At 35.8% G+C, this 72089-nt stretch overlaps 2 protein-coding genes and 1 long non-coding RNA gene across 6 annotated transcripts; 2 read left to right on the top strand and 1 right to left on the bottom strand.

Moving 5' to 3' along the window:
* The first annotated feature begins 781 nt into the window (after positions 1–781).
* LOC149905914 (uncharacterized) lies at positions 782–2320 on the top strand. The gene is made up of 3 exons (XR_016457098.1): positions 782–973; positions 1072–1275; positions 1538–2320. It is a non-coding gene; the product is annotated as an uncharacterized LOC149905914 (long non-coding RNA).
* A 2706-nt stretch (positions 2321–5026) lies between these two features.
* Positions 5027–7163, bottom strand: LOC149905915 (uncharacterized). The gene is made up of 2 exons (XM_090105932.1): positions 6547–7163; positions 5027–5577 (listed from the first exon to the last, which is right to left on the bottom strand). The coding sequence occupies exons 1-2, from the start codon at positions 6869–6871 to the stop codon at positions 5432–5434; spliced, it is 471 nt and encodes a 156-aa protein (XP_089962058.1). The 5' UTR covers positions 6872–7163; the 3' UTR covers positions 5027–5431.
* An 8906-nt stretch (positions 7164–16069) lies between these two features.
* On the top strand, positions 16070–56581 carry Eip75B (Ecdysone-induced protein 75B). Of its 4 annotated transcripts, none has more exons than XM_090105803.1 (5): positions 16070–16289; positions 45493–45581; positions 51093–51237; positions 54370–54605; positions 54716–56581. In XM_090105803.1, exons 1-5 carry the CDS (start codon positions 16178–16180, stop codon positions 56243–56245), a joined length of 2112 nt encoding a protein of 703 aa, XP_089961929.1. In that variant the 5' UTR covers positions 16070–16177; the 3' UTR covers positions 56246–56581. The 4 variants fall into 4 exon arrangements, with proteins under 4 accessions (XP_089961929.1, XP_089961931.1, XP_089961930.1 ...); XM_090105805.1 differs by lacking the exon at positions 16070–16289 and adding an exon at positions 20589–20649; XM_090105804.1 differs by lacking the exon at positions 16070–16289 and adding an exon at positions 42455–42815.
* The last annotated feature ends 15508 nt before the right edge of the window (positions 56582–72089 follow it).

A 72089-nucleotide genomic window follows, 5' to 3' on the forward strand; every position in this document is an offset into this window, starting at 1 on the left:
CTAGAACCCCCCTCGCTGGTGGCTGCTGGAACGAAGGCTTACGCCACCAACGCGCAGACAATGGATTTTTCCCCGCTCCATCATCCGCGTTCCCCCGAACCCCCGACCCCATCACCGTCCGGCCAGAGGGTGCACGCCGGAAGGTCCTCCGATGTGTGAAATACACGTCAGGGGACCCTCCGGCGCACTTTTATAGAGATTACCTCGCAGCCCCCACCTCACCAGAGGTGGCGGCCCTCGGTCCGGCCCCACGGACCGGATTACGAGTTGGCAGACGGCCGTTTTACAGCGGCCGCCGCCCCACACCTCTCTGCAGGAGTCTCCGCGCGTCATCACAATGACGCGTCGGGATCCCGCCCTCCGCTGCACGGCGTGGCTTGCTAAACTAGCGAGCCCGCCGCGCCGCGACCTCTGGCCGCCATCCACCGCCGCATAAAAGGCGGCTCCTCTCTGGCCCACAAACAGGACCTCTGCCGTCGGGTCAGTCGAGGCTTTCCAACCCCAACTGCCGTTCAGCGCCACCTTTGCCTAGTGGACACGGGGTCCACCAAGCCACGACCTCTGGCCGCCATCCCACGCCGCACACAGCGGCCGCTGGGCCACACCTAGCCCTGGCCGTCGGGCCGGTCGAATCTCCCCGACTCTAAACCAGCCGTTCAGCCCCTCGCTGGTCCAATTTCGCTTCACTCAGAGGGCCATAACTCTGAGCTACTGAGCCCCTCCGCCGCGACAAGGCCTGGACCGTTGGGGGGACCCGCGCCCGTACCTACGACTACGTACGTACCTACGCGTGTGTGCGTAGCCGCTCGCTACGATGCTTTGCCTCGAACCATATGCTTCGCTTATACGTTAATAAACTCGCAAAAGGATATTTGCGTTACGGTGATTTAGTTATTTATATAAACTGTTAAATATTATCCTTATGTTCCTGTTATAATTTTCCTGTGTCATATTTGGCAGTTGAAACATTAAGGTAACCTTAAATTTTAGTTGATATGTAATAAAAATACATTTTATTAAAAAATACCTTAAAAAATGCATTTTATTTTTATTTTTATGAAACAATTCCAGAATGGTATTGCATAAGCGCCATCTATTGAACAATAGGCAAAACGTAGAGCGCGCCGTCCTCTCCACCTCTCCCCGCGATAAGGGCACGAGTTCGTTGCCCCGATAGAGACTGACCTCAAAAACGAGGACACTGCAAAATTAGGACGATGACAACGTAATGACTTGAGCGCCAATTGACTTCAAACAAGTTTCAACGTTGATGTGGTAATATTACGAATGATTTTGTTTTGCACGGTGCCTATGAACTACATATATTTGATCAATTAGGCAAATACGCTGACTACGACAGCAACGCGTTAGGTCGAAGTGTTCTAATCTAGGATAATAGCTTAGGATTTGACTAAAATATCCTTACCATAATTCAACATTTGATCAAATTAATTGACTTGTTTTTTATGGAAGGTTTGATCGATTTTAAATTACATTACATTTTACAATATGTACTTATATTATTTTCTTTTTTCAGGTAAGATACACATCATAACAACATCGCTTTGGTTTGATATAAGTGTAAGTACCTAAGCCTTGTAATAAAAACTGCATTCGTATAGAGCTAATCTTGACTAAGAAATTTCGATATTTTATTATTCAAGTATGGAAAAACGTGACAAGACAGAAAAATGCACAAAGACTATTTCGAGAACAAAATAGTATTTCTCAGTATCACTCCATTTTAGTACCACCCATTTTGAATGTAAGCAACTAAAATGCTGCAACTTGTATGTAAAATATAGATTTACCTTTCGGGTGTTTTCTTTATAAAAATTTAATTATTATCCTTTTCTTCAGCAAATAGATCATTAAACTACAATGTTATGAAAATACTTCAGTGAAAAATTCTCCTTGTTACTTGAATAATTATTTTTTCTGTCGACAAAATAAGAAAATATCAATATTATCAACTTCGCAGTTTATGATTACAACGATTAATAAAAGCATGAACAATTAAAATAATACACAAAAGCCAATTCTCACGATTTAATGTTTGTGCATTGTAATGAAACAAGATGAATAATTTTAAATGCAAAGTACTAAAGGCTTTCTAAAATCTCTGAAAATAACCTTTTGTTGTACTTTCTCTTAACATAAGTGTTTTAATTAAGATAAAATGTTAAAACGTTATTATTATGAATGTAATTAGTCCAATGAAAAGTTACATTTGGGGTTGCGTTTTTTAAAGGACGCAATTTTATTTTTTTGATGTGTAGGGGGGGTCAGTGTGAAAGCACTGACCCCCCCAAGTTTGTGGGTTCAACCTCACCAAGTTTGTGGGTTCGCCACCCTGCCATCTTGAAAATAGCGGTTGAAATGGTTTTTACGATATATCTGATAATACTCACTCACTCATACGTACTCACTTCTGAGCGCTGTAAAACCTTAGTTATTGACGTAATGAAAAAATGTTGTATATAAAAGTTGTTACTCGAAAAACAATCTACAAAAATAGTCTTATATCATTTCTTCGTAAAATGATAAAAAAAAGTTTTAGTGAAAATTATAAATAGCTCTAATTTCTGAACATTTTCGCTTATAACTTTTTTATTTATAGTTCTACGACAAAAAGTTACTGAATCAAAGTTGTAGAGAATTTAATTTGCAACAAATAACGTTAACATTGTTTTATTATCAGATAAATAGTTTAAGAGATATATCGTTAAAACCATTTCAACCGCTATTTTCAAGATGGCGGCCATGGGACAAGGGTGGCGACCCCACAAACTTGGTTTTAACTTCACACTGACCCCCCCTAGACATAAAAAAAATAAAATTGCGTCCTCTAAAAAACGTAAGGTCAGGCCACACCCCGGACACTCCATACAAAATGATCGTTTTGACAGTCACACTGTAGAGACTGCAAATGTGTGTGTTAACGCTTTATGGTTGGCACATTTGTGACTAGCGTAAAAAAAAATTCGCGTTTTTCTGATGAAATACATCCGTAAACAGCACAATATCTAACCATTTTCTACGAAAAACGATAATCACAAATCCAAAATAATAAAATTACTTTAAGTCAATTTGATTAATGTTGTCAATCTTCGTTGCATCGTCCTTGCAGAAAAGTATGGCCCATTTTATGTCTGATCGCGCGGGGGTGAGGTAAGTTTAATTTTGGCGGGAGGCGGAGAGTGTCCGTTCTGTAGCGTTTAGCTACTATTATATATTCTGTGGTCAGGCCTAAAAAATGTAAAATTTCAATATAAATATAATGCTGCAATAATGCATAATTCTGTCACAAATATTACCATAGAATAAACTCGTAGTATATAGACAAAGAGACATCTTAAAAATACAAAATTAATAAAATATTACAAATATATTTTCTTTTATTATATATTCAATTACATTACTTCAACTGCAGGTTATGTTAAAGTATTCAATAATTCTACAATACTATTGAATAGTGCGAGAAACATTTGAATTGGATTACTCTATGTCCAGCTTATGTATGAGATTGCAATAGCGACTGCACTGGTAAGTAAGTGTAGGATGCAACGATATGCAGTGTGAGGACTGAGGAGAGGCTAAATATAATACGGTCGTCGAACTACAATTAGGTCACTCCCTGAAAACCACGCCACCGGGCCACTCCGCCACCCCGTCAACGTATTTTCCATCAATCTTATAACAATATCTTGATTATAATTGGCCATTAAATGTGCCATGGTTTTAATGCAGCCGCTGATACGTTCTAAGATAATGGATTTTGCTTTTAAAATAGATTTCTCAAACGAGTTTAAATTAATTTCATTTTTAGAAACAAAGGCTTTTGCATTATTTTTTGTATATTGTTTTGCATCAGTATATTGCTAACAATTTATTCATGATTAAGTTTATGTATCGTTCTTTTCTTTTTTTGCATTTTGTGTTTGATTCAAGTGCATGGCATTCATTGCTGTTCCATTGCATTTTATTATATTATTTTATAAATAATTAAATAGGGATAAAATGTTTGCAGCCGCTTGTACAATATTTTAAACCTTTTGAGTCTGTTCATATAAAAAGGTTAAACTAATAACGATATCTATGTGTCTCATTTATATTTTATATTAAGTCGACTTAGGAGTATATGTTGGAATGGCCCATAAATAAGCCATAAACATGACGTCGAAATTTTACGAAACGTTAAATCTTAAAGCAAGGTTTAATTATAAGCGGTTGCAATGCGTAGGTGTTATTGTCCCTCTGGTTGGTATGTTTAACTGGTTGGCAGTACATAAGAGCGGGGCGGGGAGCGCGGGCGCGGGTGTCGCAAGGCGGGTGCATGGCCGGCCGTCGGCACCGCACCGACCCTGACTGACTTATCTTGCAAACGTGAGCCGCGCGCAAATTCGCATTCTAATGCTGGCGAATTTAACAACCCGTGGATTATTTGTTCTTGCGTTGCTACTTCCAAGTTTCACTATTGAAAATCGGCGCCTTCAAAATGCACATTCCTTTTGTTGTTTAGCTGACTATTCTAAATCTTGTTTGTTACTCGCGCAGATAAATGGAACAGGAAAATGAAGTAATAAAAAATGTTCTCAAAATTCTCGTATTAAGGTTAGATATAACAAGCAGGATATAACCATATAACATACGTAATCATGTACAGTCAGATTTCAATTGTTTTCATGTAAATTTTTATTTTAATATACGTATTTCAGTGCAAAAAAACACCACAAAGGCGCAGATCAGGCACAGTTTATTGTTTGCCTTATCAGAAAATACTAGGAATATAATATATTTGTCCTCAGTATAGTCAACTATACTTGAATTCAGTAGGTTTGTAATTTGTAATTACGTTTTGATTTGTTTAATGGTAATAAACATAATATACTTAGAAGAGAAATGAGTCAAGGGAGGTTATTTTAAAAGAACCATGACAAAATAAAATGGTTTTAAAAATAAATAAATTTGTACAAAATTTTTACAAATAGGAAAATTTATAATGGGTGGAAAAAAAGCCTTAGCCTTAGGTATTTTAGCATTTTATTTAAATAAACAAACTTTAAAAAAAAGTCCTCTTTATATTTTTTGTGAATTTCACCTTATTGCTAGAAGTTATAATTAAAATAAATGTCATTTAAAAATTATTTTCAATTTTTGGAAAATAAAGAAACATTCAAATCATGCGATGATTGGACAAATACACAGCTTCTGTTCAAATATGCAATAAACGACAAATATTAACATTTCATTAACAATAAACATTAATAAATTATACAAAAGTGGAGGCGCGGGCAGATGCTTGTATCGATCGAGTCGCAATCAATGGCAGAGAGCGGTGAACTAGCAAGGCAGTTCTAATTTACCTTGATGTAATGAGTTACAAGCAGCCTTTAGGTATTGGCGTGAGGTAAGAGGCGAACCTAGGATCTCAAAGCAGAGTGGCAGGGAGCGGCCGCGGCCGACTCGGACTTTGTAATACATTCGGCCTAGTCAGCGGTTGTTGCCCTGGGATCTCGAGGCCGACCGCGGCTATGAGCGGCGAATGCTGAGCGCCGAACGCCAACCTGATTGCGCCTGAATGCCATTGGAAATCAAAATCATTCGGTTTTAACGCCTAAATGTTATGCTAAGCTAGAAGTTTCAAAATGTTTTCCAAGTCACGTATTTTGTAGATACTTATTATGGTCCGGGAGCCAGCAGCAGATTTTATGACCAAGTTCCTCTCAAGCAGTAATTAGTAAAATGCATCAAAGTATAGTATTATGAAGCCTCGTGAACGTCAGCTGGAGCTCGGTTGGGGGGAAGAGCGGTTGTAGCCTCCCGTATCAGCTGACGGTTTTTCCACCAAAATACAGCCAGCTGACATATATATTTATCCACAGTTACATATAAGCTATCATCAGGTAAATTTTAGTTTGAGAGTAAATAACGGAAAATAAATTTTTCTTTAAATTTAACTTTCATGTTCGAGACACCAGCTGACGTATAATACACCATGTTGTAACCAGCTGACTATTTTTTTTCGTTGAGATATTGGGTTAGCTACAATTTGACAAATTTTTAGCTGAGAGGAAATGAATGAATGAATGTATTTTTTTTCCTATGTGCGTGGGAGGCTACAACCGCTCACCCCCCCAACCGAGCGCCAGCTGACGTTGACGAGGCTTTATAATACTATACTCTCATGCGTCTGACGAATTATCTCTTGAGAGGAAATAGTTAACCAAATTTGCACCTGGCTCCCTAACCATTAAAGTGACGATATTATTCATGTAATGTAAAGTTTTTATTAAAATAAACTAATGATTAAATCTTTAAGCATTTGTTATTTTATATAATACAAATCAGTAGGTAAGAATGCAGCAGTCATAAATATATCAAATATGCGATTCTGTATAAATAATATCACATTAAAATACAATTAAGTGGTGATTATATAACTCTCATAAGAAAGTAGTCTGATGACACTTTAACCCAGTGTCGTGAATTCCGAAACTGAGTGGCGCTCTTTTTGCGCTCATTAGTATGGAGAGCGCGACTCACCACTTTCACTCTCACCAACATGTCTTACGCAAGCCGTCGCACAACTCTCTACTTGCCCCCGGCCGCTGCCTCCGCGAACTGGGCCCGCCATAACCGACGAGATGGCGAACAATCTCGCAGTGTTGTAACGAGATAAATCCTCTAATGATGAGCTGTACAAAAACGAAAGTGTAGTGTTTCGGTTAGTTTGTAGTAGGTCAGCGGAGTAGGCCACCGGGGGTCGACGCCCGCGCAACCTCGTCAGGTGAAAGTGGCCCCCGCTCCCCTCCCTCAATGGTAAAGCGCCGCAACTTGCGCACGCGTCTGCTTTTTGCAACTTGGCCATGGGGCCTGATACGATACCTGCGAAACGACGCCCAGCAACGAATATGCAAACGTCTGGCCTCTATTGTCACTCATGTCACGTTATGCAGGTTTAAAGTTACACAATCAGCTTTACTTCCTAAAATTTTAATTGTGTTATACTTGTAATTAGAACCGGATCTAATAGTATAATTAGGAAAATATGAATAGTTTAGGAATAATTCTAGACTACAACTATCAGCATGCACATTATCGTCGTAAAATAAAACTGCTAAGCCGTATTAACTGTTAATTTATAGATTAAAATGTTAACTTTTATTGCTAATTTTATGTATTATTTATTTATATATTATTTGTATTTTAAAACATCTTTATGAATACATCATTATACCCATTCAATGAGTCTTACATATTTGATGACTAATATTCAATTAAAAATTAATTGTAATAATACTTTGCAATCATATAGGCACTGCTTATTTATTCTATACATAAATATATTGACGACTAGCATCAATTGCACCAGAAACAGTGACATATTTATGAAGAACAAAAAGAATTGTTAATACGTAAGACCGTTTACGTAACTAGCAGACGTTAGATATAAGGTAGGCTAGTGATTGAATAGACTCATCTTACGTAAAAGTAACGTATTAAACGTAATAACGATACTTACGTAAAGCAAACATGTTTGAAATTTTCTTTAGTTTCACTTTATTTAGGTTGTATGAGAACAATTTTTGCCAACTTACAGAGACCTACTGACAATATTTGGGTATAGGTTTCATGTACATGGAATTATATGGAAAAATACACATTTATTGATCATTTTAATTGTTGATAAAAAACGGTATTCGTGAAAAAATATCAAGTTATTTTTATTGCGCTCTGCGTCTTGCGTTCCAATAACTTTTTGACTTATTTGGAACGATTGCGATTGAACAAAGAGTTTTACCTCCATAAAACCTACTTCATTAAAATAATTACTTCCTCTTCAGCGTGTTCTATTTACACAATATAAGACCCACATTTACGTTTATGAATTACTTAAGCCATTATTTTGTAGGAATGAAAAATATGATTAAATCCATAAAATTGGTAGTCGTGTGCTAGCTGATAGTATTATTTAACGCAGTTAACCCACACGTTTCTGAAGCACGTGCTGATGTTTCGGCAATTTCCCACGTACACGACCATTGTCATTGAACCTCATCGTAATTTACTTATTTTTATTTATCGTAAAATAAAAACAGCGTAGTGTCTATTTTGAATCCATAAAACTATAAACAGAGTTTTAAATTTACAATCCTACAGATGTTACTGATAAAATAATAATAACAGCAAATGATTTAGGAATTATCGCGGGTTTTTCATGTTTACATTACTGTAACATGTGTCATTTGTAACACATAAAGGTTTTGCTCTAGTGTAACTTTTTAAAGTATATTATGAAATCGGAAATTTCGAGCACTTAAAATAAAACTGTATACTTTTTTATAGTATACGCATGCATTTGGCCTTCACCGTTTCTGTGTAGTAATTAAAAAGTCGGTCGATAAGCTGCGAGATTATAATATTTACCAGCAGTTGTGAGTTGATAGGTGAACGCTTGATAAAACGAGCCGAGGTTGAATTGTGAGCCCGAACGTTGCGACAGCCTGAACAAAGAAAGCGGGGGTCCGGCCTTGAAGAGTTCGTCGACCGACTTTTGCGCGTCACAAGGTTTCACCAATCGAGCTTCTGGCGTTCCAGGATATTGCCAATTTTATTTAGCGATCTCAAGGCTAAGCGCTCCGGGTAAACCTCTTACTTTTCGCTGTAGTATGGAAATCATTTTCGAGACAACATTTGAAATTTAACACGCTATGGGAAAGGTATCAATGTGGTTACGCTTAACTTGCAGTACTCGAAACTTTGATAAGTAAACTTTTATAATCACAATAATAAAATGGTCTAAAATATTAAATAACTACAATTAATTTTCCTTAAATAAAATGTTAGGATTGCATGAAGATACGACTTTTGAAAACCTTACAATAGGTTGTCACAATCGTAATGACAAAAAAATAAATTTTGTTTCATAAAAGATACACGAATCTTTTAAACTTATTTGCATACCATAATCGGATAATAAAGCATTTTATTTAAAATGAATTTAAAAAAAAATCTATCCCAGAATTATTATTAAAAAATCCCTGTGGGTGAAACTCAGTGAGTAAAGCAAATTGCGCGCAACATAAATTTATTGACCCCGATATATTTCAACCTTAATTTCAACACATATATTTATACATATATCTACGAAATAACGTACTCAAAACCTAGATCCCGGCAACACGGTTAGGTTATCTGACACAATCAAATTCGTGGTGAATTCACCTAGCCGTTTCGGGATAAAATATTTGGGGCGCCCTACTTATTTCAATCATCTTATTAAAGTAAATATTAAATATTAAACAGCTTATTTCAACTTTTAGTTTATCTGAAAATTAGGAAAGTGAATATTAAAAAACTTTCTTGATTATTTTTATTTCTGTGATAGCGATAATATTACGTTCTAAATTCTAATAAATTTACATTCTTAAATCGTTCAATGAATATCCCTATAAAATATTTAGAATGGAACAAAATTTCATGAATGAAAACTAATTTCAGTCGAAAAGTAATTTTGATTGTTCTTATTCTAGCGTATCTAGTTCATTAATTGTTTAAAACGGGCCAAGTTGAATACGATTAAGGCCATATCTACTATTTTATCTGAATATTCTAGTCTACAAAAATATAAGAAAAATGTATGGCATACTCAAATAGAAAATGTTATTTACAAAAATACTTTATGCTGCAAGCTACGTAGACTTCTCAAAACTAAATAATTTTACAAGTTTATTCACACGTATTGACGAATTGTTACTAGTTTAGAAAATTGATCTATCTACATATTTGTTACTGTATTGAATTGATTCTATATATCTACAAGATACAACACACAAGTGAAATGTGAAATAGAATGACAAAGACGTTCAATAATCCTTGAATAAAGTAATTGAAACGAAGCTTTATCCATGTGATGTAAATCCTTGGCCCCAAAACAAAAACTCTGCTGTACTACATTGCTAGCAAGGTTGATATAAAAATGTTTTATACCCATACTTGGGATTGGGTATCGTTAAATAGAACTTTGTGAGACACAAATTACTAACATTTTGGGGTTAAAGTTACTATTACTTTAAGACACGCTATAGTTCAACCGCCTCTAGCATAAAACAATTTTACGTGCAAACCTTTAGTGTAGATATTTTATTTATGAGATTTTACAATTTAATCTCTTTAATTAAAGCCATTGATTTAAAAAAAGAAAAATCAATGAATTTTATTAAACAATTTTAATCAGACTCTACATTGTTATTTATTAGTTCAATCTGCACTTTGTCACACTTTATTAAATTGTTTTTAATTATTATCACATATAATAAAATACTATGGCGTAGTTAAGATTTTTCAACTCCAATAATGAACACTTATTTATAGGCAGTACCTTTAATTTATTAATTCTTATATATTTAACTACATGTGCACCTATGCTAATAAAAATAATTTTTTATTTTATTTTTATTTTTTATATCGAGTTAATTGTAAAATTTAACTAAATTCTATAAGGAGCTTGTCGTTGACCTAAAATTGGGCTTATTGATGCCATCTGGGACAATAGGTATTAGCCCCGAAACTATTTACATAGAAAGCATCATTCAAGGGTTAGTAGCAACGGGACGGAGCCTATATACATAGTTCAATATTACAATTTACATAATATTATGTTATCATTTTATTTCATTTATTTTCTTTGATATGATCACCAACGCGAGAGAGTTTTAAAACGTTGAAAAGTAAATGTATGACCTAATTTAAAAACTTACGTTTTTAAACATAATATTGAGGTAATATTACATTCAATTCAGTTCAGTTAATTCTGAATTAAAATAACTGTGAATAATTAACGTGTATGTTAATTTCCTTGTCGGTTTAATTGGATTATATTGTGTACTCAAATCGAATGCAAAACCACATTACTTTATTGCTCATTTTCAATAGTTCATATTACACACTAATCGGTTTATAACTGTTAAAACTGAGATCAACAGCAGTAGCCAATTAATTAGGCCGTTTTGGAATATATAAAAAAATTAACGACTTATGCTATTAAGAATGATTATCATATAATTTTAGGGGAAATACTTTAGTTTATTACGCTGAGGATATAAAGACGAATGTTCTGTAACAAGCGGCAGATTAATATTATTTGCATTGGTAAAGAAGTTTTAGGAACATATACAACCAACCTGGGTTTGAACCCAATTCTTTTTTCTCTTCATTAAAACATGACTTGTCATTTGCATTAAACGCATTTAAGCATCACCCTGTGCCTGTATTATTACTTTCTAGTTTCTGCTATAACGCGAACTTGCACAGGTACTTCGAATAAGTTTGACTTAGTATGATACAGAGGGTGTTCTACGAGTAAAGTGTGAATCTGTACAATTACAATATAGGAATAAAGAAGAACCCATAATCTACAATAATTTGATCGTCTCAATTTACACCATATTAGGATTTTAAAACATCTGATTGTCGATTTATTTTCTTAAAAGAAGATGAAAATAATATCCTATGACTAGCTTCTGCCCACGACTTTGTACGTGCATCCCCGTTTTTCCCCGTTCCTGCAAGAATTTCGGGAAATCCTTTCTTAGCGGATACCTACGTCCTAACATCTACCTGCATACCAAATTTCAGCCTGATACGTCCAGTGATTTGGGCTGTGCGTTGATAGATCACTATATCAGTCACCTTTGAGTTTTATATATATATATTCATGAGACTTAGAAAATAAGTAATATCTTAAACATAGTATTCATTTATGAGTTGTTACAACATTATTGAACAATGACGAATATGCCAAAGATTTAGATTATCAGTATGATAATCGTATGAACCAATTTTAAAAAAACACGGTTATAAGAATCGTCTACCTCTACGACACTGAAAATAAGAAAGTATGTGTGTCATGTGATTTTTCTTTAATCTTAATTATGTATCTAATCAGGATGAGTAATCTTTCATATTATTGTATTAATATCATGATGACGCTGTTTACTAACAATTTGATTATTTCTCATGAAATTCCTTATCAAGCTTCTTTTGTATTGTGAAAGCAATGGCACTAAATCCCATGCCCCAGAGAAGAATAATGCTTAACTAGATAGTGATTAAGTCAAAAAGCTCGTTATGATGTTCGCATAATAATATTTTATAACGTTTGTCACGCTGCGATTACAATGCAATTAGAAAGCGAATTGCACAAGTGGCACTCGAAGCGATTCTATCAGAAGAAAGCGTACATTGACGTAAGAAAGTTGGGGCGAAGTGGTGGGGCTGCGCGCACGCAGTATCCAAAGTAGTACACTTTCGATCTCGACTCGCGTCGGTGAGAGTTACGCGAAAATGAAAGTGCTATGCCATTATGGTCCACTTTCCTCGCCGGGGTCGAAAACCTCACGGTAACTAGTAGAACCTAGTCGCTGCAAGTTAATTGACAGTCACCCGACAACTACGCGTTGCAATAACAACCTTGTTTACGTTTTCAAAGTAAAAGTAACGATCGACTTGTATTGACTATTGCCTTACCAATGACATCATATTTATTTAGAATTCAAATGGTTTATTTCAGTATTTTCTTCAATAGAAAGGAACACAGTTAAATTATTATACCTTGGTCTTGTTATGTATTATGTTTCGTTAAACAATTTCTTACTACAACCCCAAAAAAAACAACAGTTATTTTAAGTCGACAAAGTTACGAAAAAACAACACCTAATTTTTTTTTCTAATTCCTAATCAAGATAAAGCAAATTTTGTTATAAACTGTATATTTGATTGTAGGTTTAGAAAATGATATTACAGATATAGTGATGGTTCCGTTCGTTGTGGAACGGAACCCTAAAAGCGAATAAATCCTTTCTTGTGACGAGATTGCCTTGCTATGGCATTGTTATAACATTCTCCGTCTGGAGCGTCGTTGACCCATTAAACTCGTCTGCTTTGTTTCAATAAAACATCTTGAAAGAAAAAGAAACGAAATACAACGTTGAGGAATATAAAAATATTAATCTATCACAGGTATCTTTAAATTTATTTTCACTGCAAAATGACGAAGATTTGCTTTAGTTTACTTCATATACCATGCACCTTATGGGCTGTAATATTCTCTAAGAATTAGCAACACAATATGGACTTGAAAATTAATATTTATGTGAAATATCAGTTTCACATCTACTGAATTGTAAAAACATTATTTATGAGTATGTCTGTTCCATCGCGAGCTTTTTAATAATTTTACTTCATTATTAAATGTTACGTGGAACGTCGTTGGTTGAACGTAATGTCCCTGCCAGAGTATAGTTATTAATTCCAATACGGAGTGTTACTGCTCGAATATAGGGCGATTGGGGGTGGAGGGTGAAAGGTGAACGACCCCGAATGACGTCAGCGCGACCTGATGCTGGCTTCAGCGTAACCCGAACTCTGACCTGAGGCTTTGCATATCACTACTTCTATATAACGTTTCGGATGTAGAGAGCTTTTAACTTTTGTTCTATTGTTAGAGCGAGTATTAGATTGACGTAACATACGTGCCTTTTAAGTCAACGTTGAGTACAGAATAAAGAGAACATAAACATAATATCAGAGAAATATCAAATACATACTTAATATAGTTACCAAATATAGTTAAGTACTTTAATAAAAGTTAATATTTTATTACTCGTCAAAAGGATACAATGATTTTATAGAGTAAATAGAAAAACACTTTTTATTTAAAAGTTTGATTTTGAAAAGTCTATAATATACCAACTGTGAAATATACACTACACACATTACCCTATACGAGGAGCGTGAAAGATTTTCAAGGAAAAGTTCGCTCACTATATTTTACACTTTAAGAGTGATGATGATCGTTTATTAAAAATTGTAATACATATTTTAATGAGATTTGAAATAAATAATTATTTCATATCATTCATGAACTGAATTTATACTATAGACGAAATAATAAATTCACTGTTTAAAAGGTTTAGACGAACATATGTATAAAGTAAGATGTACATTGTACATATCTATGGATAAACATAATAAATTATGTAATTAAATAAATATGTGATAAAATTTACACTTTATTAATGAAAATACGAAAGATTATTAATTTAATCTTGACTTTATTACCCATGACTAAATAGATCCGGATGAAATTTTGTGTTCAGTCTGTGCCTGAAATCAAAAGTTTAGTTTAGTAATTAAACGCATACGATACGTACCAATTTATATAAATTCCTTAATATTTTACATTTAAAACATTAACAATATTGGTTCTATAACAAAATTTCAAAACTTAACAAAATTTAACATTTTTTTTTCATTATCAAGAGATACAAGAACATTTAAACGACACGTAACGAGTTTAAACCATAATTTTAAATTAATGTCACGGTTATTACTACGACATTACTACAACCGTAACATCACACATTCCAAGTATGGTGATATTCATTATTACTTACATAAAAAACGTAATGTAATATAGTAAATTAAAAACCTGATTAATGTATTACTGTATGGGGAACGGAATTATATTCTCAGAGCTTAAATTGCATAACGTCCGTGATTTCAGCCCAGCTTCAGCGAACGTTAAGCAACATGTGCGTCACTGAAAACACACTAGTCTTGGTTCGTTGCATAGAATTATCGGCGGTAATAAAAATGTCATATTTACGGCTGAACGAGCTCTTAGCGGTAAATTAGTCGCCTTGGCCTATAAACGCGACTTCGTTCGAACGATTCGCCAATTCTAGATTTAGGTTTTCAGTTCAGTGGGTTGTACTGGACGCTTCCGATCTCGAGCAGCGGCTACTGATTGACTTTTTGGGCGCGATATCAGCTTGATAATAATGCCGTGTGACGTCACTCGTCAGTCCAATTTTGTTTGCGGCTAAGCACACTTGATGGGGATTAATGTTTTAATAGCTGTAAGGACACGAATGAATGAATTAAAACACAGACAGAATGGATATTGGATCTAAACAAGATTAAATTTTCTCATCCAGTAATTAATATGTATGCATATAATTCTCGATTATACATTTTAAGATATTATAGTGCACAATGAAAAACAAGTGTGAAATTTTCTTTAAATATTCGCTCATTTCTGTCATATTGCTATAAAAATTATGATGAGTTTGGATAAACTTTCTTATTTTATTATAATTAAATATTTTTTATTGGAATAGCTAATCTTAAAAAGAACAGAAAACCTAAAGTTTTTTGCTGCAAGCTTACATTGTTAATTCCATAATGCCTTATTGCATTGTTAATTCCATACTTGCCCATTATTTATGGGATTTGGGAGATCTTATAGTATTATAGGATGCTCACAGGAATCTGTATACACCGGATACAAAAATATAGTGAACAATAAACATGTTAGTACCTCTATAACGCTGGAGTGATTTGAGGGTATGTTACTTACGCCGGAGTGAGCGTGACCCAATTCATACTCAAGTACGTTTGATTCTATGTCCCAAAAAATATATAGGCGATAACAACATATTTGTCTTGTGACCGAAATAAGTAGTAAGTTGTTTTAGTACTCTCGATGTATGTTGAAAATGTTTAAAACAATATTTTCATAGAGTACATTTTACGTTATTTCTTTTGCAGGTAGGCCAAAAAAAGAGCTTTTGAGCATTTTCGTAATTTTCTGACATTAATATTTTAAGCTCTCCCTTCAGATACTAGTTATTATTTATTAAAAATCCAAGTGAATGAATGCATCGAATTGATACATATGTTTTGCATTATTTTATTATTAGTGTCCGATACTATTTGTAACGCTTTATAAAGACATAGGGGTAAAATTTAATTTATTATTAGGGTTGTTAAATGGAAAGGCAAAACCAAACCACCTATAACATATTATTTATTAATTACATATTTGTTATATACCTATTATGTATTTAGCAAGTGAGCAACCCCAAAAAAAATAATCACGATTTGAATATACATATATCGATATGAGGACAAAATTAAATATTCAAGTTCTGTAAAAAGAAGTACAAACAAACAAACGATATAGCCAGAATAGTAAGGGGAGTTCGTAGGGGCGGGCGGTTCGTAGAGGTGCTACGGGCGCCCCTGTATCGGCCGGCGAGCGCCGTAGCGAGACTCGCGCCATTCGCGCTAACGCCGCCGCCGGCCGCACGCGCTCATACCGCGCCGGCCCATGCGCCTCCCAGACATGACTGTGACTGAGTGCCGTCGGCAGCACCTGGAGCCGACCTCGGCTGACCCGACCCCCAATGACAACGACGTCCTGCTCGGCAGAGTGCTTGCAGGTGAGCGACGCCACCGATCAGCTGTTCATACATCTTATCTATTGTTTTGTCGTTCACGATCACTATCCTTCTTATCAATCAGTCATCTAAAACTTGTTTTTTTAATTTCGCTCCGTGCATAATTAAATTTCCTCGACGCTTCTATCTTTTGTATGCGAAGTACTAGAAATACTTAAGGATGCATTAAGTTCTTTTCACTTTCATGTGACGCGAGACGTACGTAAGGTACGACGTTTCGGTAAGCGGGGGGAGGGGATGGAGCGAGGGCCGCAAATCTGGGTCAAGCAGAGTTCGTTGCCCTCGGCCTTCTAGCTATATTGGACTTTGCTAATCACAGCCTGCCTTTTAATTTCGCTCTCCATATGATAATATTAATTATTTTTAAATATGGTAATAAGTAATAACTAATAAATATATAAAAATTTTCAACTGCATATTTACTAATGCAACTTAAACTATTTTTATTTACTCTTAACACAACTCAATATTATTTAACATAGTAATTAAATTGATTAGTTATGATAATAAATAATATACAACATTGATTACAATTGTAATACATATAAAAATATGCAACTGAAGATAATTGTTGACCCGCTGCGAATATTAATTTGTCAATCATTGTTGCATTATTTGCAAATTGATCAGCCCGTGCTGTCATTCGGCAGCAGGCAGCAGCATTGAGCCGCAACTCACATTTCGCAAGTAGAGCCCATCGCCGAATGCCATTTTATTTTGGAGGCCGCGCGCACCGCGAGGGCCCGCGGTCAACGGCCCCGTGCGATATCTAGGTCGCCTCAGAATAACCTAGCGCCGATACTCTAATAATAATCTTCACTGTGACTTAGGTATATTCATCCCATTCTCGCACGCCAAAACCCCATATACAAATAGCGACAACGCATATTTCGCAACGACTACTCTATATTCTTACCGGCAGCCGCTAACTAGGTTTCACTGTCTCTTTCTCTCTTAAAAGCGAACGTCACTTGGCAAAATTTGTGAATACAAATTCTAGACTTTACATTCTGCCACTGAAGATTAAATTCATGAGCGATATATCTTACAACCTGACTGCTTCATTTCGCTGTCCATTTGAAATTTTGACTTTTTGCCAGTATACAGAAAACTAATTTGGAATGTTTGTATACAAAGAAATTTAAGTAGAATTTCAATTACATATTTTTGTAGTATTTCTGAAATGTATTGAAATAACTAAAGAAGTATCTATAACTTTCAATAAATCGGCCATGATTTGTAAAGAAACAATGTGGTAGTGTCGGTATGACGTAGCCTCGCGAAGCTAGCAGCGCGGGCAGGCGCGCTCGGTATTGCGATCAAGGCCTCGAGTTCGTTCACCCGCTCGCAATTAGGTCACGCTCGCCTCTTACCCCGCGCAAATAACTGTTTAAAGTCATTCTAAATCCGTCCCTATTTTGTGAGATTGTCACTTCAATATCTCGACATTATGAAATTATATTTAGTTTCTTCAATTTCATTATAATAATTAATACACGGTTATAATATTAATGGTACAGATAATTTCATAAAAGCTTTATTTTTTTATCTATGGATATTCATTTTGAAATATAAATAGATTATAGAACTTGCAAGTATAAAAAGATAATGTGATTACATATCAATAATTTATTTACGTTCCATCGTGCAGGTTGTTGTCTCGAGCGAAAGCTGTCTAGGAAAAGTTAAAGACGATAATAAGTGTGGCATAATATGCGTAATCCGGTACGCTGGGGAGGAAATGGGGTAAATGGGTATCATGGATAGAGCGGGGACCTGCGGGGTGGGCGGGGGACAGCGAGGCTGAGTGATAGGGTTGCCGTACCTAGCAGTACAGGGAACATCATTTATTTAGGTGCTATTAAAATAGGTTCTTCAAAATGCTCCTAAGATACAAATTTACGTAATTGATTGTTGGAATTATTCAACAAAAGTTTTATTCTCTTTTCTAAAAATGTTTGTAATTAAATTCTTCATAATTTTTTTTACCTCATGATATTTATCCGAATTATATAACTAAATAGTAATATTATTTAATATTTATACCAATTAATTATTATCCTACAAAATAAATTCACAAATTTTATTTAAAAATAAAACACAATGATAAGTGCCGAAGTGCGGCTCTCGCAGCCCTAGTGCGGGTCGACGGCCGCGCCGCCCTGACCCCAATTTGATCTGCGCTCGCGTCATGCCGTGCGGACCTCGCGTCCAGGCACACTGAGCGGAAAAAACCATTGAATTTCAACATTCAACACTTTACAAAAGTATCAATATAACAATATTTGCGAATATAACAATATGCAATATAACAATTGCAATATAACAATATTTGCGAAAGGTTTAAGAGTCTTATTTTCATTTGTTTTTTTTCACTGGGTACTTGAACGTTAAGATAATGTCGATTCAATGACTTTAATTCGTTATATATAAATTATAAACCTGACATATATTGTTCAAAAATATATTATATAATAACTTTGTAAACTTATGTATCTTGAAAGTATTGTACAATAATGTTTTTTTAAAAAAATATTACTCTATATTTTATAAATACTCAGTGTCCCACTAACCTTATTGTTGCTAGTTAGTTTTATAAGCATTTTGGTGCGATGCTTACTTCTTAACCGGGTAACCTGAGATCTTTAAACCTACACGAAATTTCGATTGTCGATTTTAGGACGAATATGCTTTATATTCTTGTTCTTATTGTTTTTAACACGAATATATAAAACAATATACATTAAAAGTTCATTGCACCTATACTAGTTTTCCTTTTAACTTTTTAAGTGTAAAAATAGGACGTTGACTAGAGGGATGTATGACGACTGCGCAATAGTTACGCTTATGTTATGTAGAAGTTGTCATCAACTTCTTGAGTCAGCGTTGACCCAGATGTGGTGAGCCGTGTTGATTGTAAGCGGGAATCTACGTGCTCTAAATACGTCGAGAGTAGGTTAGGGAGAGAGGTCATCGACCCCAGCTCAATACCATGCCTTTTCACTTCGCTGAATATATTTTTCATTATGTAAAGGAAATTGGTTTATGGAAGAGATTTCGTTTTCTTATCAACCAGATTTGAAATAACAATCCCGAAAGCTGCTATGTTTTAATTTATTGTATAATAATTTATTTTATTTTAATTGATCTATTGCTTTAATAACAGTTTTTAATTTTATGTATTAATAGAAATTCTTTGAAGTTGCAAATTTACTTGTTGTAATTCTATTTATTACCAATGAGACGAGGGACTAATATCAGCGCCACCTACCGTCGAGTAGATTGCGATGGATGTTCCACTAGATGGCGCTGCTAGCTGAAATCGACATCGCCAGGGCTCAGGAGACGTTCTCGTATTGTTATCTTGTACGTCGTAGACACTAGACATATAATTATGGTTTACACAACAATATTTTACCATAAACACCTATTTTTGTGATTATAAACCAATAATATATTAGTACATTCTCTAAAATTTTGTACTTACAATATTATAACAAGTTATATTTTAATTTATAATGAATATGTACAACTTTTTATATTTTATACTTTTACAAATAGCAGCAACCTAATTACTACAATTAATAATATTTTAGGTAAAAATGCCTATAAATCATTAATACAATTAATAATTTGAATTACGAGAGGCTGAACACTAAAAATAGCAAGTTGGCTCGTGCAGCTGTGGGTTGGAGGGTGGTGCGACCGTGAACTCAGCTGACCCCTGCCCCTTACTATATGCCTCCGCTTCCCTCACACCACGTTCTCTCCCACCTCACCTCGTGAACTTTGATTTTTAACATTATATCTTTGATCTACAATTTGTACTCATTTGAATGGCTGCTATGACCTTTTTACATTGTCATTCGATTTTCTAAACGTTTAATTAAAAAGTAAAAACTTAATACATGTAACAATCGTGATATTTAATTTATACAAAAAATGGCATATTTGTGATTTTTGATCTGTCATCTAATAAAATATATACTCAAAATTTACACATAAAAATATCTACCTACCTCTCCCATTTTTTTAATATTTAGAAGAAGGTATGAACATGTAAGTTATGAAAAACAGATCTTGTAAAAGGTACGATTACCGTTCGTCATTCCAGAATTCTATGGAAAAGAGCTAATCATAAATGAAGCTAGGCAAGTGGGTGTTAGGGGGTTAGTTTGGCGGTCTAGAGCGCATGCGCCCTGCTCGCCCACGCTTTTACCGCGCTTGTCACAGCTTTCGCGCCAAACTGTCGTGAGCCGCGCGCCGGTTATAACCTAAATTTAACATTTTATCAACATGGAAGTGAAAAGTGATGATATGTTACCACCGGATAGGATAGCAGGTAAGCAACATTACGCATGCTATTAATACCTGATCGTAACAAACACGTGTATGATAAAATTCTGGAAATTGCGGTCAATGCACTCTGGCCTTCTGGCTCATAATACGTGATAACAAATGTATCACGTTTTTTTATCAAATAAAATATTCGCGGTGCGATGTTGCTTCTTTGCACATAAATGCAATAAATTTTTTAACTGTCTTATAATATCAAATATTATTGTTCACTATTAATATGTTTTATGATTTCTTGATATTATTTCTAAGAAATAATTAAAGATACTTGACCGATAAGTGATTATAGACTGAAACAAAGGAAATTCGTGATACATAAAATTTTATCAAATTCACGCACCTACGTAGGTATTAATTAAATATGTATAATGACGTCAAATCTTGTTGTTGTTTTTTTTACATTTCAATTTAAAAGTATTATATGTATATAACATCAACGGTAATAATTAGTAGAAACAGTAAATAATCTACATAATATTAATAATTTTAATTTATTGAAATTATTTGCTTCAAACATTGCACTTTTGTTACTATGGTTACGACTTACGACGCCAAGACAAGAATTAAATTAATATCGCATGTTATATTCATAGATAACATAGATACAATCTTATATATAAAATTCTCGTGTCACAATGTTAGTCTGCATACTCCTCCGAAACGGGTGGACCGATTCTCATGAAATTTTCTGTGCATATCGGGTAAGTCTGAGAATCGGCTAACATCTATTTTTCATATGTACCACGGGCGAAGCCGGGGCGGGCCGGCCTTATATAATTTTATGCTACATTGGCATTGATTAATTTATTTCAATTATATTGTTTTAATATTGATTTTCCATTTTCACTACAAAAATAACAAGCTATTAATACGTGCAGAATCGATTTAATACAAATTGGCGTATAATTAGATACTTCAATCACTTTTACCCATATTTGTATAGTTCTCATAATGCAGATTACTGATCTATTAGTTTAACAATCCTATGTACAAACCACACTTTATCCCTTCTTTCGTCACCTTAGAAGATACCTGTCGCCTGTCCTTCTAGTCTGCATAAAAATTGCACCATTAACCGTTTAAGACCGGAACCTGTTACCTCAGCCCTCCGCGGTCACCGCACCCCATTGCACTATGCATATTGCATTGTACTGCACCGGTCACCGGTATCCGTTCCACTTTCGTGCATATCCTTTGTGATATATAGCCGAGTGGCTTCCTGGCTGACCCAAATTTAAACCATATAATCTTAGAAAAGCATTAACTTATAAACTATGATACGCCAATTTAGTCTTAAGTATATTTTTAAAAAGGGCGCTCTATGATTTCTAACTCTAACGTAGATGTGTTTATAACTAAAAACAGTAGTTCTGAAAATCGCGACAATCTTAAAGGACGTAGACATCGTGCGATACAAAGATGACAGCTTATCACAATTCGACGCGCGTTTGATGTATTGTTTCTTTCATATATATACCTGTGGGAAGGTACATATAGAGCGCAATCTTTTAAGTGCAATCTAAAATGTAAGGAACGTCGGTTTCAATCTTCCTCAGCTCGAGGGCTCCTTTCAAGAAATTGTAAAGCGAGACTTGACGTCGCCCTACAACTGCAGAAGAAAAAATAGGTGTGTGACTGAGTGTGAGTCTAGTACGCGACTATGTACTTAGAGTGCATCGCTCCCGGGCGCCGTGTCGTCGCACTGCATATAGGCCACTGCACGCCAGTGCCCGGGCCCCCCACACCCGCGCCCCGCTCCGCTGCATCGCGATTTTCCATTTCCATCGTCCCCTCGCTAATTTCAGCGCGCGTTGACGCGGGATGTCATAACGCAAGGAAATTCCACACTCGTTTCCCCGAATGCTCTATAGTCTATTAATTAATGCCTGGTATGTCTGATCTCCCTTTCGGCAATATATCGAATAAATAATTTTAAAAACAGATACATTATTGGAATTATGTTGACCTAATCGAGAATGAAAAGATGAAGTAGGTTAAATGTTTGCTTTGGAATCTTATGTCTATTTATAGTTTATACCCTAATAATTAATATCTTCTTAGAATTTCTATAAATATGAACTTAATCAGTAAAAACGTTTAGTATGATCATTGATAATTTGATATTATAATTTAGTGATAACTGATAATTGAAAAATATGACTAACTATTGGTAATAGGTATTGCAAATTTTTATGCGGAAGACATATTAGCACAGTAAAGAATGCGTGTCATGTAGGTTCAAAGCGCTCGGTGACAGCGACTGTTATTCTATAAGGCTATAAAAGTACGGTTTAAATAAGGCACTTATGCTGTTGTAGTTCGGAGGGCTCAGATGTAGTTACAAGTTCCCGCGGTCGTTGGCCGCCTGATGCGTGCACGACTCCCCTGTATCGGCTAACTGTGGTGCGGAAACTAATTCTTGCGTCCGCCAGTCATCACATCGCCCTCACGCCCTTACACCCAATAAACTTGACTATCGCTGCCGAAACTGTACGCTTCCGACCACAATATACATTATATTGTTGTCTCTAGGTCAATTGGACTTGCATCTACGGAGGTAGAATGAAAGCCAAAAATTTCTTAAAATTAATAACAATTGTGACCGAATGCGTGAACGCGGAAACGGTTAGGTTCCGTTAAGTAACTGTATAGGTCTAGTCTAGAACAATCCTGTGCGGGCTGGCGATAGGATCGGGCGACATGTCCTGAATTGATGAGCATTCTTCTAACACTGCATTACAAAGAATATCTATTACATATGTACTAAGAATTGTTACTGATTTCATATCATAAACCAATCCTTAAGAAAGGCCTTTACTTAATTAGAATACAAATAAATTCATATTCAATAACAATGTCCCCTTCCTATTGAATTTATTCGTTTAACATTTAATACAGTGACACCAACTCGATTTAAAAATAGAAATAGAATGTTGCTTAAACTTTAATGATATTTTTTTTTTCGTAATTGATAATGTAATCCAATATTGAGGAAATAAAAGTACTGGCCTCGAGATTATTATACTTACATGCCTTGTCTAGAGGCTTGACTGACCATTTTGCATGCAATTTGAATAAAATTGCATAGAAATCTTAATGTCAAAAGACCCGGTAATAAATGGCTTTTTCCTTATTCGTCATTTCACGTATTTTAAGCATGTTATGACTAATAAATATATTTTTGTTTTTATAAGTAAAAAAAAATGTGTGGGAGTTGTGACCCTACGAAACACAGTTGTAGGTTGTAAATACATAATTGTATTCTGTTACGTGATGCATAATATTGTGATTTATAATGCATGCACGTTCCATTCATAATTACGTCTTTGGACGGCATTATACATAATGTGAGTATCAATTAATAATAAGCAGTCAACCTAGCTAGGGCGTTGCCCTTCCTTAACTATAATAATCATTTATTCCATTTATGCCTGCCAAGTTAACAGGTAAATTCGATTTAAAGTACAAAAACAAAAAAATCGAAAATAATTTCATAAACCCAGTCATAAACCCAGTATTTACAGTAAATTTACAGCATTTAAATATAATTTCAAAGGCCGGCCTTTTTCTTCCTTCCGTATTTGTATTTAACATGATGTGGTAGATTTAATTAAGAATTTACGGATATTGTGACCAATGACTCATTTACTGCCATTTCACACTACAGTGCATTGACCCAAGATTTTGTAAGGATTACTCACACATGTGCTACTCAAAGTATCTCATTTAATGTTCTATTATTAAACATCTGTTGTATATCGTCATCGGTTCCAATCATTACGTTTGCGGATTCACGTAATAACCCATCATAGGGTACGCTGATACATAAAATCTATAACTAGGTATTTCTTTGTTTAAAACTATAACCGGCGATGTGAATATTATCAGTGACATACATAATACACTTGATAGCAACTAGTGATAAGCCGAACAAAACATCGCTTCGGTACATTGACCCAGAATTATATAAAAAAGGTCTTAGTTTTGATAACGCTCTGGCAATGACATTTCTTTTCGCTGTGTTTTAAATAATAAATATTGTTGAGGTTGACTATTAGTAGAATGCTCGTTATGATATTATGTCAGCATTGGGGACGAAGATAACAATAAGAATGTACATAGTCAGTAACACGATACGATGACCTGAATTAAAAGAATATTTTAGAACGTCAAACAAATGAAACTAAAATGTAGAAAGCACTTCGCGGTTCAAGCTCATGGTTGACTGAAATCTCTGTGGTCGGTGCACAACATGTCGACTTTCACGTTGTTACGTAACGTCGCCGCGGAGAGATGTACTAGAACGTTCGAAGTCATCGACCACACTGGCGCTTACGAAACGCACTTGTGTACGAAGATTTTTCGAGAATTTTAATAGTCAACAATTTCTAATGTTTATCCAAACTAGGAAACTTAACTGTCATGTAGACTGTAGAGTATAACACTCCAACACTCCTGTATTAATGGATGTCTTCTATTTCTGCATCGACTTTCTATATTTGTCACTAGGCTGAAACTTTAGGTTCTTATTGCATTTTATTTCTCTAAATTATATGTATAAATTGTCTTCAAATAGTATTTGTTCTTAACTTTCTAAATGTTTTTTACAAATCCATTTCTTCAATTGTTTGCCAATCTTATACGTTCATGTCTTGTATTTAACGAAACTTATCCTTATGACTGCCATCTGCGAATGGTTTGTTCGCTCGCTGTTAGGTCGTCGTTCGAGACATGAGGTCAACGTCGCGGTAGGCACCAACGGACTTACAGTACAATTTTCCTGTATACGATACGATATAGAGGCAGTATGCTGAAAATTCTAAAGATAATACATTTTTACAAGTAATTTGTATAGATGGCATCTGTAAAATATTTACTCATTCAGCTCCATTATAAATTTTAAACAAGCATAAACGCAGTACAGTCGAATATTTGATGTGCCATTTCAAAAATATTTAGACAGACTGGTATTTGGTAGTCACAAACATTTATTCAGATATCTGCAGTCATAAAATTTTTATTAATATTTAGCAATTCAATTCCACAAGGAAATCTATCCAAATATAATGTTATTACTTATTGTTGTAAGGAGGTCAATATCAAAACAAAATTTATATTTATTTTGTACATGAATAATTTATTGATTCTGTCAGTTTACTTTCTTTGATATCTGTTTTGTAGGTCAGTAGAAAAGTAAATATTCGTAGTATGCCCTTACAGAGTTATCGTCCTAGGATATTGGGCGAGCGGCATCAATTTGGAACAATTAAACATTATTATTTATTATTGATTTTATTATAAATCGAGTGTTCAGATGTATATATGAAATATAAACACAGCCACTTGATCACGCATTTTTGTAGAGAATAGTTTTTCATTCTATATTTTTTATTCTGTTTTTACTATGTACCTAGGTAAAACGTGGTCTGAATGATCAAAATCATAGAAGTGAAGGGGCCGTAGATACATCGGCGTGACACACAGGTAATAATTATAAATGCGGAGGCGTCATTGAACCCGTGTTGTTGCGAAACAACGGAAACCAGTCCAGTGTCCCCCCTCTTCTTTGCCCCGTCTCTGTTTGCTAAACCGCGCCCCGCGCCCTCAGTACCTGCTGCGAATTTTTAAAATCCTAGATTAAGTTGACATGCGGTCAGCTCGTCGTACACGTGACGCGCATGTCGATACCTTAGGTTACATCACTAGCGCCTAGAGTCGGCATATTCATTCAAGGTGCATTTGAGAAAATATTTTTATTGATATACGAAACATCTATGAGCTACACAAGAAAAATGTGTGCACAATTTACAATCTTACAACGTACCGTATAAGCCTTCGTTATCATGATACTCGTTTATGTATTGCGATATTTACAGTACCTAAGAAATGTGTAAAATAAATCTGTCTTCAAACCTAAAAAGAGAAATATCGATAATGGCTTATCGCTGTAGACGATATTGTATGTCCAGTTTATCCAGTACTAGCCGCTCCGCGCGGTTTCACCCCCGTGGCTCCTCTCCTGTTGGTCGTAGCGTGATGATATATAGCCTTATAGCCTTCCTCGATAAATGAGCTATCTAACACCGAAAGAATTTTTCAAATCGGACCAGTAGTTCTCGAGATTAGCGCGTTCAAACAAACAAACAAACAAACTCTTCAGCTTTATAATATTAGTATAGATTCACAAACTGGACTACAATATACTGGACTACAAATAAGAAGGGCTTAACGCGGTCGTGAACATAATCGGTAAACACATTCAATTACATTGTATGTGTTGATCACTCGTGTAAGTAAATAAAGTCGATAATGATACATAATAATGTTATGTATTATTATGCTATCCTTACATCAACGGCGACCTAAAAAGTGACGTGGCCGATAGTGGTATAGTCAGGGACAACGTCCGCACTGCCTCATTCGCGGGAATTGCAGGTAGGCTAAGGGGTTAAAGAACTTCGGTGCACTATATCAAATACCATTGAACTTTTCTGTCTCGCTCTAACGCTGCACCCCGGTGCATCGGACGCACGCTTCATCGTGCGAATCCTGTGCGATTACGCGTTACGCATGCGTATGACCTAAACCATGATAATATATTTACGAGTATCTAGAACCTGAATTAAACTGGCATCAAATTTCGAAATGTGGCTATTGAATTAGTGGTGGTTCTTAAATTTTTAATTTTGTATCCAATGAATTACGTTTTAATTGAACTAATGATTGGTTTTCAAGATCATCAAATAATAAAAATTACAAAATCGAATACCTTTAATTACACATAAATAACTTTTTAGAAAACTGGTCCCTCTTATGTAATATTGACAACGTGAGCTAGGCAGCAGCGGCCATGTGTCAATAATCAAGTTTAACTGGTGGAAAGTTCAAAGAGGGCATCGACATCAAGCAGCCTGGTCGCCGTTGGCGGCGACTCTTTGGCGTTCATTCGCTAGAAAATCGCTTTAATTCGCACAACACTCGATAGCAAGTTGTTGTGATGACATCCCTACGTTAGCGAATTACCTGTAGCTACCAGGAAGACTGCAAGATTAAATTTCATAGATGCGGTGCTTCTTTTACGCTCATATTTCAGATTCACATGTTTTATGGGCTTTTATAAACCTATTGTGCCTACATATATTATATTTAGTTATACATACATAAATCATATGTCTGATATAGTTGTATCGCTAATCCACTTAGAAAGTTGTTGATTTCGACTATATACCTAGCACATTTTCACGTCAGTGCGATCAGAGAGCGTAATATGATAACACCAAGGTAATGAGATAAAATGTTATTGAACTTGATAAAAAAGAAATTTGCCTGCACGTAGGCATTATTACTTTTTTGTAAAAAATATTCCATTGTTGTGATGATGCATGATGCACGTTTTTGATCATTTGATAAAAGTCAAATAACTTAAACGAAAGATTATTTACTATTCCATTCAAAATTGAAGCAAATATACAAATAAATAACTCTAGGAAGCAAATTAACCTAACACTATTGAAACAAGTAGGTAATAAACGAAAAAAAAACAACCGCGAGAGGTAATCGAACAGAAGGGGGTATCGTGAATCGTGTATCTAGTGCAATGGGCGGCCCGCTGACCGTTGTTGGACCATTTCTCCAAATCGCACGCCCGCTTTTCCCACAGACCTCAAACGTAGCCTGCTCTCAAGCAGGCCAGTGTACTACGCATCCAACGAGACCGGTTACATAATGTTATTATTTACAACAATATTTAAGGCTTTATAAGAAGGTAAATGCTGTAATGATGGCTTCATATTTTTATCACACTGACAACTTACGTAATGAAATGCACGTAAGGAATATACATAAAATGAATATTTTATACATATACATATATTATATTTAAAAAGTTTAAACGTATTCAAGAATTCTTTTGTTATACGTAATGAAAAAATTATCGATAAGACATTGACCGGCGGCGGCGGTAAGAATATAATATCATTTATAATATTAAATTGTATTTCACGAAATATATGGTTGGTATTATCTTTAAACTTATAGAAGCGATATAAGAAAATCTTCATGGAATGTGTGAATAGATAACACGTACGTCTAAAACATTTTCACAATAGTGTATAAAATATGGCAATGGATTTACATGCGGCATTGAACTTAGGTAGTCAGCCAGAATCTGTTTTCAATTCAAGGATACCTCTGCTTCTGCGTCATACACATTTTTTATACAAGCCAAAATTGACAACTTGCTCACTTGCTCACATTTGAAATCGTCAGATCATCATCATAATAAAATTTTATTTTAGAGAGGAAATATATAAAAATTGGTGAGCTTATATTGACAATAGTTTCAAGAAACATAAAAATAAAATCTGTAAACTTGCCAACAAAGAAAGGAAAAAGAAATCTTTAGGTGTTGACTAACGTGCTAGCTCATCGCTCTTTGCTTATTACGTAACCAATTTTCTCAATCTAAATTTACCCTGAACCTGTCAATGAATTTTTTATATCGGATATACTGCTTTATATGCTCCTGTACACAATCGCCTGTATGTGTAGAGCTTAGAATATGATATAGCACATAATACTTGTACGCGTACACAGCTATCATCGTCGTCACTTGTTTACCGCGTTGTTCGCAGACCTTGAAATTCGGCAACGGTCACTGGCCCCGCTTCGCGCTAAAACGAATATAATTTTTATTATAATCGCCCCTGTATGCCTTTACATAATACCTACCGGCTACCAGTCTATTTAGAAATGGGATCGAATTTCAATAATATGTTGTCCTAACTGCGTAAATTATATATGTATTTATTAACTGCGACCTGCAAATTAGCTATTTCTTGCCCTTTCTAAAAATGTGAAGTGACAGTGCTAGATTTTAATTTGAAGTGATATATTTACTATACTTATTTAAATTAATACAAAATTTGGGAATTTCCGTTCAAAAGTAGTGGAAAATTTCTGTCCCATATTAAAACCACCGTCGGATTTCTTTTCATGCCCGAGTGATTGCTCTGGCGATTGCTTTGACACCCGGACAACTTTGAGAAACAGTGGATGTGTGTGTTATTTAATATACTTACTACATCTGTGTTGGTGATTGGCGATTTTGGTGGCAATTTCAAGGACAGCCGGCTCATTTCTGTCGACAGTCAGTCACCTTCGACAGTGAATGACACCATTACGAACATTGACCCTGTACATTTCCTGTGAGGGAAAATAAAACTGTTTAACGATCATTAAGATACACATGAACATAGCGGGGCAAATATTAATCAATTGATACGAGCACAAAAATTATTTTAAAACACGGTATTCTAGTTATACTTTCTTAATATATAGAATATTATGAGCACTTTTAAATTACATAACATATCACAATATGAGAAATGGTTTCATTTATTTTTTTCTTGTTTCAGGTGAGTGTGTGTAGAATAGAAAATCCTATGGTGCGAAGATATTGGTAAGTTTTTCAGCAGAAGTTATGATTGCAGTAATGCGTTCTCGTTAGAGCACAATGCACCAGGCAGCAGTGGTGAAGTCAGTCACCCCGTCCTAACGGGGCTCGCCCTATACTTGCTTGCAACTCGCGAACTCCACTGCCGTCATCGCGTCGCAATTGTCGTGCAATCGCTTACTAATGCCATTCCAACTGTACTCCTAATGCATACGACCGACGGACATAGAGAAACCCTCGTCCCACGTCAGCTTTATTACTTAAATATCTGAGCGATGCTAAATTATTCGCTGGAAAAAAATGCAACAAGGAACATTGAAAACGCGGTAATGAGGTCCGAGACTCCCCGTCGAGTGTGTAAATGGACCACAAAATTGTCACACCTATTAGTCATTGTTAATTTCGTAATTGTTCCCAGAATATCGTTATACATAATAAGTAGTCGAAATGAATCAAGCGGTTAGCTATACATTTTTTTAAACTTATGAAAATACTTTACACTTTAGGGTGTCAAACTATTTTTCAAATGTGTATTAATTTTCTTAATGCTTTATAATTTTAATGTTTGTCCTTTCTTCAACGACAATCTCAAATTAAAAAATACAATGTTGTGAAAATATCAAGAGACATCCCGCTGATATTTTATCATTAAAACGAATATTAAGAATCTTCCCCAAAATCGAGATATCGTTTAACTCAAAATATAATACATCATCTATCTGGGAATGTCGGTTGCGAATTCGCACGACAAAAGGAAGTTAAAAAACTAATCTTTCAAATTTTCAATCCCTTTTTTGTGTCCAAAAGATTTCGATTAAACAATAATTCGCGTTTTTTACAACTTTAGAGAAGAGTTGAATATCGCGAAACTTGCACAAAGATACACATATTTGTACAAAAAAATTGGGAGTTACCTGTTCTTGAAATCCGAGATCAAAGAAAGGGTAGGTCGATTCGCGCTGTGATTTTTTATCATTGCACAAATTTACTTTACCTGCATTTTTTTTGGGAAAAGGTTAAAATATAAATCCCTAAAAATCGAAACTGAATAGAATCCGGTCTAAGGGTTACGTTGTTGATTTCTATTACTTTTTTTAACGGAGCAGATGCTATTAATGGGCTCCTTATGCTTGTCCATGGAACAATATGTAGGTCACGATTTTGATGTGTAAAGAATCTGTATTCTATCTTAAATTGTGACTTTATATAAATAAAATATTATGTAATAAATCTATTAAAGCTTACACTGAAAAAAACGGCGATTATATTCTTAAAAAAAGATACCATTCTCAATAATATCTCAGGGTTGCCTAGTGTCTACATTAGCTTGCGTTTTGTGGACCGTACTGATTACGCTCGCGCTCTTCTTTCGTTAGTGTTTAAAATCTCTGATGACCTGTTTTTATCATTAGCAGTTAACCCATTTTTATTAAATGCTCCATGACCCTGTGAACTTCTTTCGACCCTTGCTCTGATTGTATTTTTCTTAAACCACCCCATTATTGAGTACCCGATATATAACAAAAAAAAATCAATTGAATATTTGAGTATTGTGAGACTACAAACGGCAGTTATACATATAAACCCATTTGAGAAATTTTGTGAAAGTCCTAATACGTATGAAGTATAAACTAAACATATCTTCTTCTTATATATAAAAATGAATCTCAAAATGTGTTGGTAAGCGCATAACTCAAGAACGGCTGAACCGATTTCGATAATTCTTTTTTTATTATATTCCTTGAAGTATGAGGATGGTTTTTATGTAGAGAAAACGTAAATAAATAATTTGGAAAATCCAAAAGTGCACGCCTCATAATTTTTTTTTTAATAAATATTTATTAATTATTATTTTTGTTTATTTAATAACAATTAAACCACATCGAATCAGACCCTGAAAAATGAAAGGGTTCTATTCCTGAGCATACTCAAGCGTAAGAGAAAAAAAAAGACTCGATTAGTAAAGTATTTCGGTCGCTATCGTGTTAACAAGAAAAAGGATCCGCACATACAGACACACGGACGTCCAAGACAGAACTTTTTTAAACTGTTTTTTAACTAGTTTAAATAACAAAAATGACATCAAAAATATCATGAACGTTAAAAATAGTGTTTTTTCTTAATATGTGTGTGTATGTATTATCTTACAAGTGCAATGTATGATACATAAAGACATTTTAAGTTTGAAAAATCAGATGTTTTGCGCGAAGTGACAGTAGTACCCACCTCAACGCTTCGCTTATGAGGCGTGCAATATGTACCACGGGCGAAGCCGGGGCGGACCGCTAGTTATCAATAAAAGCTTTACTGGAATTATTTTGATCTGTTCCAATTTTCAAGTTTGCTTTTCTTACGTGAAGTCGAGGATTATAAATTAATGGTTTTTTTTCATCGATGTATTTGAGTGTCTTACATAAATATTCATGTAATATGTTATATAATTTTATAAATAGTTGGCACAGTGGTACACCATAGTGGCACCGTTATACGCACTCGCGGAGTTGATTGCACGCGCTTACGGTCGCCGACACCAGCACTTACTGTAGATGTCTCCTAGCAATTCTTTGAACACATTTCTGCTTTTGATATTAAAATGGCTTATACTTAGCAACTGTGAGATAATAGAGCTAGGTTATATACGACTTCGTAACTAAAGTTAGGAAGTTGTCTCATGTGATCATGCACCAATGAGATACTTCAAACTAACACTTTAAAGAATCGTAGAATGATGTTAAAATATAATATAGTAGGTGGCTGTTAACTACAATGTAACATCTTTGTCAATAGTGTAAGGGTTAAAACTTTCGAACATATTTTTTATATCAAATGGGACATGTGCGAATGGCACACGTTCCTATAATGGCACGCGAACATATGTTTTCACTATTCCAAGTACAAGAACACCTAAAAAATACACCACAAAGGACTTAATAATTTGAATGACGATCTTCTACCTTTCCACTTTTTACTAATAACAAGGTGCCTTCTGGTGCCGCGTTTCACCACCAGCTGTACAACAAGGAAGTACACATAATAGTAAGCAAGGCAATAATTACTCGTTGCTAAAAATATGGATGCAAAAAATTATACTGCACGTTGGCCACGTGCGGTTAAAATGTTTACTTTCTTGGTTAGGGCCAGTAAGAAAAGTGGAAGAAGGAAAATATGTATCGATAAAATAGACACGGATATATTTTTCATATGTTTGGAATTTGACCATTTTCGTATGTCGGGATAAAGTCAAAAAAATAATACACATTTACATTATTTTTTCTTTAAATTATTTATCAATGATGAAGTAATGGGGAAAAAAATATAAAGTACAACCCTACATTTTTTTAAATAAATCTCTTCAAAACCTACACTCCACAGTCTACTCTACTAGAGCGCTTAAACAAAATAAGGGAAACATCAAACAATCGCTATCGACTTGATAAAATAAAATAACATTTATTTTCTTATCATATTATTTTGTTTTTTACTTTCTTTAAGTCGAGTTTTAATTTGGGTTCACGGTCACATCTATCAACTTTTACATACCTAAATGAAAGAATAAATAATATATCATCATTCCCAAAAACGACGGATTTTAGTAAATTTTATTGAATAATCCTTATAAATAAACAATATCAATTTTTCAATGGTAATATATTATAATTAAACGTAATATAATGGTACACGAGTATGGATCATTGAAGAAAAAAGTGATTTGAACCGGTCTGTATTAAAATGAAAGTTGCCTATAGGTAATACGCGCTACTTTCTCCTCACTCGCAAACACACTTCTGACTTTAACCGGGTGCATCTTTAATCTTTATGCAATAAATCATTTTTTTTTGTTTAAAAAATTAATTAACTATATTATTCATTTAATTTCAAAACTATAAAAAAGATTTTTAAAATATGAGCACAAGTTTCAATCGAATTCGGTGGTTTGGACCAGAGATAATAATTATATGGCTTAGAATTTTTTTAAATTAGTCAAAATATTTTCCAAGATTTTCCACATAATGATTTCAGTGATATAGCCAGTCTTATTCCCTATTGTACAAAGGTTTTTGGAATAGATGATTTAAATAAAGTCAAGGATCATTTGCGTCGCAAACAACTGCGGGGTCAGTAGACTCGAGCGCGCAACCGCCGAAATTATCGCAGCACTACACGCGCCGTGCGGCCAACGAACGAACCAAGGCCATGGTGTGCCTCCCCTCCTTGCCCCCTGCTCACCAAGCTCCTCTTCAACCTCCAATAACCTTACAGGCAGATATCTCAATGTCATCTCGATACATGGAAAAATTGCTCATGTTTTTCTTTTCACTTGTTTTTTTCTCTAATGTTATCTCCAGTATTTTTCTTAAAGCGAGACGAGAGATAAGCTATAAGAGATAGAGATAGCTTAACATATTGATATAATGTATTAAATATACATTGAAAATATTACAGATATTATAAATAATTTCACGAGGGCGGGAGGTGGAAATATAGGATACAATAGAATGTCAGATTCAACAACAACAAATTTCCCCAATTAAGCTAAAGGTCATAGGGAGGATGATGCGTATTATGTGTACAATATAGATCGATACTGGCAATAGAGGCTGGATAACGTGGGCGCGAGGTGAGAGCGCGGAAGGTGGCGGGTGCGGAAGCGTTGGCGGGGAAGCGGCAAGGGGCGCGGGCTGCGGGGCGGCAGGTGGTGGCGTCAACGCGCGGCCGTGAACTTTCTTCGGACACGTTTTCAGGAGCAAATGCTGCGCAATAATCCGCGCTTCAATCTCACGGAGGCTCTTTTTATGCGAGGAGAGACCGTGCCACGAAACGTAGCTGAAGCACAGCGAACAAGTTTAATTGGGAAAAACACGGTTAGGAGCAACATTATCGGTACATTTGGCTACCGCCGGATGATCTATAAATATAACTTCCCCACTTTTGTCCAAGAAATTTTGTAATAACTTCCAAACATTACACCACCTCAAAATATTATTTTTTATCCCTACACGCGTATGTATAGCTTTTGCGTATTATCTTTTATCTGGCACACAATTCATTAAAAATGTATTCAGTTCGAGTTCAAGTGTATTGATGTTTTTCGCGAACAAAAGTGACGCAGCGTCTATCAAAAAATCAGAGCGAATCTGTATAATGTTGTCAAATTTTAATCCGAGAGGAAATTCAGATTTAGACCTAAATTCACGGAAGTTTGTGGAAAGAATACGGCGCCGTAAACACAGTCTACCTATTGAGAATTGAAACGACAAATCATTATAGAATTATCTTATAAGCTGAATATTAAGTGCCGGTGTTTACTGTCGATACATAAAAACAGAACAGAAAAGTTGTTGTTGAACAATCACTTGTTATCTAAAGTAAAGAGGGCGAGTAAATGTAACAGTAGGAAACGAATACACTTCCTCATTCTTGTCCCTGTTGTGTAGTAGTGAGTAATGCAACGTAACGCGCACACAACTCCGTTGCATTATACAACCTAGTGCATCAGCAGTGCGCTGTGCGCTCGCTTCGCTCTAATTACACAAATAACTACACAACTCTACTTATTACCAATAAAGCATGCTGTATTTATAATCTCATTAAATTCTAATAAAGTCGAACATTTATTTTAAAATAGATGCCCTTTGACATTATTATGTATGAGCATTAGTTATGACATGGTTATTTTAATCTCCTTCAAGATTTATCATTTGAAAGCTTTCAATATGACATAGTGAATAGTCTTTACGTAGTCGTCCTCTGTCAGGAGCAGGAAGTTTGGGTTCTGAATAAAATATCAAGGTAAAATGACGCATAAATGGAGAGAGAAAGGAGTTACTCTACCCCCTTGTTAATTACATATTTTTGGTATACAAACTACAGCTACATATAGAGCAGTATGTGGCATAATGTATATGTGATATAAAAAGAATTAAACTCGCCTTTTTTATTCTAAATTGCCTCATGTGTTTTTGTTATTGGTCGCGCATTCATATGTGTCACAAGCTCTAAAACAAAAATAGTCCAAGATTTAAAAATAGAAAAAGTGTAGTTGAGATTGCCGTTTCCTCATGTCGGGTTTACCTTGGAGTTGCCAGTTGCGGTTAGTTTGGATTCGGCATTGAAGTTTGGACAAGGAAATAATCATTGTAATATATCAAATGAAGCAAATATGGACAATTGAAAATTTAATCCTTCCAATAATGTCATATTCAATTATAAGTTATTGCGTGGTCATTTTTTACAAAAATACAAAGACAATTAATCAATTCTTGACAAATTAATCAAAAACAAAGTTCAGATATTTGGTATGACTATGATCTATCATCTAATGAAATATAGGATACATACTTCATTCGTTGCCTAATCTACATTCATAAAGGACAGGTATTTTTACCGCTTAGAGTAAAGCTTGGGTGTAAGGAATAAGGATAAATGTATAATTCTTTGCCCCAAAATGAATGAATCAATCAAAATTTGCTTTTTTAAGTTTGTATGTAGAGATCGTCTAAATATTATTATAGCTCTCAATGGAACTAGTGCCAAATGCCAATACCTCGTCCATTATTGTTGCTAAAAACTAAAAATGTTCTTATCTCTACATAGCATTTTCTATGCTACTTACACAGTGATCATTTTATTTTGAATTAATAAGCTTTGTACAATATTCAATCTAGATCGCTGGCATTCATGTATGTGTTATGTAAATGCAGCACGAACGTCGTAATTTAATACTAAATCTGGCTCTCATCTAGCCGCCCGGGGGCCCCGTCTATCTGCTATTAAGCACCCGACCTTGGCCTTGGTACGGGTTGCCGAATCATGAGGTCACAGCGATTGAGCGCGTCCGGATCACACGGCTTGTATGTCATGCTTATTCATTTTGCCTAACACGTTACCCGGCATAGAAAGGCCGCCCGCAATTTTTAAATTGTGTAGCTTTGTCGGCTCTACATTGTATATTATAATATTTTTGGTGATCCTTGGTTTTTCGTAGAGTCGAAAAAAAATATATTTGTTTGATTACGAACTACTGAATTACCATGGCGTTACTGACACTGTAAAATCTTAAATCGCGAAAAAGCATTTTTTTATTTTTTACGTGTTCTATATTTTTGTGCTCTATAATATATTAGTATTTTTTTTTAATTCGTATCTTTCCTTTATAATTGAAAATTTAGTAGATGCTAACGGCATTAACACCATCAAGTTTCTTTTTTTTTCATACCTTATTCGCATAATGATTTTTTATTTAACAGTTCTTACAATGTTTCCATCATCTTAACTCTATAATATGATCAAACAGAAAGTTAACGTTTTGTTTCGATAACCATAACTAGTATCAGTTAATAAAATGAGCAGATAAAATATATAAATAAGACATGCGATGCGATTATTGCGAGCTGAGTATCGTCAACGTCGCAGCAACCAACGGGGTAATTGACTTGCGCTGACCTCGCAATGCTTTGAAAAAACTCGTCAAAGCGCGGAGCACACATCCACGCTGCTCAACTTTACAAAGTAAATTGTTTATGATTTATTCATTTTCATTTAGTTGTCACCACTGTTGAAATACAACCAAAAATATGAGCTCTATATTTTTGTTCGTTAAAATATATCATGCATGGCAGTTACGAATAAACAGCACATAAATGTTCGATGGGGATTCAGGTTTCGAGTGCGCTCATACACCGGTCCCGGCGAGGCCTTGACCTGAGCTCACGTCGCAAATGTTTAGTCCCAAACAAAATGTCGACGAGGCTCCTCGTGACTTCTTAGAACATCGGATTCACAACCGCTTCGTCCAATTACAATGTTGTTGCAATTCAAGTTTCATAAAATAAATAATACACACTGAATCTTTTCCAGGAAACCACTATGTTTATTTAATTGTGCATTGAACCATAACTCGGATACAGTAACGCTGTCTGTCAATAATGTTTCTATTAAGAGCTCATTTACAACTAATGTAATTGGGTAAATCCTTTTGTTAGGAGAGAATATGCTCCCTTGACCGCATTTGTAAATAATGCTGTCCACTAATTTATGAGTGGTTACATGGATGTGCAATAAATTATGCGCAAAGACCCGTTTTCCAATGGGCTCGGCACGCTTGGCCCATTGTCCCAATGTCCTTGGTCCGCAGTCGCGAGAAGGTCGTCTGGCCCTGCAATTGTTACATTTGACTTTTTAAAGGGCGACTGTTAACGACCGTTCACAATTTCGAACAACATAATAATCTCTGTCATGCGCATTGTATATTGTCGGTTATTGGGGCACAATAACAGTCCAGACTTTTTACATTTTCAATAATTGTTTGCAACAGTATTATTTATTCTTACATGTTTCTAATTATTTGTAAGGTGGAAGAGATTTCATCCGTCATTATTAAGAGGGCGCATAAAGCAAAATAACCAATCTTCTATTAGATGATACGTGTAATATGCAAGACCAAATCTAAAAAATAAAATATATATCAAACTAGATGATATGTTCAACGATTCTGTTTAATCAAAAACATAAAATATTAAAATTTACTCGATAAAAAAAATCACCAAGTTAGCTCTAATTTTCACACTTTTACATTTTCTACTTGACATGGTAATACTTATTATGATTTTTTTTTCATAAACAATTATATTAAAACATTTGCAAGATATTTGTCAGAGCATTTTGTGTAATTACTTTTAGTTTTGGTTTTATCTGCGATAAACCACTTTTGGCGCTCTTTTTTTCTCGAGATAAACGTTTGATTTTGTCACGATCGTATTACCATGTCAAGTAGAAAACGTAAAAGTGTGAAAATTAGAGTTAACTTGGTGATTTTTTTTTATCGAGTCAATTTTAATATTTTATGTTTTTGATTAAACAGAATCGTTGAACATATCATCTAGTTTGATATATATTTTATTTTTTAGATTTGGTCTTGCATATTACACGTATCATCTAATAGAAGATTGGTTATTTTGCTTTATGCGCCCCCTTAATAATAATACCATAAGGTAAGTGAAAGTTATTACGGGCGGTAAAAAACAAAGAGTCCTTTGTTTAAACAACTGAAAGGGATAAATTTTTGGCAAAAGCAAACTCGCAATACTCTCACTATCATATAAAAAAATCCGGAAGTAGAAAAACCGATCATAAATTGCACACAATATAAAACCCGGTTATTATAAAAAGTAAGGCAAATTCTCTAAGATCAATCTAAATTGGGCTCTATGGTCACAACACAACTGGCTAAAAGCGAGGCATACAATATACATGTGGCTACCGAGGGACGACACCATTTTTTGCAACACTCAATGTATTAAAATTCTCTAAGATCAATCTAAATTGGGCTCTATGGTCACAACACAACTGGCTAAAAGCGAGGCATACAATATACATGTGGCTACCGAGGGACGACACCATTTTTTGCAACACTCAATGTATTATGACCTGGCAAAACAGAATAAACCACCTTTCTCAGTCGATATAGAATGTATTTTGCCTTTTTAAACTACCCATTTGAAATACCATATAATTTGATACTGACGACCCCATACTAAAAAGTTAGAAGGATGTCGGAAGGAAATAAAAAAATGGGATTTCACTGTACGCAATTTTTTAATACAAACACGCATATGGTATTGCTACAATTTCATATTGTTTTTATTTATAGCGAGTGTGCATAATAAAATTATAATTATATCAATTTAACTTTTAATATATTATGGTAACTCTACATTTCAGTTCAAATCATCTAACAAACACGAAGTAGAGATTCTAGCAAATTTAATTCTAAATATATGTAAAATAAATTCCACATGTATATTTAAAATTGTAAAAAGTATAGAAAAAACTAAACAAACTAGTAATAACCCAGAAATATTCCTTTAAATGTCAAACGATTACCCAATAGGTACATTTTTTGCGATATGGTTTTTATTTTGCGTTTTTTGATACATATTGCATTTACTTAGAGGATATTGGCGAAACCTTATAAGAATGTGTTTCCTTTAAAATTGAAGGGAAATTCATCTCAATAAGAGCAAAAAAATTAATAAAATGAATGTTTCATTCCTTGACAAGTTGTTGCAACTTTCAAGTACATATTACTCTTTAATTATTGAATAGCACATTGCCATAAGTACCTTACTATTTCTACGCTACGTTACGTTCAGACTTCAGAGTTATATAATTAAGAACTATATACTATGTAGTATATACAGGGTGTCCCACTATTGCACGCCTCATAAGCGAAGCGTTGAGGTGGGTACTACTGTCACTTCGCGCAAAACATCTGATTTTTCAAACTTAAAATGTCTTTATGTATCATACATTGCACTTGTAAGATAAAACATACACACACATATTAAGAAAAAACACTATTTTTAACGTTCATGATATTTTTGATGTCATTTTTGTTATTTAAACTAGTTAAAAAACAGTTTAAAAAAGTTCTGTCTTGGACGTCCGTGTGTCTGTATGTGCGGATCCTTTTTCTTGTTAACACGATAGCGACCGAAATACTTTACTAATCGAGTCTTTTTTTTTTCTCTTACGCTTGAGTATGCTCAGGAATAGAACCCTTTCATTTTTCAGGGTTTGATTCGATGTGGTTTAATTGTTATTAAATAAACAAAAATAATAACTAATAAATATTTATTAAAAAAAAATTATGAGGCGTGCACTTTTGGATTTTCCAAATTATTGGTATACTAAGCGCGAAGGAACTTGTAGTTTTGCATACACTGATCACGTAAAAAATACGTAAATTACGTACAAAATTTTTTGCTAAATTTTTCCTGAATATCCATGTTTTCTTCTCTAGCTTCGCGCAGCCGGCATATACCGCTTCTCTAATATGAGCATTTTATCTATGAAAACATAATCTTAAACGATAGCTCACGTGCTGGTGGCAAAGTTGGGCGGCTCGCTTGTTATGGGTGTACACATAGAGTTTTAAGAATTCATCTATATGAAAAAAAAATGCGTCTGGAATTTTTTAATTATTTTTTACGTACTCAGCGTATGCAAAACTATAACCTCCTTTGAGCTTAGTATACCAACAGCGGGACACCCTGTATATCACTCAAAATATCAGAATAGAAGTTTAATTTTTTGAATTAAATTGTAGCTCTAAAAAAAGATTAAACGAAGAAATTAGTAAATATAATTATCATTCAAAATGTGAGAAGTTTTTATGAAAGCAGCAAGCAAACTCTGTAACTTCAGGGTTTTGCAAAGCGCCTGCGCGGGCGGTGGCCTTGACCGGCCTGCGCCAAAATTTACAGGTCATTCACCTCCCCGCCGCCCACCGCCGCTCGTCTTTATCTCATATAAATAACTTTCCTCTATGAACTGATAAGAGCTTTATTTGTTCTGAAATACGATTTAAATTCGGTTGATGCGTAACTATACAAAGTGTTATATAAAACTGAATCATGTACATATCGGTTATAGAAACTTGTTTATCAATAAGCCTATACCTACGATGCGTTCTTCAGACCTTTATGTGCGAAATAAAATATGTTATCAAATATCAATGCGCCATTTTTCTTTTCTTGTTTTGCTTAAATTTCGAATGATTATTATTTAATTAAGTAAAACATTTTTGTTTATTTAATTTAAAAGATGATCATTGTAATTATTGATATTGTATTAATAGCATTTTTCAAATTAAACTAAAAGAAGCTTATCATTGTTTTTATTTATAAACAGGTTCACATTATTTTGTACCTGTACTCTGGAGGGATGTTATTTGTAAGACACAGTTTAGTAAGAGTTATTAAGGGAAGTGGGTTCCTACGAAAGAATTGGGCAAACCGGCCGATGCGGCAGCGGGTCAGTCCGTCACGCGGCGACCTACAGCGCTTGCCATCCATTAGCTCGTTTTCGTGTTCAAGTTCACTCGCGTTCCATCACCAAAAATATTTTAGTAGTGTGACGCAACCGGCCGCGGCTTCGTCCCACTCGAACGTTCCGGCGAGCTCTCAGTCCGCACCGCTCTCACGCGACCTTGGCCGCGGTGCGCCCGCAAGGTTCGGGTCTTCGAACTCGCCGCGCGGCGAGGACGCGGGACGCGGGGCTGCCGATCCTCCAATGGCTCGACGCGCACGTCTGCGCGAGCTCCCCATTGGTCCGTTCGCGACGCGGCAATGACCTCGAAGACCGGAGTTTGAAGCGCACCGAGTCTCACTTCGAAACGCAGACCGACAGGCTTCGCCGTCCGATAGAGCCTATATTCGTTTGGCCGCGCTCTATCCAGCGCCGAACCGATTGTATCGCACGGAGCCGCGATCATTTTGCAGACTTTCACTCTTAAGGGGAGACTTGTATGGTTACGATCAAAAGTACGCACGGCCCGAGCTCAGTTCGTCGATCGAGCTCGAGTGAAACGCACGCGGCGCGTGCAGCGGCAGTTTTGCGGGACGAGCGACCTTCATCCTTCGCGACGTGCCGGCCGCGCGCCTCGGCCCATGCACTCCTGTCCTATATCCAGTCTCAGAGTGCACAGGACGTTTGTGTCGAAGAGCTGCACAGCTCAGATGTGACTTCGGTGTAGTGTTGTGTGTAGGAGGACAATTATTATTGTTTAGTTATTATCTTTAATGACTCTGTGATGTCTCCGGATAGCAGTTACGGGCGTTACGATACGCCAACGCCAGTTGACAATAACATTATGATGAGTCCGGTGCATAAGGAACGAGAACCAGAACTTCATATAGGTATGGACTCCGGACTGTTTACATTTCACAAAAAAAATTATACACTGTATTGATGAATTATAAATAAAAATAAAAATAAATATAATTTCATCATTCCAATAAAAATATATTTTTAATGGGATCTTATATATTTGAAAACATTTTTCATTTGATAAAATGTGATATATATTTTTTTTAGTTTTTAAATTAATATTACAGCTGATTTTTTCCAACGCTCTACATTAAAAATTTTACGGATTCAAACATGTATTTCATAAATTTTGTGCATATAGGTAGCAATGAAAACAGTAATTTCTAAATTTATTAAATTAATTATTTGTCCCCAAACATTATTTTGTCACTAAAATATAATTGTTATTAGGTATATTTTCCTATGCATAATTCGCAAATTTTAGCAGTTATAAACTCAATTTTACTTCTTATACCTAGGTAGTTGCTATTTTGATTAAGAAATGATTTAAGTTAAATATAATATACAGCTGTCTCACAAAATAAGACAGATTATGATGTAAAATAATTGATTAATGATTTCTTTACCTTTCCCATAAAGGGGTAAAAAATGTATTTGTAATGTGCGTTTAGCATTATGATCCGATTGCAGAACGAAATGTTGATGGATTAAATTTTAAAATTGCATGAAAGGGCTGAATATAAACAATTAACACGAACATTGTGCAAAATGTACACTTCAGAGAATAATATTCTTTAACCCTCTTCCAATCGATAGGGTTCAATATAAATTCATAAATTGTAACTGCGGGGAATCATTCCTATACATTCGCCTTACAACTCCTAATGATCTTATCGCAGTTAATCGATTAAGTGCAAATGTAATTTTCTCTGTTAAATTGCTTGAATGTAGGTAACAAGACTAACAACAAAAGAACAGACCGTTACACCTGGGAACTACATATTTCCATCTGAAACCGTGACATATTTTATTAATGGCTATTATTGCGATTTACGTAATAGCTATATTTGTATAAAATTATTAATGAGTGTGTGATAAGTATAATATAAAAAGAAATAGTCACGCCACTAGGTTCAATGTTCTAACAGCTTCCGTCTCGCTGTACCACTTTTACTTTCAAGAGAAGCTTGTTCACGCTCGTTTAGAATGCACTTGGTTAGCTTTGAGATAACATGCTACAAGACATATCTCATCATCTTGGTATATACACCGTGCCATTGCATACATAACATAATTGTAAGCGCTGTAACCTGTGCGCGTAATGTAAATATTATTTACAAATAAACAATACCCTGACACAGATCTTTAGCTTCTTACGCGCCTCCGCGGGCTTAGTACGCTCGACTGCAGCTGTTCGAGTTACGTGGTCGCGAGACTTTCTCGTGCACTTTCCTCGCCTCTTTAATTGACGTAACGAGCGAGTGACTCTCACACGAGCCAATCAGAAAAACGCTAGGCGTTGCATCATACGAGGTGAAATGACTGCACGGCGCACGCTAGGAGTTACTCTTACAATAATTATTCTCTTGCAACTGCACCGATTACGCCTCGTATCGCTTTCGCGGTTAGCTCTATTGTAATACTTTATACTCACTTTCATAATGTTACCGCGCATACGCGAGATGAGATAAACTATTCGTATAGATTACGAGCGAAGCGTCAACACAAAAAAGAAAGTATCACCATAGAAAGCGAGCGCTCGGAGCGTCGACCCGAGGCAAATGTTGAACAGAAATAGAAAGTTTCTTCCAAAAGCCTAAGCCGGCTCCCTTAACAAATAAACAAACATCACGAAGGGAAAAGTGAGAGCGGTTGGGGGCGCTCGACGCACGAACCTGTTTCCTGATCGAGGCTGCGCGCCCTCTACCTCTAATTCAACATCTGACGTCACACCTGTTGTCACCGGTTTCTTATCTATCACTGACCTACTAACGAAATCGATTTTGTCATTTATTATTTCATTGAGTCTCCACTAATTGTTATTACACATAGTTATTCCTAATATATGTTTATTCGTTACCGAGATTAAATAAATAGATCTATTGATCGAGCTATTGCTCGGAGTATTACGAGTTAGTCGTGAATGTAACTCGCACTTAAAGGGTCAACGACTTCGCTCAAATGCAGTAGAGAGATTTTACGCTTTCTAAAATAACTATTCAGTGTCACCAACGCATGCAACATAATGTGGTTACGTCACGCGCTTACAAGTTACACCAGTTAGAATTGCATTTACGCAACAGGTACGAGTTAAAATTAGAAAAGCAATCACACTCATATTTTTTTCAGTTTCATCTAAATAGGACAGACACAAAGCAATATTTTTATTTTAATAGACTCGAGAGTCTTGAAGTCACGCGACTTTTACTTTATGTTTTTACATCGGGAGCCAAACATAAATCATATTATTTATGTTGTACATTTTTTATTATGATTGTCATTTTCTCTTTTTACTTGTTGTTACACTATTTTGGTATCAATAAAGGTCGTGAGTGCCAAATAACGTGTTTGGCAAACTATCTGCAAATTAGTAAAATAAATATCAGATGAATGTTATACAAGGTCACCTTATTAAAAGCAACCTTTTGTTTAAGGGCAAATGTTTATAATGTAATTTATCTAAAAATTTTAAGGTATTTTATGAAATATTTTCCTCGTCGAAACTAGTTGTTGGATGTTTTCTAAGTCTTGTTTATTTTGTTTCAGAATTTGACGGTACAACAGTGTTGTGCCGTGTGTGTGGTGATAAAGCTAGCGGTTTCCATTATGGAGTGCATTCCTGTGAAGGCTGCAAGGTAAATATAAACAATATTTTATTTGTATGTAAGATAACTTGGGACAATCGTCACATGCTCATTAACACCGATATTACGAATTTTTGTAAATGAGAGATGGATGTGAGAATGAAATGTTAATTATGTGAAATGTATACCTAGATTATATTTAATAATATCGTACAAGCACAATCGACTATCACTCTACTGGCGCTACTGTATTTCTTATGATTTAGTTAATAACATGAAATGTAAAGTTCGCGTCGCTCTATAATGTTAATTGTTAGTTGTAGTTATGATATTAAAGGAGCATTACTTTTATAAATGACGAAAGGAAGCCGTCTCGATGTCCTAGAATGTAAACAAGGCCGCAACACGCGGAAGACAATCACTGTAGTCGACTGAACAAAGCCTGGCCATGGTATTTTTGATGTAAATCGTATTTAAATTTCGTATATTCAATACATGTTGTATGTAACTTAACCTTCGGCAAATAACATTTTAAAGTCTCCAACATCCAATGGAATACAACACAATAAGGGCAACGAGTGTAAAAGCTAGAGAAACATTTTTTAGGACGATCGGCTAAGATACCTGTTGGCCTCGAATATAAGCGATCAGGTCCCTGCGCCCCAAATTCTATTCTCATATTTTTATTTCAATTGCCCCAGAACAATCACACGGGAACATCTTATTTATTTCTTACTTTATAAAAGCAAAGGTTGAGGTCAAATGCCATACAAAGGTTATACAAAAAACAAATGACAACTCACTGAATGCGTAGGGATTTTGATAGCCTTGTTTCGATAAATAAAATTCATATTTTTAACAAAACATTGTTAGATTTTTTATTAGTATAATTGGTGCTTAAAATGAACTTTACACTTTTTGATGAAACACATCTAGCACATAAACAAAATGACCAGACCAAATATGTCTGGTCCTGGTTTAATAAAAAGGGTAAAACTTAAAACAAGTCGTCGTGGTTCCAATAAAATAAAATAATGACAAAGGAAGGTCGCACGCACGCTCGGTCGGTAACCGCAGACATAAACGTAAGTCAATATAGGTGCTTAGGTAAATTATAAACACGTCTATTTCATCAGTTATTTAATCATGCTAATTTAGGTAAAAGGAAACAAAAGAAATTGATTACGTTTAAACGTCATTGTTTTCATATAACGGTTAACGGAGATGCAAAGATAGATGTTTAGAAACATTACATCATGTTACATAGGTTTGGTATGTTATATTTTACCCCCTGCTAATTATATAGTTTATTATGCTATTTTCACTTTCTATTTACTCCAACTCCAATATCAAAGAGCAAAGTTCACTGTTTATAGAAACAATATTTTTAATAGAAAGAATAACAAAAACAGATTTTTATAAATCTTCAAATGTATAAATTATCATAGTTATACAATTTCTAAACAAAACGAATCCGTGTGACGGTGATCAATGTCGTAACATTTTTTAGAGGCGCGACATGCGCGCCACCTGTACGTACAATATAGAAACTATAGTTTGTCTACTCACTGCTAGGTGGCGCTGTATACAACAGTATATTCAAACATCTTTTAATGAATGACTGCTGCTGAACGCCACGCGCGGGTCGTATGTTGTACGCACTTATGTCAACGAACCCGAGTTTATTGCCTTTACATTATTCACAATATTATAATTTTATTAATTAATATATCCATTCACTTTTTAATTTTATTTCATTACTAATGTTTTATAAATAAGCTGCTCACAAAGAAAATATAAAAGTAATAACAATAAATTTAAAAATTTGTTTTACATTCAATGATCAAATGAAATAATTTAAATAATTATAAATTAACAAGAACAAATAAAAAAGTGTGCACGCGTCATAGTATTATAATTTATAGATGCTCCTCTTTTTAACCTATTACCTTTTACTATTTGGCATCGTATGATCTCTCTGACTCACTACTATAAATAGCATTCTGCCGAGTACCAACTTATTTATAAAATGCAATTGTTTTATACGCTAATGAATGCCACTGAAAACATTAGTGTACAGTATACACGTGTTAGGATATTACTGCATCAATACGCAGGCTCATTGTTTCTTTGTTCGTACGTTGGCCGACATATTTCAGCGCGTTGTGGGTCGCTTATTTTTTCGGCACCGATCCGTGGTGCAGGGCATACGGTCGATGACCTGATCGTTAGCGCCGCACGCCTCCGACTTACAGCCTCCTTGCCGTAACAACTTTTACGGTCAACGAATGTATGTACGCAACATGATCATAACCTACATTATTTTTGAACTGTCAGCTTTAAAGTTCGTTGATCCCGCTGTTTATTTATTGAGAGCAGCTCGAACTGCGGCGTTGCACAATTTATCTATTAGAAAGGTATTTTTGTAAACCATATAAGTAGTGTTGTTTACATTTACTGCTTTAATTTTTAGAGTTTAACTTTTGACTGAACTATAGTTTAAAAAATTACTTTTAGTTCTCAATATTTTATTTCCCATGGTTTGTTCATTTTATCCATCAAGTTTATAAATTTTTAGCGTTCCCAAATTTATAATTATTAATTATTAATTATTTAGTTATTCGTTCCGCAATTACTGAACATGTTATTATTACGATTCACTTATCATCCCCTATTTTGGCATTTATTTTTGATACCTAAAGTAGTCTTCTACATATAATATTTATTATCCCACATTTTTATAGAAATCAAATAATATAAATTTTACTCAGTAGTTTATGCTTAAAAAAACAAAGCACTAGTAGAAGGTACATAATTTACAATTGCAACAATGTCTTAATATTAAAAATTAGACTTTATAGTTTATTACGATGTGCAACACATAATCGCAATATCATAAAATACAATATCAATTCATAGTTCGATACGGGATATGATTCACAAGTGCTACGTGAGTCAGCAGCCAAAGTAAGCGTTATCAAGTAAACATCAGACCGGCAAGCACGTAGTGGACTATTGATACCGTGGGGTCGCTTCCACAGAACCGATGCGTCAGCATTTTGACTGAGCCAGTGTTAGCAGTCATTGTCCTCGGCACCGTTAGCCGACGCATTAGCGCTACCTTTCTGTGACAACGCCAATAAACTTAGCTAATATCATATGGAGATTGTAGATACTTGGTTTTTACGTACACTGAGAAACAGGTCCACGGTTGCGTTCTAAGATTTGAGTCGTAGGTTTTGCAATTATCTTTCTGTACCTTTTTAAAATCTCTTATTATTAAACACCTGCAATGTACAAGAAACTTGTAATTGTTATAAATTAAAAACGTATTATAGACTTATTATATAAATATAATTTTAGACGTTATTAGTGTTATTCGATGCCATAAAAAAATTGAACTTAAATGGCGAAATTAATTATTAACTTCGATAATAGTTACTTACGTGTAACAATAACAAACACACTTAATAATAATCAGTTTAAGTATGTCAATGTAACGTTAATGACAAAAATTAAAAAAGTCGGTTCACTTAATAACGTTTACGGCTAAGCAACGGAGTTATGTCGAAAATTCTAGAAGGTGAATTGGTAACCTACATTGCACTGTCGAAACCCTGCGGTACACTTTATTTGCCGTTCTTGTAAATTATTTTAATGACTCATGGGGATTGTACAATATCGTACGGGAAATTTATTTTAAACCTTCATGGATAAATACTTTTTGTTTTTATTTACTTTGGACACTTCGAACTGTTTTTGTCAATGCGTATGAATAATAATTTAGTAGTTAGCACCGAAGTAAAATAAATCAATTAGTTTACAATGGTGAAAGGATTTAAATATTTTAATCCTACATATTTTAAATAAAAAATAATATTAATAAAAATAGGTGTTAAATAATCCCATATTTGGAAAATACAAACAATTTATATTACGCTTAAGTATTTCTTGTTCTTAGAATTAAATTGAAGTCAGCGTGCTTATCAATTAACTACGGTCATTGACATAATAACACTATTTTCCCGTGAACCAATTTTCAATGTGGGGAGTTACAATTATGCATAACAATAATATTATTAATTTATTAATATTAATTTGTTTCCATATTCCTTTGTTCGACACTTTTTTATTTTAGTTTTCAAAATAATTTTTACTATTTCTACAATCTTCGTTTATTCATATATAGTACAATAAAACAAAATAAGTCATTCATAGCAGAATTTATAACAAAGACATTTCCAAAACAGTATTCCTTGCTTTAATTCTATCATAAATCATAATACAATAATGTACATTAATGGGTAACATTTAAGTATTAAATGTAAATAGGTACAGTATACAGTCTATTAGTAACTGAGAAGGTACTTGTCATGAATAGCTACCTGCATTTTTGATATGACATAAACCTAGTAGGCTAGGCTATGATATACGCTTATATGAGGTGCGGGGTTCGGGTTGCGGGGTGAGCGGGTATGGTTTTGTTTTCGCGGCAGAGGTTCGTCGACCTCGCTGGGTCGGTCACTGCCCGCGCTGCGACCAATTATGGGCCACTCGCACAGCGCACAATGGATCGATGGCAACGCGAAATTGGGCCACAGAGTTTGTCTCCTCTCGCCCCGCACCGATTTTATGCCCTCCCTTGCAAATTTTATTAGGAGTATTGTACGTAATAGACAAAAGGTGACTCAATAAGATTTATTGAATAACGTAAACATAAAATAGGTTGTTTATGAAACTAAAACTGTGTTATAGTATAACTCTTTTAATCATACCGATGACTATGCGATTATAATAAAATCCATTAGGGGCTCAGTAGATCTTACGTCTTACATAATAAACACAATGAACCGCGGTTATGTAGTGTACCCATTATACTAAGTATAGCTATAGAGCATCAGCGCGTCGGACTTATACATTTGATATAGAATTTAAAATTCAGTTAATGCACCCCTAGTAGTAGCGCGCGCGCATTGAGGTAGGCCGTGACGCATACTCGACGTCACCGGGTAGAGCCGGTCGTCGGCCGGGAGCTAGGGCGCGGACAGGTCGGGAGCGGCGCGGGGAGCGCGGGCAGGGCTGTTGTGCAATCGAGCGGTCGACGACCCGGGGTGAACGGCCGTACGACGCCCGCCGGGATGCGCCCGGCCTATATCCGGCGCACCGGTGCAGCGGCAGCGGCGCATTCTAGAGCGACGAGGACCGTTAGGAGCGCACGCGGTGAGGCGCGCGGGGACCGAGCACTCTCACTTTCTCGGTTGGGTCGGCGGCCGGCAAGTAGGTCGCGGGTAACTGTGCGCCGCCTGCCGCAGCGCCCGCACAGTCCGTCGTCAGCCACCAGTCGCGTCGGTGCTCTGCGCGCTAAGCTCGATAGTCAGTAGTGTCAGTGGCGAGTGATTGCTATTGTGAATGGTGTCTGGGATGGCTTGCACTGAGCTGCGCGAGCGGCATTCGGTGTTAGTGAGCATGTTGGAGGCGCGCCGCGAGTCCAGCGACTCGGGCTGCTCCAGTGACGAGAGTTCTGATCCTGAACGTGATTCTAATTGCCGCTGTGATCCTCAGGGCTTTTTCCGACGGTCCATACAACAGAAGATCCAGTACAGACCGTGCACCAAAAACCAACAGTGTTCCATCCTGAGGATAAACAGGAATCGGTGTCAGTACTGTCGATTGAAAAAATGCATCGCCGTGGGAATGAGCAGAGATGGTGAGTTTTATAATTTTTTTATATTTTACAAAAAAATTGTAACAATTGTTAAACTGTGTGAAATAAATAGTGAAGTTCTCAAAAATAGTAAATTTCGTGTAATAAATTAGTTAAAATTTGTTAATTTTAATGTATTTCACACAGTGTAAAATTGTTATAAATATAAAAAAATATGTTTTAAAAATAATTAAATAAATAAAAAGTAAAAGTAACTTCAAAAATAAAAATATTAAATCCTATATGCTGTAAAAAATAAAGAATGCATTGCAGTTGACATAACATAATAATATTTTCCCAATTGATATTACGTAGAGTCGTGCGCGCGTATACCGCATCTAAATTAGTACGCAATCAGCATTGGAAGGTCGCTCGCGCAATCTCGTGCATTTAATAGATATTCTGTCATCCGAACGCGCCAAGTAGGACACGCGATTTGTGCCTAGTGGTGATCGCGCGGCGCGTGTTGCTTCACGATCAGATCCTATTTCGGAGCGCGCGGGGCGGGAGGGCTGGAGGACGCGTGGTGTGGGAGGTCGGTTATGCAAGCGCGGGTGAGCGCACGCTAAGCGGGTCGTCGGCCGTAGTTGCTCAGCGCTTTGCTCCGCTCAGCTTGTTGCGACATTCGCTCTACTCGTACGTAGGCTCCCCTCTTCGTGTCGTGCGCGGTGAAAGCAGAGAAAGGTGTTTCGTAAGCGAGAGAGTGAAATTTGTGTTTTCACTTTCGTAACGAGGTTCATCGCCCCCGATTAATTGTTTAATCATAAACTAAATTATCTCATGCAATTAATGTATGATATATACGTTCATGGTCATGTAACTTTCATTATTATCGTATGTTGGGCACATATACCAAAATAGATGGTTTAATCAGGTATACAAATTTAAAAGGCATGCATGTCATGTTCCATTTTACATGTATCCGTTTATAATAAACTAAGAAAAAAAAATTCAATTCAATTCATTCATTCAAGCAACATTTCCATTCACCACAAATACGCTTTGAGTTAGTTCAACTACTCGTCACTAGATGGCGCTATAAGTTGTCAGCTGATTTACGTTGTAGAGTCTACAATCTTCACACTCGTGGCTCTCGTGCCAAAGTAGAGTTTAGTTTTACGGTAAATGTTAATTATTTAATTTTTTACCAATTTGTGTAGACATTTAAGTGTAAATTCCTATACAAACAAAATAAAAACAAAATTTACATTCTATTATGTTATAACTTATATTAGATTTCTTTTTTATTACTTAAAATTAAACAATTTTATCTTCAGAAAATTCATGAATTATGTCCATTTAAATTTCAAAGTAAATCTACAACTCAAAAATTCTTGAAATATTGCATACAAATACGATATATAAAGATTTCATAGAGATATATGTATATGATTATCACATAAATTATAAATTCTCGTGGTATACTCGAAAGTAAAAATCAAGGATAACAGAGCCCGTTTAAATTTCTAAAAAAATGAGGAATTAATGAGACAATTAGTAAATCGCGCGAATTAAAGCGGGGTTGCGGGGAGAGATCGCGGCAGAGAGCAGGGGCCTGCGCGGAGTTTATTGACGGCGCCCCCCCGGCCCTCCTCCCCCCACCGAGCGCCCTCCCTCCTCAAGTTCAAGGTTGGCGAGGCGCGCGCCGCGGCGCAGTGCGAGGGAGTCCGGCCCGCGCATCGGTCGTCAGCCCTCATTGCTATCGCTATGTCAGTGCGTCGCTACGCAGTTCGCCACGAGAACTCGAGGCTCGCTCACAGTGCTTCGATCGTCGCAACCCGCTAACTACATCGCGGTGTGCGAATAAATTACCACACTTTGGATTACCACAAGGATTATTTTTCGTGCATAACATTAGTTGACGTGTGATATGTGACACTTGTTTTTAATAAACAATAACGTAGTTACCAATTTTAGTTATCAGTGCCTGTTGGCTGTGAATTTATTAGTGTTAGTGTATATTGTAATGGTATCGGACATGGGTGAAGATTTGCCAATACTTAAAGGCATCCTGAATGGAGTCGTCAAATATCACAATGCTCGTATGTATTATGATGAATTAATTTTTAATTTATCAATAATAATCATGTTTCATTAATTCAATTTTATATTGAAATAATTTAATAACAGGTACCATATAGGTATTATATATTATTAGTATTTGCCAAGGAACTGAATAATAACCTAAACAAAAATAATAATATACTAAAAACTAAAAAGTTAATAATTTTATCGGTTTTCTTATATTAATTACATAGGAGCAGACATGTTTTCATGAATTAATAAAACAATATTTATATTTAGGTATGTTTAGTTTTCAATTTAGTTATATAACATTATTTTTCTTTTAATTAATTCTTATAATTAATAACATTATTTTTTCTTTATAAATTCTGATTGTTATTTTATTACATTTCTACATTGAAACTCATCATGCTCTCCACTATCTTTTATACAACTAAAGACGCGACGGTTTTTATTATAAAATTTTCTTCTCTTAGTTATTAACTTTTTTTAATTTCTGAAACAAATATTGTATGAATTTGTAAACAAAAAACCAAACGACCACGCATTATCGGCGACCCACTCTAGACATCGCATCTGTCGCGGCCTACATGTGCAGGGAAAGTCGGGAGAAATGGCGAGAGGGCGCTCTCCGCTTTCGTTTTCAATCGTGTGCTGAACGCGCAAACACTTTCACCAGCGCTGGCGCATGAACGCCATAAGCGGCACGCTCGTCTCCGTCGCATACTACCTTTCGATCCGCGACACGTCCGCCGCGAGAAAGTTGTAACACTTTTTAACGTGACCTCGCAGATCGCGCTTTGTCATTACGAACTAGTTCACTGAATCGAAATGCGCTCAACCGAGCCTGCATTTTTAAAACGCCAGACGCAAGGGTCGGTCGACCTTTCCGCCGGCCGATGAACTTCTACCCTCTTTCGTCAGCTGCTCGCACACATGGCTCTCGATATGGTCGTTTGTGTATTTGCACGTATTTAACGACAGCTGCACTGCGTTCTATGTAAAGACCACGACCTTGCTCAATATTTTTTGTGTTAAATTCGTCGCTCGATTTATTTAATGTAGGTATGTAATTAGTTTTATATTTATATTTTTTCTCTTTTGTTACAGCTGTGCGATTCGGACGCGTTCCGAAGAGAGAGAAGGCGCGTATTTTAGCTGCAATGCAACAATCTTCCTCATCACGGGCTCAAGAACAAGCAGCCGCTGCTGAACTAGATGATGCACCCAGATTACTAGCGCGAGTGGTGCGAGCTCATCTCGACACTTGTGAATTCACTCGCGACCGCGTGGCCGCCATGCGTGCGAGAGCCCGTGATTGTCCCACCTATTCCCAACCAACTTTGGTAAGCATTCTTTGAAAATACCATAAACAATATTTATTGAAAATCTTTATTTATTTTTATTTTATATGATTATGAATACTTTTACTTATCATTGTTCTCTTTTGTTACAGGCTTGCCCTCTAAACCCTGCGCCAGAGTTGCAGTCTGAGAAGGAATTCTCTCAGCGATTTGCGCACGTGATCCGTGGCGTGATTGACTTTGCCGGTCTCATTCCCGGCTTCCAGTTACTCACTCAAGATGACAAGTTCACGTTGCTTAAAAGTGGTCTTTTTGACGCCCTGTTTGTGCGACTCATTTGTATGTTTGATGCTCCGCTCAATAGTATAATATGCCTCAATGGACAATTAATGAAACGGGACTCTATTCAGAGCGGTGCTAATGCGCGTTTCCTAGTGGACTCTACTTTTAAATTCGCGGAACGTATGAACTCTATGAACTTAACGGATGCCGAAATCGGCCTGTTCTGCGCTATAGTTTTAATCACACCTGATCGGCCGGGACTTCGCAATATTGAATTGGTGGAGCGTATGCACGCCAGACTCAAAGCTTGTCTTCAGACCGTCATTACACAAAACAGACCAGACAGGCCTGGATTTTTAAGAGAACTAATGGATACATTACCAGATTTGCGTACTCTGAGCACTTTGCACACAGAAAAGCTCGTTGTATTTAGAACTGAGCATAAAGAATTACTCAGGCAGCAAATGTGGGGTGAGGAGGAAGGTTGCTCTTGGGCTGACTCTGTCGTCGATGAATCCGCACGAAGCCCAATCGGATCAGTGTCGAGCAGTGAATCTGGTGAAGCCGTCGGTGACTGTGGTACACCTCTGCTCGCTGCCACACTAGCGGGACGCAGACGGCTAGATTCTCGGGGCTCTGTCGATGAAGAAGCTCTTGGCGTCGCTCATCTAGCACACAATGGGCTCACCGTTACGCCAGTGCGACCACAACCTCGTTATAGAAAACTAGACTCCCCGACCGACTCGGGTATTGAGTCAGGTAATGAAAAACACGAGAGAATCGTCGGACCAGGCTCCGGCTGCTCGAGCCCACGCTCTTCGCTCGAGGAACACTCAGAGGACAGACGGCCGCCCGTGCCCAACGATACGCGTCTCGATGACATGCCAGTACTGAAGCGCGTGTTGGAAGCTCCTCCGCTGTACGACACCTCCTCTTTGATGAACGAGGCATACAAGCCACACAAGAAATTCCGCGCCATGCGCCGCGACACCGGCGAAGCGGAGGCCCGCAGCGTGCCTCTGACGCCGTCGCCGCAGCCGCCGCAGCACCCGCACCCCGCGAGCCCGGCTCACCCGGCGCACTCGCCGAGGCCCGTGCGCGTCTCGCTTTCCTCGACGCACTCCGTGCTGGCCAAGAGCCTGATGGAAGGGCCGCGCATGACGCCCGAGCAGCTGAAGCGCACGGACATCATCCAGCAGTACATGCGGCGCGGCGAGGCGGCGGCGGCGGGCGAGTGCCCGCTGCGCTCGGGCGCGCTGCTGGCGTGCTACCGCGGCGCGTCGCCGGCGCCGGAGCCCGTGCTGGAGCTGCAGGTGGACGTGGCGGACGCGCCGCTCAACCTCTCCAAGAAGTCGCCGTCGCCGCCGCGCTCGTACATGCCGCGCATGTTGGAGGCGTGAGGCCGGCCCGCGGAGCCGCGAGTCTCCGCTACCCCACCCCGACCTACTTTGAATTAAAACAAACTATGTAGTTAATGATCGTTCGCAAATCGGTTAATATATTATATGTGATAATTCGTTTAAGACGCGTGGTTGCGTGGCCGGTGCAGGACGAGGAGAGCGCAATAGACTGAATAATAATTTAAGACTATATAAGTTTAATTTATAATGCATTGCAGCGCCGGTCGCAGTGTGTTTGTGTGTGTATCGTATGTATGTGAGCGTGCTCAGTCATTTGTTTGTTAATATAAATAATGACAGGTTGTCGAATTAAAATAAAAGAAATTGTAAAATTTATTCATTTTTTTATTTACCCCTCAACAAAATACAACATTCATTTATTTATTTGTTGCTCTGCACTATCAAGCAGAATGGTGTCTGATAACCATACCTACAAAGAAAATGAAACTAAGAAAATGTAACAGTGAAATGTAACAGATATAATATACAATTAGCAATTACCTTAAATTAAATAACAAAGATTAAAAGAGTCACACTGTATAATTTTCTATAGAAACAGATGAAATCTTAGTTACATAATACCTATACAAATTTATATCATTTGAATAATAGAATCATATAGAATAGAGAAAAATATTACATTTGATAAAATATTTACAAATACCTAGAAAAACTAAAAATATTTCACAACAATACATCTTTTTTCAAACCAGGAAAAGACTAACTAAACGTCACTGATACTAATAGATAAAGCAAGGCAATGCTGAAGGTTTCCCAGACTACTAAGTAAACTGATGCGATTGTAGCGATTGCGGTCGATGGCCGACCTAGCCTGCTTCCGCCGTGCCTACGCGACGGTGACCCTTCCTCACGACTCCACCGCTCGATTGTTCCTACTTCCGCACCCAATAGTTTCCTCATAGGACATCAATGAAATGAGATTATAATTTATAATTATAGCAGCGACACAAACATTACTGAACCGATTTTTACAACATTGATTCAAGGTAGAAAAGAACCAGAACATAGTTAGTGACAATATGTATTGAACAAAGTGAACAAAGAATTGATCTTGATACATAATCATTATTCACGTCAATATTGTCTGTTGTAGTCAGTATTGTATGAGATTCAAATATAAGCAAAGCGCTAGCCTATTAACCTAATTAGAATATTCTAAATGAAATATACAAACATGTCTGGATATGAAATCCAGCGTCTCAAGATTGACCTCATCTCAAGGCCTCTACAGCTATTGTTATGTTTAAACATCTGCCAGTTTGTCTGGCCTTCGGAGATTTAAAGGAAAAATTATTATTAGGAGACATGGTATTACCGATTTACGTCACTTTTACAAACATAACATTATTATACATCTAAACCATAAACCATCACAGTCCACAGATGGTATTTTTTAAGGGTACCTAGTAGTTAAACGAGTGACTGTAAATTAAAGTTTTAGTTAACAAAAATAATTAATTGCGGTGTCAGAATTACTAAGTGAGCGACTGCCTGCGAGCGATAAAAAAATAATAGATCGGCAACTAACAAACATTAATTTGCGTTACATAAAATACAAAATGAGCAGCTTCATAATATTTGAGCGACCTAATATTAATTGTTTGAGTGAAAACGTTACGTCCTGTATTTTTAGGGTTCCGTAACTCAAAAGGAAAAAACGGAACCCTTATAGGATCACTTTGTTGTCCGTCTGTCCGTCCGTCCGTCCGTCCGTCTGTCAAGACCCTTTTTCTCAGGAACGCGTGGAGGTATGAAGCTGAAATTTATATCAATTACTCAGGTCTACTGTCCCTTGAAGCTGTGAAAAAATCAAACTTCTAAGCCAACGCAATCAAAAGATACAGCCGTTTATGCCGCAAATTTTCGACACTTGCAAGGGAATCAAAACCTACAGGGTGCTTCCCGTGAACTCAGAATCTTGAAATTTGGTACGAAGCAACGTCTTATAGCATAGATAAAGGAAAAATTACGAAAACCATAAATTTTTAGTTACATCACATAATATATATTTTTTTTAATAATTTTAAACTTACTACCCATTTCCTCATAAGCGCGTAGAGGTATTAAATTGAAATTCATACCAAATACTCAGGTCTATAATACCTTTAAGCTGTAACAAAATCAAACTTCTATGTCAACGCAATCAAAAGAAACAGCAATTTAAGCTGCATATTTTGAAACTCGCAAGTACTCGCAAGGGAATCAAAACCTAAAGGGTACTTCCAGTCGACCTAGAATCTTGAAATTTGGCATGAAGCAACGTAGTAACATTACTATGTTACTACACAGTTAGAATTCTTATACATATATCAAATGGATTAATAACAAGTCACAACCCATCTTTAGTACGCTCAATCTGTATTTTATTATCAACCAATATTCGTCGCTTGTTTAGTTTATTTGTCGCTTACTCAAATTCATACCGCTCAAGTTTCTAAATCAGTATCTCAATTCTCATCATCAGTCGCTCAGTTTATTTTCAGTTGCTCGTTTTATTATACCCCTTTTTTTAAACGCAGAATAACTAGAGAAGCCGGAACACAATGCTAATAGAGTATATTTTATCACTTGAGTAACTTAATTGTTGTTTGTTACTACTTTAGATACAATAATTCTACTACAACTTCTACAGTAAGTTAAATTAGGCAAACTAAAATTATTCTAGTATCGGTTAGGCTGGAACTAGGAGAATTAAACAAATTAGCTTAATTTAGTTTAATCAAGATACGACGTTTTTTATTAATCATAAGCGCCAGAGTAAATGTGACAGACCTAAACCACTTATGATTCAGAGCGCTGAGACAAACGTCAAAACGTAAAGGAATAGAATCCGCTATCGATACTAATTGTCATAAGCGTGTCATGAGCATGTTTTGCTAAGGATTTGTTCATCCTACCAACGACGACGGCGACCATGAACAAAATTTTCATCCAGTCGCAATTTAACAAAATTGTTCAAAATACAATTAAAAATAATATTAAAATGATAGAGATCAATAAATTAAAAATAGATTTTTCGTAGAAATGGTGGTTCCTAAAAATTATTTGAAGTTTTTTATAGATAATTTAATGATCTACAATTTTAGTAAATGGTGATTATATGATTAACTTTACGTCTCGGCGAAAATCGCAAAAAAAAAAACTATTTTTATATAAATTGTCCTCGAATATTTTTCTTTCTGAGTACCAGTATGACGGGAAATTTAAATATTTTATTTTGAACCAATTTTGACTGGATGACAATTTTGGTCGTGGTCGCCGTCATCTTTAATAGTGTGACCGAACCATTACTAAAATATCATGAACTTATGTCAAAAATTAGCGATAGCAGTTTCTATTCTCTGACATTAGTCTCGGCCTGCAGTGCCTAAACCGGCAATGACTTTATATTAGGTTAGCGTCATATGGCTTCAAATCGACACGCTTCTCAGATAGCTTAGTTCAGTAAAATTTGATTGAAATAATGATTGTGAAATATCAGAAGCTATATCGTAATTTGTAACGGGTATTGACCGGGGTTCGGGAGCTGGCGCATGACAGGAGCGACGCATCGGCGCAGTGCACCCCGGCCATGCACTTGACTCCTCAGTGAGGGTGCATCGTCCGCCCTTACCCCTGCCACCCTCCTCTCGCCACATCGCCACCCACATAATCCTGCGGAAAGGTCATCCCGCTCCGCTGAAATGCCAATAAGGATGCTCGAGTTTTATAACGTTATTATAATGTTAATAATCACTGCGGCATAAAGTGCTTGCAAGAAATAATTTGAAAGCATTTTATAAAAAATTACGTCATATTTTCAATCTAATATTTTTTGTACGTAAAATCTATGGTAAAATATTCTGTGATCATCATGTTATGAAAACTCTATCAAATTTAAATTTAGCCATTCTGCAATAAGGCGTTTGTCAAATATTCTAAATAGGTAGTTATTATTAAATGGTAGGTAATCGTTAATAAGGTATCCTGTTTCCGTGTGAACCATCGCCCGGGGCCGACCTCGACTCACAAGGTCGCGAGCGAACATTTAGTGTTTTCCGTGTGTCGCCTGAAGGTCTCAGACGACTGACGATGACTATATATAGCATACCTATTTACCTAGTACATACTACATATCATTAAATTATATATGAAATAATTATTACTTTTACTGGATTGTCGTACAGATTGTAGACAAGGAAGGAATGGTGTGTCGAGTGCTCTACGTCTACGCTATGTACATGAAATATTTTTTCCTTTTTCCTCATTTTTAGGGTTCCGTAGCCAAAATGGCAAAAACGGAACCCTTATAGTTTCGTCATGTCCGTCTGTCCGTCTGTCCGTCTGTCCGTCTGTCACAGCCGATTTACTCGGAAACTATAAGTACTACAGTGATGAAATTTGATGGGAATATGTGTTGTATGAACCGCTACAAAAATATGACACTAAATAGTAAAAAAAAGAATTGGGGGTGGGGCCCCCCATACATGTAACTGAGGGATGAAATTTTTTTTTTCGATGTACATACCCGTGTGGGGTATCAATGGAAAGGTCTTTTAAAATGATATAAAGTTTTCTAAAAAACATTTTTCTTAAAGTGAACGGTTTTTGAGATATCAGCTCTCAAAGTCGTAAAAAGTATGTCCCCCCCCCTCTATTTTTATAACTACGGGGTATAAAATTCTAAAAAAAATAGAGGTGATGCATGCTAATTAACTCTTTCAACGATTTTTGGTTTGATCAAAGTATCTCTTATAGTTTTTGAGATAGGTTGATTTAACTGTAATTTATTATATTTGCTGCTACGGAACCCTTTGTGCGCGAGCCCGACTCGCACTTGGCCGGTTTTTTTACTAATGAAACAAAGAGACACAATGTGGAATGAATAAAAACCGTTTTTTATACATAATCATTAATAATAAAGAACATAATACATATTATATTCATTATACTTATGTGTAAATTAATTTTAAAAGGTTTAGATTTAAATGGCATTATTTGTTGGTACAAGTAACCTGTAACAAATTCATTCATACAAACATACAAAACAAACATCATATTTTATTGTCTTAATGTTTTATAAACTATTAAAATTACACTGTTGGATTTATCTTTTTATTAAATAAAATAAAGATTACATTTTGTATGTTTCACAATGATCCTTTTCTCTGATTATTGTACTTAGCAGAATATTTTGCATAAAGAGGTAGGCGGAAAAATGAGGCTGAGGGGTTGAGCGTGGGCGAGCGGGCGAGGGTGGCGCTCCGGGCGTGTGGGACGAGGGGCAAGAGGGGGGGGGGGCGCAGGGGCGCGGGGCGCACGGTCGGTTTCAAGGTTGCAGAGTCACAGCCGGGCAAGGTCGCTGTGCCCGCGCGTGCCCGCTGCCCCCGCCCGGCACCCCTCACCCCCGATCACACCCTAGATTTGCGTGGGACGCGACCTTTATCCACGCTCCAGAGAAGTAATTGTATACATACATAAATATCTAATGTTTTTTTTTTCTAGCTTACGTAACGCAACGAACAAGGTTATCGGTTTCTGGAAAATGTGTGAATAATCTCATTGTCGAGTATCAAGTCGTTCAATATCATATAGTACCTACAAGTCATACCTATGATTTGTTTAATGTACAAAGTCAGACAAAACTGCGTAGTTATTTCCCGACTTCCCTTGCCATGAGTTGCAAGTACATACGGGATTGTTATGTATATTTTATCTGTAAAATCGTATATATGTATGCAGCTTTATATCCGAGCTACTCCTACACACTACCCTGCTGTTGTCGAACCACCCCCGGGGGGTAGACGTCCAAGTGACATTTACAATACATAATGTAGAGTTCAAAAGTAATAGGTATTTTCGACACTAGGCCAACATATTTTTGACCTTTTGGCATCTCGATAATAATAGCTTAGTGGGCAAATCACTTTTCCAGTTATCTTCATTATCTAAGCAAATAGGTACCTATGTGAACACACGTACACGGTTTAAAGATTAAGTAACAATGTTTCAATAATTCAATGTTTATTAAAAACATTTTATACTGAAACGAAAATGTAAATGATCATAAAGTATTTACGTAAAAAATTAACAATCAAATTATTTATGGGAACGCAAAATACCCACGTGTAATCAGGAACCTTGTTTGACGTCATAACCTTTTGACCTTCAGAGTTTCCAACACAGGCATATCTATAATATTAGGAAAGGATATAATGGGGTACCATTTTATTAATATTATTTTTAACATCGTAATCTTTAAGCAGTTCGTATCACCTAGTGTTACATAATATAATCTCTCACTAATTAATAATAATTCAAGAAAGCCTTCGTCAGTCAGTTATTAAGAACACATTTTCTTACAAGTTTTAGCAATGTAAAAAATGGACGCATAATGAAATTACGTGGAAATTACCAATTTTTTTTTATTTTTATCACGCAAATGTTTATTTTAAAAAATTATTATCTTATCTAATTGAATATATTTTTTACTCGCGTGATTACATAATACAAAAATATAATAATATAGGTAGGTAATTAGGTATCTCATTGTTGACACACAAAATTGTCTTGTTCTGTGTAAAGCTTAAATTAACACATTATTTTACATATAATAGTAGGTACGTGTTATAATTTAGGTTTTATTAAATTTTATATGGGTACATCAACAGTTTTTCACAATCGAAGATAATACAAAAATCCTACCACAATATCTTTATACAGTCTGTTTACAGTAAATTCTGATAGAATTTTTATCTAATACCTTAATTATCAGTTTAGGAGTATATTTGTCTGCGTTACTCATTAGTAAATCTTTAGGAATTAAGTCTCTTAATGATGTGACGCAATAAGTTTTCCTTGTTCCTTGTAACGTGCAATCACAATAGGTTTATACGCTTATCTGTTATGTAAAGTGTAGTTATCAGGGCAAACCGTTTGCGGACGATTTGTCCTCGACCTCCACTCCGCCTCAGTTATGTTACGCGTGTCGGTAATTGCGTAAGGGATATTAACAATAACAATTTGTTTTAAATAAAATATATGTTCTTACATTTAGTTATCTTTGAGGAATGTAAACTATAGTCTTAACAATATCACTTTTTTCACTTTTGGAAGCTGGGCTATCTACATTACTACGCTCAACGAGAAGAAATTATGTGTCTAATTTTATCACAGAAGTACCTATGTACATATTAATTTTTTTATGAGCCATAAATGAATCAAATTAAGGAATGCCAAATTTTTACAACATTTTTTTTTTCAGTCTGATCATCTGTACAGATGGTTTATTTTTATTTGTATGTAGAATATAATCAAAAAATACGCTACAGATTCTCAGACGAAAGCAAGTTTAACATTACTGTGGATCCGAATTTTATGTTATAAATTATCTTATTACGTACAATACTTAATGATCTAAGTGTACAATGCGTAGAAAATATAAACCTCTTATATGAAAGCCGCGGCCGGGAAGTAATAGCTGAGGCCTCATGGCTCATTTATACTGATATTATTTTTATACATGTATGAACATAGGTACTTTAATGTATTAAAACTGTAAAATGTAAATAAAGTATTTTCAGATGAAAAGTTACAAAAATTTATGTTCCTTAGGATCACCTTACTTCACTTTACTTCAGTAACAAATATCAATTTGTTACTGAAGTAAAGTACCTAAGTGAGTTTCGCAAACGATATCCTCAAGGTATATAATATTTTAATTGGAAATGTATTATATCTAGAAAAAAATACTTAAAAAAAACTGATAGATATGCAAAATTAAAATTACTAAACACTATAATCATTGCGAAACTTCTAATACGGGGAAAACAATAAGAGTCATCCCGTGAATCACACATTTTCCGAAATCTGATACGATAATTGTAACTAAATTTTATATCAATAATACATATCTAGTATAAAATATATGGATTTATGAAATGACTTATTTATGATGAGTTAGCTGTAGCTGTGTAATATTTCTTAACACACTTTTATTTAGGGCTGTAGACAGCTCGAACTACTTAGGTAACCTTAAATAAAATTAAGAAAGCTAATACCCATACTTGAATTATTTTATCATGAAAACAATTGTGATTCGTAGATGAAGTGACAAAACATTCATATTCGTATTCTTAAAGACTCGGATCATAAAGACCGATAAAACTCTGAATATAGGATATTTTAGTAAGATAGAGTCGTCATGACTGTTTGTCCAAGTGTGTTTACAAATTAATTTCAATAGTACAAGCAATTGTGTATAATCTTTTTTTAAGCTATTGCATACTTAGATCATATGATCTAAGATTGCATAGCTTCTCTCCGGGCCTTGAGCGCGGGGACCGAATGCAGAAATTCCGTAACGAAAAAACCTCACGCTAACGGGGACGGGCACGGAGGTGTGGCTTGCAGGCATAGCATGCAATAGCTTTTTTACCGCGGCAGTCCCCGAGTGCCACACGTCTTTTTTTTCTAAATTGTGTAGGAAAAAATCTGAAATAGAAAAGTGTAGCATATTGTGATCACTTCTAAATTTTTTCTCATCGGGATCTCAAAACAAACATCTCGTTCCTATTGTTGTTTAAATTACAATGTTTCAAAAAGTTGAGTTTTAAGTTTGTCTTAGTCACTGTATTTTACCTATAAGATATTACATATAATATGACTTAGCGCATGCACATAGATAGTGAAGATTGCTGAGCATCAACCAATGGTAATATTTTTCTCGCATCATCACTACATAGTATAAAACAAAGTTGCTTTCTCTGTCCCTATGTCCCTATTTCCCTATGTATCTTTGAAACTACGCAACGGATTTTGATGCAGTTTTTTTTAATAGATAGAGTGATTCAAGAGGAAGGTTTATATGTATAATAACGTCCATTAAATAGTGGAAAAGTACTGTTATTTTTGAGGTTTCTAATGTGATGTCGTAAAAAATTACATTTTTTCCGCTTACATTGCAAACGCAGGCTGAACCCTACGAGTTTTATCAAAATAATGTACTAAGTACTTTATGTACTTGTCTTATTGAAAAGGTCTACCGAAAAGTCCGTGATGGTATATGTCTATCTCTTATGTATAACCCACAATAACTTTTTTTGTCATTTACTTTTTACGACAAATAATGGCTTATTTTCGAAGCGATTTTAACCAATACAGCATTAATCCTTAACCAATTAAATACCTTAAATAGATATAGATCTATATGGCTCTTTACACCGTATGATTTGAGTGAATATTTTCGAAGATATTACAGATTAAAAAATGGCCGGCCGCCCGGCTATATAATATTTTACCCGTGCGAAGCCGGAGCAGGCCGCTATGTTTTTATACCTATATAACGTTCACAGTTTTTCTGTAGTGTATTTAGTATCAGCATTGCACCCGTGCGAAGCCGGGGCGGGTCGCTAGTATAATACCTATATTTTTGTGGTTACTCCCATTCCTAACAAATAATGCCACAAAATATACTGATTAAACCATCAAGTCAGATTTTTTGTTCATATTCGACAACAAAAAAATATGGTAAATGAGGTTAAATTTTATCAAATATTCTTCGGTGATCCTGCGCGATGTTCAAAGTTTCTTATGTCCTCGGCCTTGATATAATAGTCATTTCGGCAGTCGGCTGGGAATCTAGGTTAAGACAAGGGAAGGGATCGAGGTCATTCCATTAATTATTCCATTTACAAATTGGGTTGGTATGAAATTTCATTGCGTTAAAGACAAAGTTTAATAATAATTAATATTTGTATAACTTTTTAGTTTTTATGTCTTCACTCAATGAAATAAATTAATTTATTTACACATTTTTAGAAAAGATTAAAGTCAGAAATAAAAAAAGAAGTAATAAATGTGACCGCACATACAAGGAAGTCAGTTATTAACATCTTAAATCTTAATGTTTAATTTCCTAATAAGATAAAATACGCAAACAATTACGGAAAACAACAGAACATGTAGGACGTAGACCGTACAGATACAATTTAAAATTAACCCGAATTTTGACCGAGTCGTATCTTAAACATTTTTTTTTAATAAATGTTGATATATTTTATTAGTAGAGTAGAGTCAGAAGCGTAGCGTGCCTTAGCGGGGCCCCGTATAAAAATTTGTTTGGGGGCCCTTAGGAAGGGTAAAGATTTCCCACAAAAGCTCATGTTGGGGGCCCCCTGGGCGCGGGGGCCCCGTATAATTGATACGGCAGATACGGCGGTAGCTACGCCCCTGAGTAGAGTGTATGAGATTGACGTAACCTGTAGATACGTTTATCTACAGCCTTCGTCAATCTCATACATTCGTAGTCTATTCTATTGAACGCTACGCTAACAGAAAGCCACTTGACTAGGGGGGCAGGTGAACTTAATCTAAATCCTTGTAACGTCATACATAATTGTAACATCACAAATAGACAAGGAAATTAGATGTGATAGACAGATGTTGGATCGCACGATGGTTGCATAAGTTATACAGTGTCCTGAGGTAGAGGAGCCGGGGTGAACGTGGGAGGAAGGTTACAGCAAGGTCGCGGGGTCGCGCTAACAACCCAATATCTGCGCATGTATAAATATATAACGATATCTACCTACCAAAATTTGTACGGCTTAAAAAATGAGAGCATGCGGTTTGACACGTGATATACCTACGAGCTATTTATTATTTCATTTTATCGAGCTTCGTTGTATCAGCTATGGTTTATGAACTAGGGTTGTAAAAATCCAAAAAGTTTATAATTTTCTTGTTTCTTTGTATGTACCTAGTTCATCTTTGATTTTTTTTTTTTGGCAGGAATTTCATCAGTCCTGAACTCCTGGATGTTCGAAGTGCCGAAAACGAATTTAAACATAATTAATATTTAAATAAGGAAAGTCCTTGGCTTCTACATACGTGTAATGTGTATATTTATGTAGGGTAATATTATTCAGTGAACAATTACATAAAAATATGTACAGCTGTGTAGTGTGTAACTATTGTATGTGAGTATGCTCTACCTAAATAATCAAATACAGTGAAACCTGGTTAAGTGAGACATCAAGGGACCTGCAATGTCGTTTCACTTATAGAGGTATTCCACTTACCCAGTGTCTCAGATATACAGGTATAAATAAATATCTGTCTCATTTACAGAGGGGTGATAACGATTGTAGCTTTCGTTTTGACATTTTTCAAATAAACATCTGTATGATAGTAAAGCGAAACTAAAACTGAAGGTAATTGAAGCTCAAAATTTGTACTTACGTACTTGGAATTACGTGTGGAATTAGTGGGTTGAATAAGAATCAGTAAACAAACAATGTTATCTCAGTTACAGAGGTTTATGCATAAAATTTACTCGCTGTCTCAGTTATAGAGGTAACTATGATGATAAATCGAAAGAACAAATCCCAGATATAGAGGTTTACCTCGTCCCACTAACAGAGGTAATTCAGTGCCAAAGTGTTGGGACCTCAGCATGAGTTCCAGTTATGGAGGTTTCTCACTTATCCAGGTCCCACTTAACCAAGTTTCACTGTACCTGTATAAAATGTGACCCAATGACCTTAAAACAACGTAAACGGTCGACTTATTTTATCGGGTGAACATAGCACTGATGAGCAGGTCGTCCTTCGGACGTCAGCCATGATGTAGGTCACTAATATCACTCGTCCTTGACCTACGGTATATGTGTGCCCTTCACAACACCCAATGTACTCATTCCGGCAGCTGCCAACACAGTGACAATTGGCAAGGGCGCCTACAATTTAGAACACCGTTTTCTGTGATGCTTTTATTTTCATATAAAAGTTGTATACATTTAAAACGAACAATTGCGAATCAATTATACCTACGAATACAAAATAATGAGACGTAAATCGACAAATGCGAACGATCTGAAAATAGTTACATGACATTACCATGACCTTGTGGATAATTACGACGATCGAATTCACTGGTTTGTGATACAAAGGAAAATCGTGTATTCGCGAATTATTCCGGGAAGCGCTGATAGAGGCGAATAACGGGTTGGCTATGATTATTCAGAATAAAGATATCGCGATACACACAGGCACATGGCGTGTCTACGTACTAGGACGTGAGACCGCGGACGGTAGTGTGCGTGTGTGTGACATTGAACTTCACTCTTCACGCGGTGGCGGCGCACGAGTTGCGTAACAAATTCACATTACTCCGGCTGGTACTCACCGAGAGTGGCGTGAGACATGATAATACATCAGTATTACTGCCAAGCGAATTACTGTAGGTAAATAAAATATCGCTTTGGAGATGCAGTTTCCAATTTCATATATTTTCAAGATCGTTAGACGCATAACCATACGAACCATACGAAAATATAAAAATATAACTCAACATGCTCTTATTATATCATTCAGAATAAATATAGCATAGTATTATATTTGCAGTACCTACCTATTCCTAATACTGAAAAAAATAGGTCCCCTTTTGGGTGATAAAAATAAAGTAGACATTGCTTGCAATAAATCATTTAGGTACAGTTTTCTCCATCATCTAGACCTAGAGTCTAGACTTTAGAGGTAGATCGGGAAATCGATATAGAATTATAGACTAAACACATATTTTTATGGAAGGAAACATTATATTTTAAACTTAAAAGACATTTACTAAATTATAACAATTGTATATGATATTTATTTTAACTGTAAATAATTTGGGAAACTTGTTACTTCCGCATAATATGTAGATAACTTCTAAAATATGGTACATGGAGCTTATAAATGTTCTTATGTCAGTATTTGACCAGTTAGCTCAGTCCTTGAATGTCAACTAATTCGCAACAGTTGCTTCCGCGACGCTGCGAGGTCACCCTGTATAATAACAATATTTATTGACGTCTTGCCGAGTGGTGACCGCGAACTTGCCCACTTATATATCACTTGTTTCCGTGAACAACTATGAACCAATCGCTTCCTCGTGCTTTTGAGTAAATGGTATCTTTACAAGGATATTATGTGATAAAATATAGGAATAGATAGTCCCAACTACCCTTGCACATAAACTGATGCACAATTTCTCTATCATATTAGGTATCATAATCATTTTTTAAGGGCAAGTAAGTCATCTACATTCTTGCCTTGCCAGACCAAGAACACTTTCAGCTCTAACGTTCATGCGCATTCTCCAACAATTATCTAGGATGTGATTACGTGTGACTTGAGATTTTAAAGGACTCACTATGGCAGAAGTAATAAAAAGAATTATGTAACTCAAGCATGTAGGTATCTGTATAACTCATAAACCAGGTGGCCTCCGCAAATAATACCTAATAAAGCGACAAGTGACGCAGCTTGGAGCGGCGCGGGCGCGGGCGGAGCGGTCGCCTATCAGACTGTACAAATAGTTGCAACCTTGAGATTCGGCGCGAACGACAAGGTCACCGCGCAAATCGTTATCAGCGTGACGTCAGCGCATGACCTCCGAGAGACCTTCGTTGAGGTGCCCGCGCGATAACGCTACCAACCGATGACGACCGATAGGAGCGCGGGATCCGCTGCAACTTCGCGACTGTGCGAGCTTCCGCGTTGCCACTTTCCACGTGGCCTTTACGCATCTGAATACTTGTTTTGTAACACAAATACATAAACACAATTTGAATAAGATAACATCATTTCTATTTAAAACTCTTTTAGACATTCTTATTGGTTACACAAATCATAATCATAATCATAATCATAATCATTTATTCACCATAAATACAAAATTAAATACATAGAAATAATTATCTTAATTAATTAAACATAAAAATACAAGGATATTATAATAGGACCTGATGATTAAAAAGATAATATGACCTGCAGACCTACACTAAGACAGCTTGTATCGTAGGCCTGCAATCCTTCCTGATTACACAATAAGGTAAGTGGTACTCATTATATTTCAGGTATTAAAAATTATCTGATATTATCAATCAAGATTATTTATACATAAAGATAAAACATTATTTATACATATTAAGATTAAATTTACATTTTTATTTATTATTATTTATTAATTATTAATTTATAAACTAAATGAAATCTGCGCCTATATTAACGCCTTTATTTATAAGTGTGTAACTATGTGTGAATATGTGTGTGTGTGTGTGTGCGTGCGTGCGTGTGTGTGTGTGTGTGTGTGTGCGTGTGTGTGTGCGATTTGTGGCAAGACAGAGAAAATAACATGGATCAGACAATAACTTTAAGCATTTTCTCAATAGCTTCATAATCACACTCAATCAACCAGTTTCTTATGGCACTGTTGGCATCTCTTATGGACATCGAAATCGCTTACTGGATTCCATTATATCCGATTTTCTTAAATCTGATGGTTAATCTATGTCGATTCTAAACTATTTCGGTTGTTGGCAGTTTGGCATTCTTCCAAAAGCAGCGTCACATAGTTTGAATTGAAATCACTTTCTTCAAGCTTATCCGCCGTAATATTTGCGCGACCTTGTATTTTCAGGGTCGCGTCGAGCTAAAATATCATACACGATTTTCCAATATTAAGCCATGATACCAGGAAGTGTTTCTAAACTTCAGATAACAATGAGACATAAGTTATAACCACGCTTAAATTAACATCAATATTTACAATGTGAAATGGACTGGTTAATATTATTTTATAAAAATTCAATTTTAAACGCGGTTTGTAATACCACCTCACCGACTAACTTAATAAAATAAATTTAACTTAAATATTTATAGTTTAGCTTTAGCCTATTCCAATTTCCAATGTATAAAACGTATTTATTAGAAAATATACAAAAAACGATTTCCCAAATCCTAATATCATGGATTGTCATCAAAATGTAAACGACATTTTTTTCCCATTGTGAAAACGTTCGGCAGTCGACTGCTGTTCCGACAGAAGGTATTATGACACACAAACCTTTTATAGAAATAGAAATTAAAAATCTCTTCTCTTTATACTTAACCTTTCTTAATTTAGAAAATTTCGAATTATACGGAAAAACGAAAACTTTTATCATATTACTAAATATAGAGATACATATTTTTTGTAAATTGCTCTCTATGATACACGAAACTAAATTAAGATGTTAATAAGGACAAATTGTGTTAGTATTATAGTACTGTATACTTTCTTTTAAGGCATTGGAAAAGTGGACCACAGTGTTTGGGCGAGGCGAGCTTGACCTGAATCTAAATACGAAGGTATAAGAGAAATCTTCACCGGTTCGGAGGCTGCCAGAAAGAGCCGATGGCCGAGTCTCGAGAGAAAGGACTTCGTCCTTCGTTGTAGCACCTTGTTTACACTCGCAGTAAAGATTATATCAAACCATTTTACATTAAATCTTTAGTTTCTAAATGTTACTATCGTGCACCTACTTTTACTTAACTTTCACTTATGTAGAAACTAAATGGGATAAGTGTATCATAAAGATATTTCTCGTGACCAAGATTAGTGATTACTGATTAAATTTTGTTGTTGTGTTATATATATTATATATATATAACACAACAACTGTATTGTGGTATTTTATTATGCGAAGAGCATTTCTGCTAAAAGTAAAAAAATACTGAAATTATATACCCATGTACATATTATATCAAACTCTACATTATTTTATTAACTAATAACGTCGAGCAGCTCGAATTGTCGATGACCGTAGGCTTTCCGATAGGCTCGATCCTCTGTCAGTGCGAAGAGACGTTGCGTCTCTTTGTATACTGTACAGAATCTACTATGGGGAGTGCTCTGAGGAATTGTTCCACCACTGTCCGCTTCACCCGCAACTTCCTTCCGCGTTCGGTGAAACTGTGGAACGATTTGCCACCTGCGGTGTTCCCGAACAACTACGACATTGGGGCCTTCAAGAAAAGAG

Source organism: Colias eurytheme, chromosome 9, assembly GCF_061535395.1.
Source record: "Colias eurytheme isolate Ceu_HAF_F1 chromosome 9, ilColEury1 Martin Lab GWU primary, whole genome shotgun sequence".
Lineage (NCBI taxonomy): Eukaryota > Metazoa > Arthropoda > Insecta > Lepidoptera > Pieridae > Colias > Colias eurytheme.

Excerpts from the sequence above, each read along its gene's own strand:
- LOC149905915 (XM_090105932.1), bottom strand. The coding sequence starts at position 6,871 with ATGGCCAAGTTGCAAAAAGCAGACGCGTGCGCAAGTTGCGGCGCTTTA. Across the intron at positions 5,578-6,546 it reads TGTTGGTGAGAGTGAAAGTG|GCGCAATCAGGTTGGCGTTC; the intron begins GTGAGTCGCGCT and ends AATGGCATTCAG.
- Eip75B (XM_090105803.1), top strand. The coding sequence starts at position 16,178 with ATGCGCCTCCCAGACATGACTGTGACTGAGTGCCGTCGGCAGCACCTG. Across the intron at positions 45,582-51,092 it reads ATTCCTGTGAAGGCTGCAAG|GGCTTTTTCCGACGGTCCAT; the intron begins GTAAATATAAAC and ends TGTGATCCTCAG. Across the intron at positions 54,606-54,715 it reads CCTATTCCCAACCAACTTTG|GCTTGCCCTCTAAACCCTGC; the intron begins GTAAGCATTCTT and ends CTTTTGTTACAG.